Below are 62,024 nucleotides of genomic sequence, written 5' to 3'. Positions count from 1 at the left end.
TCCCCAGTACAATAAGACACAATTTTTATCAACCGGAAATACCCTTTTATACATACCGCCATACAACAGGATATAATAAGTACAACATGGCTTCCTCAATGATCTTATCTATTTTGTTGAATTTTCAGTAAATCCTATGATTTTGACAGTTTAGACAACTCATTTTGATATACAGTACCATATCAGGGAGATCTAAGTTGTTAGTGTAACAATTTCAATGTTGATTCAAAATTAACTATAAAATAGGCTTTAATTGTTAACATTAGAAATTCTAGTAATGATCTATTTTCTTTAAGTTTTATTTTGTAAAATTCAAACAATAAATACTTAAATGTTTTCAGTGTATGTGTATTTTTATAAACCTGCATAGTTTTATCAGGTGATTGTAATGCTCTCACTGCAGATATTGAGCCCCTGAGACCCCCACTTCATAGTTCACAACTATTTATTATTCTTTCAGAGGGTGGAACCAGAGCTAGGTTTCTTGTGAGTAGTAAACATACAGTTACTTCTCTTTCCTTACTTTTCTGGCCAATCACAGTGCACCACACACTCCTGTCTCCTTTGCTTCCTGCTGCTTACTTCGGTTGAGCCATATGCTCGGCTTCCCTATCCCACTGCAGACTCTGGTCATCTGCTGTTTTGTTGCATAGGGATCACATGTTGCTTTGGCTGTTTCTTTCAGGGCCCATGCGCTTTCCTGATTCATGTCCTCCTCCAATCCATGCCAGGCACCACCTATATAAGAGCACTCCTCCTATCCTTTGGTGCCTGAGCAATATTGAGCATCTGCGCTGACTGACTTCATGACTTTTGCCTGTTATCCTGACCCTGCTTCTGTCCATTCCATGCCTTGCTGCTTCTTCAGTGTATGACCAAGACTGACGACTAACCCTGTGTTCTCATTAAAGGGGTTATCCAACATAAGGTGACTTTAATAATTTAAGTAATGGACATGCTCACCAAAGATCTGTGCTTGTGTATGTTGTATGGCCATGTCCTGTGTCCTCCATCACCCTGCTGGCTTGTTTTTGGTAACTGGCTACTTCATTTTTCTGTGGCATCCTTCAGACTACAAACCCCTGGATTCTTTGTTTCCTAGTAGTATCCAGCATACAGCACAAGGTGGTGGATCTGTTAGTATCCAGCGTGCAGCAGGAAGTGGCAGACTGGGGTTAAGAGTAGTAGTCAGCGTACAGCAGAAGTTGGTGGAACTTGTAGTTTCTCGTATACAGCAGGAGTTGATTAAGTATTGTCTAATCAGCGACAGCTGGCATATGAGGATTAAATTCCTCACTAATCAATGGTAGATTCACTTATACAAATGTGAGTTTTGCCAATCTTGTTCCGGGGTGACGATGAAGCATGCTGCACTGAACACTCTCTCTGTGATGCTACAATGGAGGGTGGAGAAGACAGAGCACCCAGGGAAAACTGGACAAGTTTTGGTTACTGGTCTAATCTGGCTCATGGTTTCTGTCATTGAAAGGGCACTGCTTATGTATGCCTCAACCTGGTTGCTCAGTTGATGGTTTACATCACTTTAAGGATTATTCTAGTCAGGTGGGAATACCAAATGCAAAAACTTTGCCATCATTCACTCCAATAGGAAGATGTCGCTGCTGCTGCTGCTGTTGCTATTGCTCCTACCGCTGGCAGGGGAAATGCTGGCAGAGGGAGTGCAGCATTGATTCAGCGGAATTCATGGAAAGCTGACTGCATAGCTTATCTTTATAAAATTCCAATTTAGCCTTCTTCTCAGAAGGGGAACAAAATTCGCTCATTTTGGCTTTATACCAAAGGATGAACTTTTACTGCAGTGTGTGGAGATTAAAGGTCAGACAGGAAGTGATAAGTACTGCCGTGCACTGCGCAGGGTTATAATTTGTGATGGCAGAATGTTTTAGGAGTTACACCCAGTGCAATCTAAACTTTTGACATGTCTGGACAACACATCAAAAATGTATTCAAATGACAGTGATGTTTTAAAGAGGTACTTCGGTGGGGAAAAAAATACACTGGCGCCAGAAAGTTATACAGATTTGTAAATTACTTCTATATAAAAATCTTAATCCTTCCAGTACTTATCAGCTGCTGTATGCTCCAGAAGAAATTGTACAGTTCTTTCCAGTCTGGCCACAGTGCTCTCTGCTGACAGTGCTCTCTATCCATGTCAGGAACTGTCCAGAGCATTGGAAGTTTGCTATGAGGATTTGCTTTTACTCTGGAAAATGACATGGACAGAGGTGTCAGCAGAGAGCACTGTGGTCAGACTGAAAAGAACAACTCAACTTCCACTGGAGTAAAAAGCAGCGGATAAGTACTGGGAGGATTAAGAGAAGTAGTGTACAATTCTGTATAACTTTCTAGCAACAGTTGATTTGAGAAAAAAATGTTTTCCCCAGGAGTTCCCCTTTAAGTGAGTTTTTGCTATGCAGCAATTGCCCAGCAGGAGGAGAATGTTTGTGGGCACAAGGATTGTTGGAAAAACAAGAGGAGCATAGCCATATTTGTGTTTGTGTTGTAACTATAAAACTAATTAAAAAAAAATAATAGAGGAGCATAGCCATGAAGAGGAGAGCTGTAGCAGTGGTAGAGAGCAGCAGCAGTGGCAGTAAAGCTTTACCAAAGAGGGACTATATAATATTTTCTGGGTCTAAGTCTGCAAAAGCATGAAGAGTGAATTGTGCTGTCTAGAAATATAGTGGAAAAACGCTTTAAGATGACCATCCAAGAATGGATTGAAAATTTGTGTTCTAGTAATGTGGTCCTCTGAAATAAAAGGACATATTACATAAGTATAAATGATAATAAATCTGTCACAGGAAGGGTGGTCTCGGTGGTCTTTTGGAGAAGTTTCATTGTACATTTTTAGTGTGTGATCTTAGGAGTCTGTCCCCTAGAACCTTTACTACTCAGAAAAATGTTTTTTTCTACAAAGCAGCATGTTTGTATGTGAGTCTCCATGTATTCAGCTGATGTGTGTGGTCAGACCCCACTGAACACAATTCATGGCTTCATGGAGCATTCTGAAAAGCTCCTGTTAAATTAGAATTCCCAAAGAAAGTATTTGAAAATGGATTTTGAAACCAGACAACTGAGTTGACACAAATTAAAAACTGTTCAACTTGAAGGTTAGAGATGAAGGTTTCCTCACATATCTGTTTTTAAGATGTATTGTCAGATATAAAGAAGCAATATTACACATAGCTTGCCGGGCTGTTTTTCTTTTTTTCATTGCAATGTATTCAGGAAGTAAACTGCTGCAGAGGCTGTAAAATGTACTAATATTGGACATAATATAGCCATTTTTAATTTGTATTTGATGTCTTTATCTGTTTTTTTATCAGTGATAATTAAAATGGAGTATGGTTATTGGTGGAACTTACTCTGCTTTAGTCACAGTTACAAATGGGGACAACAGGGGACCGTATGGGGTCAATTTCAATATGTCTATTAATGACCTTGTAGAGGGATTACAGATTAGGATTTTAAAATTTGCAGATGACACTGAACTGGGTGAGGTGATCACCACAGAAGAGGACAACATAATATTACAGAGGAATCTGGGGAAGCTGGAGGTGCAAGGCACAGATATGGCAAATTAAGGATAATGTGGATAATTATAAGGTGGGCCATAAAAACAACAAGTACAATTATGTACTAAATAGTAGAATATTAGGTAAAACTTCTAAAGAAAAGGGCTTTGTGGTACTGGTGGACAATAAACTCAATGTTTTGTGACCGGTGCCAGGCATTGGCTGCAAAGGTTAACAAAGTCATGGGATGTAATGTATCAAAAACGGCATAGAGGCTCATGAAATGAACATAGTTTTGCCTACAAATCACTAGTCAGGGCACATATGGAATACTGGGTACAAATTTGAGCACCTGTTTATACAAAGGACATGGCAGTAAGGGAGCAGGGGCAGAGGAGAGCAACCAAGGTCATTAGTAGTATGGTTGGATTAGATATCAAAACAGATTATCAAGTTTGGGGTTATTTAGTTTGGTGAAAAGTTGGATTAGGGGAGACTTGATCACAATTAGAGATGAGCGAGCTCAGCCCCGCAAACCCAGATTCAACCACAAATTGGAGGTTACTTTCAAATATTTCCAAGTTTGGCTCGCATAAACTGGAAAATGTGCAAAATCATGACATGATGGATGAGGAACACATGGCTTTTTGGCACCCAGAAGAAGCAGGAAGAACATGGGCAATGGAATGATGTCAGGTTAACCAGCATTCCCTGTGACTAGCACATGATAAACCCAAGCTATACAATTATTTGCTGGTTTATGTGTCAATCAGCTCCTAGGGTCCCATGTAGCATGTTGTTGCTGGCATTCTGGAGAGAGTAAGACAGACAATGTGAGCAGGAGCCAAAGTGGAGCAATCCTGGAGAAGCAAAAACTTTTGAAAAAGCCTTCTCATATTACAATAACCTCCACAGCAGGCTGAGCACAAACCTTAATCTATACAATACCACAGCAAAGTGAGCCTTGATCTGTGGGGTGATCTCAGGGACCTCCTGTTCCTTCCTGCAGAAGCTTTATCGTGGACTACATATCCCAACCAGCATTGTTCCAGGCACATACAAATACCTGGACAACTGATCAAATCTGTAGGCTGACTTGTATGACAACAATATGTATTTAAGTTGCTGTGAATGCAGCATAGCCATCTTAAGTGCCTTTACTTACATCTACGGGGTTAACTCGTACACACAGTATGCCTCCATTTTGTAAGATAACAAAGTAAAAAAAAGTGTGTACTTCAAATGCACATTAGCCATCTAAAGTGCCTTAACTAATAAAGTAACAGAACAATAAAATAAAAATCATGTACCTTGAACATGCATTAGCCTTCTAAAGCGCTAGTATATATATATTCTTGACTTAATCGAAGAGACAGTTTACCTACTCAGTTTTAGGCTAACAGTGTAAAAGAAAGTGTGTACATTTAAAGGGGTATTCCAGGAAAAAACTTTTTTTTTTTATATATCAACTGGTTCGAGAAAGTTAAACAGATTTGTAAATTACTTCTATTAAAAAATCTTAATCCTTTCAGTACTTATGAGCTTCTGAAGTTAAGGTTGTTCTTTTCTGTCTAAGTAATCTCTGATGACACGTGTCTCGGGAAACGCCCAGTTTAGCAGCAAATTCCCATAGCAAACCTCTTCTAAACTGGGCGGTTCCCGAGACACGTGTCATTAGAGATTACTTAGACAGAAAAGAACAACCTAAACTTCAGAAGCTCATAAGTACTGAAAGGATTAAGATTTTTTAATAGAAGTAATTTACAAATCTGTTTAACTTTCTGGAGCCAGTTGATATATAAAAAAAAAAGTTTTTTCCTGGATAACCCCTTTAATATGCATAAGCCTTCTAAAGTGCCTGTATGTGAATATTCTAGGTTAAGTCAAACACACATAATATTTACCTGCTTGTAAGATAACAGTGCATAAAAGGGGGGGGGGGCATTTAACACACATTAGCCTTTTCAAGCCCCTCTACAAAAATATTGTCGGGTTATTAAAACACACAATAATTTTACCTGCTTGTAAGATAGCAGCACAAGAAAAAGTGTGAACATTGAATGTGCATTAGCCTTCGAAAGACCCTGTACATACATATTTGTGGTTCAATCAAACACATATTATATTTACCTGCTTGTAAGATAACAGGGTAATAAAAAGCATGTACTGTACATTTAACAAACATAAGCCTTTTAAAGACCCTCTATGTACATATTCATGGTTTAATCGAACACACAGTATATTTGCCTGCTTGTAAGATAAAAGCACAATAAAAAGTGTGTACATTTACCATACACTACCGTTTTAAAGCGCCGGAATGTATAAATTCTTGGTTTAATTAAAAAGACAGTTTTTAATGTGACAGTATAATAAAAAGCATGTACAATTAACACACATTTCATGTGTCATCTAAAGTGCCTGTACGTATATATTCTTAGTTTAATTAAACAGACAATTTGTCTACCCATTGTAAGTTAACAGCGAATTAAAAAGTGTTTACATTTAACCCCTTAAGGACTCAGCCCATTTGGGCCTTAAGGACTCAGACAATTTTATTTTTACGTTTTTGTTTTTTCCTCCTCGCCTTCAAAAAATCATAACTCTTTTATATTTTTCATCCACAGACTAGTATGAGGGATTGGTTTTTGCGCAACCAGTTGTCCGTTGTAATGCCATCACTCACTTTACCATAAAATATATGGCGCAAGCAAAAAAATACTATTTGTGTGTGTAAATGAAAAAGAAAACCGCAATTTAGCAAATTTTGGATAGTTTCATTTTCACGCTGTACAATTTACGGTAAAAATGACATGTGTTCTTTATTCTTTGGGTCAATACGATTAAAATGATACCCATGATAACATACTTTTCTATTACTGTTGCACTTCAAAAAAATTGCTGACTTTTTTTTACCAAATTAGTACGTTTAAAATCCCCCTATTTTGAAGACCTATAACTTTTTCATTTTTCCATATAAAAGACGGTATGAGGGCTGATCTTAACTTTTTATTGATACCATATTCCCTTATATAAAACTTTTAATACATTTTTTATTACATTTTTTTGGAATAAAATGTTATAAAAAAGCAGCTATTTTGTACTTTTTTTACGTTCACGCCGTTCACGATATGGTATCATTAACATTTTATTTTAATAGTTCGGATATTTACGCACGCGGCAATACCAAATATGTATATAAAAAATGTTTTACACTTTTTGGGGGTGAAATAGGGAAAATGGGACAATTTAAATTTTTTAGCTGCTGAATACTACAGAGGAAATTCTTTTCTTTTTGGAACACAGAGCTCTCTGCTGAATCACAAGCGCAGTGCTCTCTGCTGACATCTCTGTCCATTTTAAGAACTGTCCAGAGTAAGAGAAAATCCCCATAGCAAACATATGCTGCTCTGGACAGTTCCTAAAATGGACAGAGATGTCAGCAGAGAGCACCATGCTCGTGATGTCAGCAGAGAGCACTGTGTTCCCAAAAGAAAAGAATTTCCTCTGTATTCAGCAGCTAATAAGTACTGGAAGGATTAAGATTTTTTAATAGAAGTAATTTACAAATCTGTTTAACTTTCTGGCACCAGTTGATATATAAAAAAAAAAAATTCCACCGGAGTACCCCTTTAACATGCATCAGCTCCCTAAAGTGCCTGTACATACATATTCTTGGTAGAGGGCTTGGCACCTAAATCACTAACAATAAAACATTTTGAAAACTATTTAAAGTTTCACCCCACTGAACCAACACAGGGAAATCATAAATTACTACAAAGTTACAGCCTTAATAAAGTGTATTAGCAAAAGCTCTCTTTGATCAAATATTATCCAAAAACCACCTGACATACCATAAATGACTTGTGACTAGAGATGAGCAAACTTTTGAAAAGTTTGTTTACACACGAAAGGAAAATACAATACAAGCACTATTCACCTCTGAGGGACATTTAAACTCCTGTACAGACTGCGCTGTATACGTTAACCCCTATTGCAGGTGCAGGTCCTATCATCTCACCGGTGGTGCTGCTATTTGTGAAGATAGATGCAGCTATAACAATCCGCACAGAAAATCAGCACAGCAAAGCAACAGGAGGCACAATACGGTCCGCGGCCCGATTGTCCTGACTCACCGACTCTCCCCGAAGTTGGAATCATACCCTTCCAGACCTGGGGAGTGCTCCGATATTTTCTTTGCTGTGCTGATATTAAAAAGTTTGCCTCACAGGGTTTGCCGAACTTTTCCAAACTTGTTGGTTCAGTTTGGCTCGGTTTGTCGTTAATTGGCAATTAAATAGGCCCCTAAATATATTTATAACACTGCCTAACAGCTCTAAAGCCATGTATAACACTGCTAGGAATGTATTCACCTAGCTTTAAAGTTGTTTTGAGGATCACTTATAGTGACATCTGGTAACCCATGGTACTCCGGTGGAAAAAAAAAATTTAATCAACTGGTGCCAGAAAGTAAAAAATCTTAATCCTTCCAGTACTTATCAGCTGCTCTATTCTCCATAGGTTCTTTTCTTTTGAATTTATTTTCTGTATTACCACAGTGCTCTCTAATGACACCTCTGTCCATGTCAGGAACTGTCCAGAGCAGGATAGGTTTGCTATGGGGATTTGCTCCTGCTCTGGATAGTTCCTGACATGGACAGATGTATCAGCAAAGAGCACTGTAGTTAGACAATAAAGAAACTAAGAAAGAAAATAACTTATTTTGGAGCATACAGCAGATGATAAGTACTGGAAGGATTAAGATTTTTAAATAAAAGTAATTTACAAATCTGAGTGTGCTGCTGCCATTTTCATTTTTTACATGTTTTGTACTTGCCACAGCAGCGTGCACCGTGTATTGGGTTTAGGTGCTGGCTACATATTTTTTTTTTGCTGTGCAATTTGGGGGGGAGTGGCTCCGTCTGTAGCTGTGCATCCCCTCCCCTATTTCACAGGAGGTGGTTTTGGGTTGTTAGTGGATCTGGCATGTCACCCAGCCTGAGGTGAGTGAATGTTAGGGTCCCATCCGATATGAGGCCACCTCCGCATGGTGGATGGGAGGACACTTTATGATCAAAAAGTGCGCTAAGAGCCCCCATTTTGTTGACCAAATGTGCTGCTGCCATTTTCTTTTTTTACAGGTTTTGTACTTGCCACAGCAGCGTGCACCCGTGTATTGGGTTTAGGTGCTGGCTACATTTTTGTTCTTTTTGTTTTTGCTAACTTACAAATCTGCTTAACTTTCTGGCACCAGTTGATTTTTTAAAAAAAATTCCACCCGAGTAACCCTTTAACCCACTCCAGGACATAGGGCGTACAGGTATGCCATCACGTTCTAGTACTTAAGGACCTGTATGCCCTGGTCACGTTACTGGTGTTTAAAGCATTCTCACAAGTGGAGAATGCTTTAACCCCGATGGGTCCCAACTGCTAACAGCAGCCAGGACCCAGGGTTAATGCCAGGCATCACTCATTGGGTCAATGCCCAGCATTAACCCTTTAGACCCCGCAATCACAGTTGATCACCGAATTAAACTGAAAGTATCTCGGCAGCTCAGCTGAGCTGATCAGAACTATCATGAAATCGCGATGTCCTGATCAGCTAAGAGGACAACAGGAGGGCCCTGACCTCCCTGTCCGAGTGGTGTTCTATTGCTCCAAGCCTGCCATGGAGCAGCAGAGCACCGATAACACTGATCAATGCTATGCTAAGACATAGCATTGAACAGTGTATGCAATCAAAAGATTGCATGGTATAGTTAATAAAATGTGAATAAACCCCTCCTCTAATAAAAGTTTGAATCACCCCCATTTACCATTTATTAAATAAAATAATGTAATAAAAAATAAAAATAATCATATGTGGTAACGCCGCGTGCATAAACATCTGAACAATTAAAATATAAGGTTCACGGCATAAAGTATCCCATTGTTGGCATATGCCTACTTGTGTTAAAATGTACACAGCGGTATCGGAAGATGCAGTGCAATTTTCCAAATTATCACTTTTTGGGAGTAGCAACAGGATTGATGAAGGTTTCTCAAAAAAGTTAATATCCTAACAACAGTGAAAACAAAGCTTTTGTACATTTTGAAAATTAAAAAAAAAGTATACAAATTTCTTCTTTTGGCAGATGAAACAGGATCTTCTACAGAGTAAAAAAGTGTTTTGTTTTGTTTTCATCACAGAACAAGAAACTGGCTCAGTTGTAATTATTTGAATCAGGTGCCACCAAGTGTGTCAATTGTATACCAGATTGGAAACACAAGAAAAAAAGTAGACACACTAAAAAAAGGTGCACACCAAAAAGTACAAAAAATTGATAAAACAAAAATTCTTTATTATAAATACATAGGCTAGACACACATAAAAAAAAAACTTAAAATGGTTCCACATGAACCTGAACCACAGACAGGGGGTTAGGGTGCCTTTAAAACCCTCCGCAGGGCGCCTGCCCTCTTAATATAAAAAAAACAAACTGAAATCACAATGCATACACAAAAATAATACATTTGCATATGGACAAGAAAGTGCATTATTAAAAAATGAATCAGTTCAATATTGCAATATCCTATACATGATGTGACTTAATAAACATAATCTATAGCAAAAAAAAAAAAACAGTATATACAAAAGATCCCACTAAAGTGGAAGGAGGACCAGATCAGAAAACATAGATGTATACAAATACCAGGCAGGCGCCCCCCTAAACCCCATGCGTTCCGTCGCCTGTGGGCAACTTCCTCAGTGTTGTCAATGCCAAAAGGAGACGTGGTCACTGAAAAGGGGCTTTTACATAGCAAAGGTGTTTGCTGATGTGTCTGTTATACTTAGTTACTGATCTGTGCCTGTTATCAGGACCCTGCTTATGTCTGATCACTCTGTACCTTGCTGCATCTCAAGTGTATGACCCAGACTGTTGGCCACGCCTGTACTCTCATTAACCCTTCTTCACCTTGCTGCATCTGAGCTTCTCAGCTCTGATTTTCTACAGACTCAGCTCAGCTTTGACACCTAATTTTACATAAAAACATTACTCACCACATTTAACACAACTGTTAGCTCATAGCACTAGATTGTCGCCCTCTATGAGCTAACAGTTGTGTTAAATGTGGCGAGTAATGTTTTTTTATGTACAATTAGGCCAGGATGCTAAAGCACTATTATTTTTTATTATATGTGATTTTGTGATAGACCACTAGGGCCCTGTGGTTTTAAACACGATTGTGCCCATTCTGAACTGATTATTTTATCTCTTTTATATTTATTGTTTTTGTGTACAAATAAACACTACCCTTTCTAACACCGATTTCCTAATAGTTTCATTATATACCTTCAGTGTGACCAAATTTTGCACATGGTCTTAGACTGGGTGATATTCTGAGAACTTTCTTTTGTCTTTTTTGTTTACCTGAGATTGAATGGTTTCTCATATACTGTTTCTGAGAAGACATTGCAGAGTGACAAATAGAGAAGCTTCTGTTGTTTTTTCCCCATTTGTCTCTTTGTTTATTCAAATGTAATATATTCTCCCTGTTCCCATGACTGACTCGTGTTACAAATTGTAATTCTTGCAAACACACTTTGTAATTTTGTTCCTGGTTAAAAACTTCGAGCTCCGGTGTAGAGATAGTCACCTGTCTGTGATAGAAGATTAGATGATGGATCCCACCACCCATAAGATCTATCATGTACACGGTTGTGATTCCAGACAAGCCCTGGAGGATTATTGGTCAGATAAACCTGATATGGTCTTTGGAGAGGATACCTTGATATTTCCCATTGAAAATCTTACAAAAACATTCACAGCAGGTATGTAGCCTGATTTTTCTATGTTTTGTAAGTTTTTTGGCTTTCTAACCAATTTTAAAAGAGAACAATTCAGAAAAAGAAAATTAAAATTAATTTTTCTCAACATTTACATAGAGCCTAAATTAATTAATTTTAAACAATGATAAATAACTAAATACAAAAGGACAAACTCTTTTGGTGGTTTGGGACATCAGAGGGAATAAGCACATTCTGCCGATCCTACTAAATAAAGGTAACAAAGCTTTGCCATTAAATGATGAAGAATACAGATGTAGCCAGTCTGATCTTTACCCTTAGGGCATATAGATATTATACTACACTACTGAAGATGAGATTACCTCACCTTTTACCCTTCTTTTTAGCTACTATTCTTGAGGTTTGGGCTATTTTTGCATAACACATTTAGATTATTTCATCACTTTGGGTATAAGTGATTGCCCCGATACCTTGGACAGTAGTAAATTGTGAGCTGCACCAACCCCTTTTTCCTTCTGAAGATGAGATTAGTTATGCTAATATGTTACACAAACCTAATTATAAAACTACTTCTCAATTATTGACCTTATCTTGATGTGTCAGGTTAAGGCACTGAAGATTACCTTGGCAACATTTGTATATGCCCCCCCCCCCCCCATATGAGTTGTATTTTTTCCCTCTTCTATAATGTTAAGAACTTTGTTGAGGTTAATGAAGGAAAACTCAATGTTGAATAAAATGATGATAATGGAGGAAATTACTTTCACATTAACTGGTTTATTTAATTTGTGAGGAACATACTAAACTAATCTACAAACATTACCTTTTTAAAAATGTAAATTTTTATAGCATTCTCTGTGCAGAATTAACAGGGTACTCTAGCAGTCAACAACTCATCCCCTATCCACAGTATAGGGGATAAGTGTATGATCATGGCGGTCTCCATGGGAGTGCCTGAGATGCAAGAGTACAGTGTATAGAGAATGCCAGGAGCATGTGCCAAACAAAGTTGTTACATTTTGGACCCTATTCTGGAAATTGTCCTAAATCTCACAGACCCGTTCCCCCTATCCTGTGGATAAGTTGTTAAACACTGACGTATTCTTTTAATAACGATATACTTAGACTATAGCTCATTGTGATTGCTAAACCACCAAGTCTGACTGTTAACTCTGCTACATCTGTACTTCAACAAATCTGAATTCATTCCGAATTTCATGAAAAATTTTATTCTGACCGAATCCGAATTTCCACTCGATTCGAAATAAGGAATTTCTTCAATCACTCCATTTTGTTATTACTCTAAGGGAGTTTTTGCAGTAAAAAACAGTCTGTTCCATGCTGGGAGTAGCCGAAAAAAAACACTTTATTATATCGATTTGACGTGAACTTATTCGGATTGAATCAAATTTTTTCAAAAAATTCAGAGAATCAGCCAAATCCCTTTTTTCAAAAATTCGCTCATCTCTAATTATATCAGTAGCAGTAATGGACATAATAGTTGATGACTGTAATACAATGTATATGTGTGTATGTGTGTGCGATTGTGCATGTATGTGTGTGTGGCTATGTTTGTATATGTGTTTGCGAAACGTATATGTGTGTGTGTCAATGTGTTTATATGTATGTTTGTATGTGTGTGTATATGTGTGTGTATGTGTGCGTGTGTGTACGTAGGTGTTAATGTGTATGACTAATATTTCAGCATTTGGTGCTACATTTTTTATTTTGTCACAATATGGCCGAGGTTTATTAATCTTCAAAATGAAAAAAATAGTTTTAATTGGTTGTTATTTCAGAAAAATCACAACCAATTACAATTCCTCTTTCATTTTACCAGAGCAATTTGAAAAATGAAAGTTTGTCCAATTTTTGTTTTAGACACACTAATACATCTGGCCCAATGACTGTCTAAGACGACCCTACAACTGGGGGGGCACTGTGTTATCTGGTCATTGTCAGAGGGTTCTCAACAAGAAAGGATTCTCCAAAGGTGGTTTTAAGGAACATTAGATTAGATTGGGAAATTAGGAAACTGATGGTTATATATTTTGATGGGAGAGATACAGACATAAGGTTATTGTTTCTCAACCATATCTATAACTGTTTAACATATTACATTTTTATGTATTGAAAAAAATGTAGGTCATATTAAAGGAGATGTCCTCATAGACCTTAGCTTTGGTCCTCTGGTTCATCACCTCTATGCAGCCTGTGAGTTTTTCCAACACATCATAGTCCTGAAGGTCAGTGATGGATGCATCATGGAGTTGAAGAGATGGCTGGACACACGGACAGGAGCATTCGATTGGGGACATGCTGCAAAACTTCATGGAGAGATAGAAGGAAATAGGTGAAGCATTTGTCCACATTTTAGGGGAAGCCCTCTGTCATTGTTGCTACTGTTCAATATTTGTCACATGTGTGTACAGTATTTGTCCAAACTTTGAGGAAAATCCAGTGTCCTTATATTTCTTTATGGTACATGTAGTTAGGAGTAGCCGTGTTAGTCCAATAAAAAAGGTATTACAAGATACTGCAACTACCGATGATTTTGCTTTTTGGTACATGCTCTGATTTGTGAATCACACAATAATAATAAATAGTTAATCTCACAGGGATATATAGTATACAGCACTGAAGATATTGTGAGATTTAAAACTTCACTTTTAATTATAAATCTAAAATCCAATAACACCAAATTCTATATGTGCTCATAGTTACTCTCAGCTGCCATCAAACGTGTACACGCTATTATTTTCAGTACGTAGATAATAATTAGTTACATAATAACTTTAGTCCAGGTACAAATGGTTATGTAGACTGTTGCTTTTGTTCAAGAAAAGAAGGAATTTCCAGCACAGCGAAAGCTCAAATGCAGGAAATATTTATTCCCTAGCGTCCCTCAGCAGCACAATGTGGGGTGTCTCCGCCCCTGTGAGCAAAGTAGGACATGGGATTTTTTAATAAATAAATGAAAAAACCCTAAGGACCTCCCCCCTCAGCCGGTATAAATCACCAGGCTCACACCACTCAGCCGGTATAAATCACCAGGCTCACACCATTTCTTTTCTCCTAGGGCGGGGGTAGCATGTTCCGATGTGCGGCGCCATCTTGTTGTGGTCTGGAGAAGGAACTGTTTCTCCGGACTCCACCATTTCCTGTTTGGGGGCCATTTTACCATAGCCCATAGGGAGTTAAGCTGATATGTCATTTCCGATCCAGAGGATCTGCAGATGCGGCCGCAAATGACCTTTTATTCAGAACTTTTTCATTTTTTACATGTTAAATAATGCCTTGTAGGGTTATGAGGATTAACCTCATAGTTATTTAAGATAGTTTATTTAAAGTATTTTTTCCTTTACTTTACTGTCGGGTTTGTGACCCGGATGTGGGCGGGGCTTCTCCCTGGCATGATTTTGCCCACTATTTAATCCCCCCCTTTTTCAGATTTACATATTGCTGTTTGTGATTTCTTTCAGTTCTAAAGATCTGAAGCCTAGGTATTTCCCTCTGAGGGTGAATATGTTTATACTTGATATTGAATTTTTTTCTATATATTTAAATTTTTGGTTTGAGATGTCCTCAATGGAGTCTGGAGGATCTGGAGGGCGGAGAGAGGCTTATGGAAAATCCTCTCACAAACGAAAACACTTGGAGTGTAATACATGCAAGATTCCACTGCCAGATGGATATGATTACCCCACTTGTTAATCATGTTGCCCTAGATTACCACCAGATAGCAAGCCATCCATGCAGGATATGTTCGTCTGGGTTAAGGATTTCGTATTTTCCTCTATCAAGGAGTTGAAGGACACACTAGCAGTTGCTCCTTCTCCAAACAAAAGCCCATACGTGGTGATTCTTCTGTCATCATGCACTCTGATGAAGAGTTTAGAGTATTAGATGAGACGAGATCATCTAGCTCAGAAGAAGAGGAAGTACAGGGAAAGACCTATTTCCCTGTAGAAAAGTTCCCTAAATTCATTAGAGCCGTACAGACAGAAAATGCACCGGCTGTCTGGGAAGAAGCTCCCTCTAGATCAAAGGGGCCCAGGGTGTTTTCTATGGAGGACACGATCCTAGATCTAATGAAGACTGAGTGGGTCAGCCCGGAGAAGGCACCAGTCCTTGATAGGAGGTTTAAGACCCTTTACCCCTTGGATCAGTCAAAATTCCAAGGTATGGGTCAACCCACCTAAAGTGGATTATGCCATAGCAAAGCTCTCCAAGAGAACTGTTATTCCGTCGGACGACGGATCAAGCCTTAAAGACACTATGGACCGTCGGATAGAGGTCACCCTTAGGAGGTCTTATACAGCATCTTCCAGCCAGTGTGCTGTAGGGAATGCATCCTTTGAAGTGATTAGAGCAATGAAATCTTGGCTCTCTAGGATACAGGATGACATAGATTCGGGTGTCAGTAGACACGATATTCTTAGATCATTCAAATAGATTATCCTAGGTATAGACTATCTTTACGATGCAAATTGTCAACAGATTAAACTGGCATCATGTAGTAGGAGGAGGGCACTTTGGTTAAGGCCCTGGCCAGGAGATAGTCACTCCAAATATATCCTAGGGAATCTAGAGTTTAACCCGACCAAATTATTGGTCCAGAACTAGACACCATTATGGAGGAGATCTCCGACAAGAAGGGGAAGAACCTTCCGCTATGAGAGAAGTCCTTTCGTGGGCGATACAATCAAGCTTCCTCCCAGCTTGGCAAGCACTAATAAAGGATGCTTGGGTCATAAATGTGGTAAAGAGAGGTTATTTCCTTCCTTTGAGGTGTCACCCTCCAGAGAGGTACCTATCCTCCCCTCCTCAAAGTCCTCCAAAACAAGAGGTTTTGGAAGAGGCTATTCTGGAGCTGATTACAAATGCTGCAGTAGAAACTGTTCCCCTGGAAGAGAGGGGCAGGGGGGTTTATTCCCCAGTGTTTCTAGTACCCAAGCCAGGGGGAAAGTGGAGACTTATAATAGACCTACAATATTCCAATCAATACATAATAAAGAAAAGGTTTCGAATGGAAACCATAAAGTCAGTGAAGTCCCTCATTCTGAAGGACGATTATATGGCGTCACTAGATCTAAATGACGCCTATTTACACATACCCTTCTTTCAGAGGCATAGAAGATTCCTGCGGATCGCAGTCTTCATAACAGGAGTTCTCCAGTTTCGAGTCCTGCCATTCGGCATTTCAGCCACCCCATTTGTGTTCACGAAGGTCGTCTCTTCCATTATGGCAGTGCTCAGAGTTCAGGGTATCAGAAGAATACCTTATCTGGACGACTGGCTTATATTGGCCAGAACTCAGGAGGAGTGTCGCTGTCAGACCACAATTACGCTGGACTTACCTCACAAACTAGGTTGGTTAATAAATCAACACAAGTCCCATCTAAACCCAACCAAGGTTTCTGTTTAGATTCCCACAGCATGACAATCCAGCAAGGAAGGACAGGATATCCAGGGGATATCAATTCCTTCGAGTCCCTCGCAGGATAACCCTGAGGACCCTTATGAGATTCTTAGGTCTCCTATCCTCCTCAGCAGAGGCTGTCCCGTGGGCACTCTGGCACATGAGGCCACTTCAGGCAGAAATCCTTCAGAGTTGGGACAGGAGGATCTCCTCCCTAGACACTCATCTAAGACTTTCTCCCAGGTATTACTCTTGATGACAGACGCGTCAGGGTCAGGATGGAGAGACCACCTGCTGGGAAGAAAGGTGAATGGGAATTGGAGTACAGAAGAACTTCCTCTTTCGACCAATATAAAGGAACTAAGGGCAATTTACTATGCCCTTCTTCACTTCGCCCCCTTCCTGTTGGGACAAGCCGTCAAAGTAAGAACGGACAACATGTCGGCTGTTTATTACATAAACAAACAAGGAGGAACAAAATCAGTTCCACTACTTCAGGAGGTGGCAAGGATCTTTCGGTGTATATTCCTTCAGCTAGTAGACCACTGGAGTCTCCCGGAGATAGATCTGATGGCCGCAAGATCCAATTGCAAGCTAGACAAGTTCTGCTCCCTTTATCCTGCAGACAAACCTCTTTATGTGGATGCCATGACGATTCTGTGGAATTTCAAGCTGGCCATATTTCCTCCAATCTCAATGATACCCAAGGTATTAATGAAGATCAGACAGGATCAGGCCTCGGTAATCGCCATCATTCCCTTTTGGCCCAAGAGATCCTGGTGCTCCCAGCTCAGCCAAATGAGTAAGGGAATGTATTGGAAACTTCCTCCCAAGCAGAACCTTGTGTCTCAGGGCACTCAGTTCTGCCACAATCTCAAGACACTCAGTCTGACAGCATGGAAGTTGATAGGTCCTTACTAAAAGCCAGAGGGTTTTTGGACCGCATACTTGAGACGCTATCTCACTCTAGGAGTGAGTCAAATAACAAGACCTATGCTAGAATCAGGAAGATCTTTATTTCCTGGTGTATCGCTAAGAAGATTGATGCTTCTTCCCGATCTATTCCATCAATTCTGGAATTTCTCCAGGACTGTTTTGATAAAGGACTTTCTCCTAATTCCATTAGGGTACAACTAGCAGCTCTGTCTGCATCTTTACAGAGACGTCTTTTTCAAGAACCAGTAGTAAAGTCATTCCTCAAGGCTATTACTAGAATTTGTCCTATGTCTGTGAAACTGGTTGCTCCCTGGGATCTGGCATTGGTCTTGCAACAACTGTGTGCTCAACCCTTTGAACCCTTGGAGGAAGTGGAACTTAGGTTTCTCACTCTTAAGGTGGTGCTACTTTTAGCTGTCACCACTGCTAAGAGGGTTGGTGAACTACAAGCTTTAGCCCGGTAGAACCTTACACAGTGTTCTTACCCAGAAAGGTCCTTCTGAGATTCCTTCCATCTTTTTGCCTAAGGTTGCCTCTTTTGCAAATATTAACCAAATTATTTCTCTTCCAGAGTATTTTCCTGAGCCTGGATCTTCTCAGAAAGATCTTGCTTCCCTACATCTGGTAAGGTGTTTAAGAATCTATATTGAGAGAACTAAACCCTTTAGAAAGGCTGAGAATCTTCTCATCTTGCATCAGGGTGTAAAGAAGGGTGCTAAGGCATCAGAACCCTCCATTTCTAGATGGATATGTGAATATATAAACCTATGTTACACCTCTAGGGGGCTTACTGCACCTGAGTTCACGAAAGCACACTCCACAAGATCTGTGTCTGCCTCTTGGGCAGAACGTAATTCTGTTCCTCTGGAACACATCTGTCAGACTGTGACCTGGAGCTCTCCGTTAACTAAGACACTAAAGGGTAGATACCTTTTTGTCTAGCGAAACTGCCTTCGCTAAGACCATTATTAATTCTGTAATGCAGGAGAGCCCTCCCTAGGGGTGATTCTTGCTAGATCCCCACATTGTGCTGCTGAGGGACGCTAGGGAAGACTAAATTTAGAAAGTTAATTTGTTTTCCCTTAGTCTCCTCAGCAGCACAAGCTTCCCTCCCATTTTTACGTTTACTTTATAATTTACTCACTGTCCTGGTGTGAGCCTGGTGATTTATACCGGCTGAGGGGGGAGGTCTTTAGGGTTTTTTCATTTATTCATTAAAAAATCCCATGTCCTACTTTGCTCACAGGGGCGGAGACATCCCACATTGTGCTGCTGAGGAGACTAAGGGAAAACAAATTAACTTTCTAAATTTAGTCTTCTGATACAACAGCACACAGGAATGAGAACAGCAGTGACGCGTTTCAATCGTCTAAGCGATCTTAGTCATGCTGTTCTCATTCCTGTGTGCTGTTGTATCAGAATAAATATTTCCTGCATTTGAGCTTTCGCTGCGCTGGATATTCCTTCTTTTCTTGTATATTACCTGTCAGCATTGTCTGGGCTGAATCTATGACGTGGCTAGTGGTGGCTAAGGGGTGAGCTGGTTATACCTTTGAACTGTTTCATTGTTGCTTTTGTTGCATGATATATCCAGACAATCTTGTATAGCAAAACACTAGTGTCCAAAGTTACAATAGATCCTCTATAAAGTGCATATGGGTGCAGGTTATGAACGCAATATGGTATGGATGCCACATATATTCGTTATTGGTTAGTATTAGTGGTAGTAGTAATTGTTAGTACAGTTGTTAGTACAGTCCATATACATCCATCTCAGCATGTAAGTATTGCACTGTCCCTGGCAAAGCATCACATTTAGGTAACTCACAATACATCCTATTAGTGGTTAGTAATATAGTCCATACACATCCACATCAATAACGTTCCCAGCAGGTATTGCACTGTCCCATGTTAGACATACACATAATTATGATGTTAATTAATGGTATATCCCATGTTAATCCATGGCTTGTCTGTAGATAGTATAATATTCTACAGTCCCATATATCGTTATTGCACAAGGATATAGGCTGCATCATTTAACACAGTACTATCATCTATTGCACTTTGCCACATAGAGGATCCATTCAGCAGTGCAAACATTCATATCATCCATGAAAACCTTGTATCCTGGACTTGCCTTTGGTCTCGTATTTATCACATACTCCTTCTTTTATGATTCAACGTGTTTCCAGCTGTTAAGTTCATAAGGAATCATATAAACAGCATCACTTCAAGGTATAGTAGTCACACTTTGGCGGGTAGTGGACATGATACTGATGGCAGCCGCTAGATTCCTGATGAACTTAACAGCTGGAAACACGTTGAATCATAAAAGAAGGGGTATGTGACTGAGAGTAACTATGAGCACATATAGAATTTGGTGTTATTGGATTTTAGATTTATAATTAGAGATGAGCAAATTTTTTAAAAATTCGATTTGGCCGATTCGCTGGATTTTCTGAAAAAATTTGGTTTGGTCAAAATTTATGCGCAGCCATTCTGTATTAAAAATGGCTATTTTTGGCCTACAGAAAGTCTCAATAAGGGTGTAGAACACTTTGCCTTGCTGTAACACGCATAGGGGTGTGTGCTGGGTTAGTGAAATAATACTAACAGTATGACATGCAGATTAGAGGCATTGCTTTTAGAATCACTGTCGCAGAGCGGCACAATGACAGAGCCTGGAGGTTGCATCAGTATGAGGAGACCCTATAGTGCCTGAATGACACAACGTGGAGGTGGCGGCAGCATAAGGACACCATATAGTGGCTGAATGACACAAAGTGGAGGTGGCGGCAGCATGAGGAGACCATATAGTGGCTGAAAGACCCAGCCTGGAGGTGGCAACAGCCTGACAAGACCATAGGGCCTTACAATTGAAAAGATTAAAGGGGTTATCCAGGAAAAAACTTTTTTTATATATCAACTGGCTCCAGAAAGTTAAACAGATTTGTAAATTACTTCTATAAAAAAAATCTTAATCCTTTCAGTACTCATGAGCTTCTGAAGTTAAGGTTGTTCTTTTCTGTGTAAGTGCTCTCTGATGACACGTGTCTCGGGAACCGCCCAGTTTAGAAGCAAATCCCCATAGCAAACCTCTTCTAAACTGGGCGGTTCCCGAGACACGTGTCATCAGAGAGCACTTAGACAGAAAAGAACAACCTTAACTTCAGAAGCTCGTAAATACTGAAAGGATTAAGATTTTTTTAATAGAAGTAATTTACAAATCTGTTTAACTTTCTGGAGCCAGTTGATATATAAAAAAAAAGTTTTGTCCTGGATAACCCCTTTAATTATATTTTTCAACATTTAAATTGAAGATTTCAAAAACATGAACCTAAAAAGTTTTATTTAATGTGCCAGCAGCATGAGGAGACCACATGGTGGTACAGTGACACAGCCTGGAGGTGGCAGAAGCATGAGTAGACCATATAGTGGCTAAATGACACAGCCTGAAGTTGGCAGCAGCAAGAGCAGACCATAAAGTGGCTGAATGACACAGCCTGGAGTTGGCAGTGTAAATCTCACGGCAGTTGGCAGGACACTCTGGAAGGCTGGAAGATCCACTGATCTTGTGTGGCAGATGACACGGGCCATGCTAGGGACCAGAGCCTGCCGCAAAGCAGGATGGTCTTGCTGTGGCAGGCGGCACCCAGGTCACTACCCCTGGCAGGGCTTTACCACACAGGTGTCTGAGGTAATGCAAAGCAAAGAAGGGATACAGCAACTCGTGGTCTGGACAGCAGTAAGTCAGGTTAGTCAGCACAGGAGCGTAGTCTAGAACGAAGCAGGAGGTCAGAAGGAAGGTGGCAATGGTGCAAGGTCAGGTCATGGAACAAAGGGTCTGGAATATGGATAGCTGTAACACAGGTATGCTTTCTCTAAGGCTCAAGAGCAACAAAGATCCGGCAGGGGTGTGTGGTAGGTGCCGGTACTTATAAATGAAGTGCAGGTGTGACACATAATTACGGGCGCACTGGCCCTTTAAATCTTAGAGCTCTGGCGTGCGCGCGCCCTAGGAGGTGGGGACATGGGTACCAGAGCTGAGAGACCAGAGCAGGAAGCAGCAGAGTGCTGGTCCTGCAATGTGAATCCAAGCCCTGCCAGCTGGAGAAGTGAGAGGGGGAATGCGCTCACGGAAAGCGTGTCTGACCAGAGCGTTGGATGTAACAGTACCTTTGATCCCTTTGATGTTCCCCTCTTTTTAAGGCTCAAAAAATGCTTGAGGAGATTACGGTCCAGGATGTTCTCCTCGGCATCCCAGGATCTCTCCTCAGGACCAAATCCCCTCCAGTCAACCAAGAAGATTTTCTTCTTCGCACAGTCTCAGTGGCTAAAATTTCTTTGGCTTGGTAAACATCCGAGGAACCTGAGGCTGGCATGGGAGCAGAGTTCTTTTGTAAGTAACGGTGGACTACCAGAGGTTTGAGGAGTGATACAAAAAAAGAGTTGGGAATATGTAGAGAAGAAGGCAAACAGAGTTTATAGAAGACTGGATTGATTCTTTGCAAGACCTTGAGCGGACCCAGGAAATGAGGACCTAACTTGTAGCTGGGAATCTTAAAACGAATGTACCTGGAAGATAACCCAACTTTATCACCGGGAGAGAAAGATGGAGGAGGTATTCTTTTCTTATCTGCCTGGGCTTTCATGCGGGAGGAGGCTAGAGACAAAGAACGCTGAGTTAGTTGCCAAATGGAAAAGAAGGAAACTGGAACGGGAAGAGGAGAATGAAGAGGATATCCATAAACAACAAAAAATTGAGAAGTCCCCGTGGACTCTGAATTCTTCTGATTATAGGAGGATTCAGCCCAAGGAAGAAGGTTGACCCAATCGTCCTGATGAACAGAAACAAAATGACCGAGATAAGTCTCCAGAATTTGATTTACCCTCTCCTCCTGACCATTGGACCAAGGGTGGTAGGCAGAGGAGAAATCCAGATTGACGTCAAATCAGGAACAGAGAGCATGCCAGAACTTGGAAACAAACTGCACACCTCAATCCGAAACAATATGATTTGGAAGACCATGAAGACGAAAAATGTGTTGAAGAAAGTGCTTCGCCAGCTGTGGGGCAGATGAGAAACCTGGGAGGGGAATGAAATGAGTAGAGATGAGCAAATTTATTTGCAGCAAATCTAAATTAAAAATGGCTATTTCTGGACTACACAGAGCCTCATTAGGGGTATAGAACACTTTTCTTTGTTCTAACATGCATATGGAGTGTGCTGGGGTAGTGAAATAATACTGTTATTCAGAATTACATGCAGATTACAGGCATCACTTTTAGAATCACTGCCACAGAGCTGCCAACACCTCCATGCTGTGTCATTCAGCCACTATACGGTCTCCTCATACAATGATCAGTATGAGGAGACCATATAGTGGCTGAATGACAAAGCGTGGAGGTGTTGGCAACATGAGTAGACCCTATAGTGGCTGAATGACACAGTGTGGAGGTGATGGCAGCATGAGGAGACCATATAGTGTCTGAATGACACAGCTTGGATGTGACTGAAGCATGAGGAGATCATATAGTGCTACCATAAAAAGATTTTAGGCCCAGGCCCAGCAGCATCAGTAAACCATATATTGGCTGAATGACACAGCCTGGAGTTGGCTGAAGCATGAATAGGCACAAAGGCTTCACAATCTCTAAGATTAAAAAATGAATTTTTAAATTTAAATTGAAGATTTAGGGTAGCTAGTGTTAACATAAAAAATTTCTAGGCCCAGACCTAGGCCCAGCAGCATCAGTAAATCATATATTGACTGAATGACACAGCCTGGCATTGGCTAAAGCATCAGGAGACCATATAGTGTCTGAATGGCACAGCCTGGAGTTGGCAGCAGCATGAGTAGACACTAGGGTTTCACAATCCATAAGATTAAAAGATAAATTTTGAAATTTAAATTGAAAATTTAGGGTACCATAAAAAAATTATTTTAGGCCCAGTCCCAGGCCCAGCAGCATCAGTAAATCATATATTGGCTGAATGACACAGCCTGGAGTTGGCAGAAGCATGAGGAGACCATCGAAATTTCACATTTTGAAATTGAAATTAAGGATTTTGAAATTGAAATTTCACTACTCTGCCTGACATACTTATTGCGTATATGAGGGGAGTACAATACGCTTCACTTAGCTTAAAACAGTTTTTGCCTAGAACAGCAGCAGGTGTGTACTATTGGCTGTCCTTTCTCAGTATATAGACCCTTGACAGATTAACAGGTACAAAATAGTACACTTCTTAGATGTAGGTTTGTGGTATGCACTTATGAGGGCAGAAAAATGTGCTACAAAATAAGAAAATGATACATACGTTTTCTGAAGAAAAGGATCCTTCATTAGATGACAAGATGAGTATTGTGTGTTCCAGTGACATTAGCTCATCGTAGGAACAGAAAAACATGATACAACTTAATTGTCAACTGAAGGAGGCGGAGTCGCATGCTGTCACAGGACCAATGGCCTGAGAGTGTGGAGGAGGAAGCGGCGTGACCTGTCCAAGTTGGTGTTGTGGCTGTGCAGGAACCACATTTACCCAGTGAGCCGTAAAGGACATGTATTGTCCCTGACCGTAGTTACAGCTCCAGACGTTGGCGCTGCCGTGCACTTTGTTACACACCGACAGGCTCAAGGACTGGACTACTTTCTCTTCAACAACATTGTGCAGGGCTGGTACTGCCTTCTTTGCAAAGAAATGACGGCTTGGCACTCTCCACCTCGGCTCGGCACAAGCCATCAGTTCTCTGAAAGGTACAGAAAAACTTGTATAAAAGAAAAAAGCAAGAGAAAGGCCCAGAAAGGCAACTTGTGCGTTACCCTGGGATAAAATCGGCAAGGGGAGGGGAGACGTAGGCTCTATAAGAGGGCTGCTCACCTTGAGCGTTTATTAAATAGGCATGTAGCCTCAGTATCAGGTATATAGAATCCTTTGCAGGCCCAAGGTCTCAGGAAACAACCAGGGGAAATCCTTAAGTAGAGTGCAAGGGATAGAAAATGGACCTTGATCTAGGCGCCCAGGTGTCCAGTGCAAAGTATCACAACCAAAAGTGGATGTGGATAAAAGTTCTTATTTATTGTTTAGATAAAACAAGGTAAAAACAATAACGTGTTTCGGGATATAACAATCCCTTCATCAGATTGAGAGGTGCATCTCTCAATCTTATGAAGGGGTTATTATACCCCGAAATGCATTATTGTTTTTATCTTGTTTTATCTAAACAATAAACAAGAACCTTTATCCACATCCACTTTTAGTTGTGATACTGTGCACTGGACACCTGGGCGCCTAGATCAAGGTCTATTTTCTATCCCTTGCACACCACTTGAAAAGGGAGGGACTGCAGCACCAGCAACTTGGACAGGAGCACATTCCGCTTCTGCGCCATTGGATGAGTGGGCGCATACTGTTGTCTCTTGGACATTGCTTTGCTGATGGATTGTTGGCGAATGGCTGACTAAAAGTAGGAGGAGCAGGAGCAGCTGGAGTGACAGAAGGGGGCTTTGACACACAGCTCCCTACGGCATGCCACTGGGTGATGCACAGGCTGGACCACTACATCGGAGCCACGGTTCTCCCAGGCAGCTTTATGGTGCCAACATCCTGGCCACGCTTCACCTTCTGTCGACATATCCTACATGTGGCTATGTTAACCTCCTCCTAATGCTTGATGAATTTCCACTTCTTCCCCCATGCTGACTGCCAACCATGCTACCACCTTGCTGGCTCAGCTGCTGTCTCACGGGCAACCTGCAACTCTCTTCTCCTGATGATGATGAAGCCCTTTCTGCACCCGGCTCCCAATTGTGATCAGCTTCATCATCATCAACAAGTGTCTGTACGTCACTGATGTCCTCCTCAAGTTCCTCAACAGTGTCTGATTCAGGACCCTGAATCCTGGCAACACCGCCTCCCACGTCACTCTCCTCATTACTACTTGCCCGCCTAGCGTATGATGCGGCACATGTCACCTCCACTTGTTGGCACGGCAGTAGCTGCTGACTGTCCTCTATTAGATCGTCCTCATTAAATAGTGGAGCTGAACCCACAGCATAAGATACTTCTGTAAGGGAGGGAACAGCATAAGACAGAGGCAATGGGAGGACAGGGACTGCTCCCGGGCCATGCCAACTGAGGGTTGTGTCTGAGGAACCCACCGACTGTTGACTGGGGGTATCAGATGTCACTTGTGATGAAGTGGGTGACCATGGTAACCAATCGAAGGTGGCAGATGGGTTGCTGGTCGAGACACGATCTCCTATGGAGTAGTTCCTCTCAGCAGGCGGGAAAGTCTTAGAAAAGAAATCAGAGGTTACAGTCTTGCCTTTGGAGTTTTTCTGGGTAAGAAGGGCACCAGCTCCTACGGATGAATCATCTACTTCCAAAGCAAAGAGTTTCTCCGGATCAGGTCTTGTAAGCACAAGGGCGGTGGCAAACACTGTCTTTAAATGGGTGAAGGCATCTTAGGCCTCAGGAGGCCATGACTTAGGGTTAGAACTCTTCAGTAAGAGCCACTATCGGAGCGACAAAAGAAGAGAAATGTGGGATGAACTGTCGATAATAATTGGCAAATCCCAGGAAACGTTGAATAAACTGAAGTCCAGAAGGGATAGGCCAATCTAATACCGCAGCTAGTTTTTCAGGGTCCATCTGTAGGCCTTGATGAGAAACAATGTAACCGAGAAATGGGAGACTAAGTCTATCGAATAGGCATTTCTCCAGTTTGGCAGATGATTCTTCCGAAGGCGCTGAAGAACCAGACGGATATGAGATCGATGCTCCTCTAAATTGGATGAGAAGATCAAGATGTCATCAAAGTATACAACAACACAGGTGTAGAGAAGATCTCAGAAGATATCGTTGACAAATTCTTGAAAGATGGCTTGAGCATTGCAGTGACCGAAAGGCATCACAAGATACTCAAAATGTCCATCACGGGTATTAGAGGCAGTCTTCCATTCGTCTCCCTTGCGGATACGAATAAGATTATATGCTCCCCGCAAATCTAGCTTTGAGAAAACCTTGGCACCCCGAAGACGATCAAAAAGTTCAGAGGAAGTGGATAATGATTTTTAACCGTGATCTTGTTAAGTACCCTATAGTCAATACATGGACAGAGAGAACCATCTTTCTTCCCTACGAAGAAAAAACCTGCTCTGGCAGGAGAAGAGGACTTCAAGATAAATCCCTTTGGAGGTTCTCTTGGATATATTTTGCCAAGGACCAAGGAGGCATCAATGAAGTCGCTAGCGGAACCTGAGTCCAAAAATGCAGAAGCAAAGAATGAAGTCTTGGCAAAAGCATAGATTTGAACAGGAATAGTTAAACGAGGAGAGGTAGTATTCACACCTAGGAATGCCTCTCCCACGTGTCCTATGAGTTTCCTGGACGCTGTCGACGTGTAGAACAGTCTTTGGGAAAGTGCTCCGGACTGGCACAATATAGGCACAAATTCTCATTGCGCCGTCGGGATCTTTCCAGCTGCGTTAAGCGAGTACGGTCCACTTGCATAGCCTCTTCAGCAAGAGGCAAAGAAAACTGTAGAGGTGGACGTTGGAACACGGATGCCAAGCGAGGGAATCACCTTGTTCGGACTGGTTCTCTTTCCATACGAAGTTCTTCCTGCCTCTCAGCAAAACGCACATCAATACATGTGGCTAAATGGATTAGTTCACATAGGTAAGACGGAGGATCCTTAATTCTGCTTGACAGTCCTTTTTTAAATGTAGCACACAAGAACTCATCGTTCCAAGCCAGTTCTGAGGCAAGAGTGTGAAATTGAACCGTGTGGTCACCCGTAATTCCCTTGGCAGAGGTTCAGAAGAGCCGTCTCAGCAAAGAAGGCTTGTGCGGGTTCCTCAAAAACACAGCGGAATTCAGCAAGGAAGGCTGTCAGGTTAGAGGAAACCAGATCATTACGATCCCAGAGAGGTGTAGCCCAGGCCAGGGCTTTTCCAGAAAAAAGACTAATCACAAACGCCACCTTAGCTCGTTCCATCAGAGACTGATCCGCCATGAGCTCCAGATGCATGGAACACTGAGTCACGAAGCCTCTACACATCTTTGGATCACCATCATACTTCATGGGTTAGGGTAAACGAAGCTTGGATCCGGAAGGAGCTGCAGAAACAGGTGGAGAGACAGGAACAGGTTGTGGCTGTTGCTGCTGCTGTTGCTATATGGCTAGAAGTTGTTGCATCATGGCTGACAGTTGGCTTAGTTGTTGCTCCTGATGGGCTAACTGCTTCAACTGACAAACTCCGCTGGATCCATGGGAGAATCTTACTGTAAAGACTCACGTCAGTTGGCAGGACACTCTGGAAGGTAGTGGATCCGCTGGTCCTGTGTGGCAGATGACGCGGGCCGTGCCTGGGAGCAGAGTCTAAAGTGCCGCTGGTTTTCACCAGAGCCCGCCGCAAAGCGGGATGGTCTTGCTGCGGCAGGCGGCACCCAGATTGCTACCCCTGGCACTACTTGACCACACAGGCGGCTGAGGTGATACGAAGCACAGAAGGGATACAGCAACTCGTGGTCTTGACTGCAGTAGGTCAGGGCATACAGCATAGGAGCATAGTCTAGAATGAAGCAGGAGGTCAGAAGGCAGGCGGCAGAGGTGCAAGGTCAGGTCACGGAACAAAGGGTCTGGAATACGGATAGCAGGAACACAGGTATGCTTTCTCTAAGCAACAAAGATCCAGCATGGGTGTGTGGTAGGTGCAGGTGCTTATCACAGAGGAACAGGTGTGACACATAATTACGGGCACACTGGCCCTTTAAATCTTAGAACTCCAGTGCACACGTGCCCTAGGAGGCGGAGGCATGCGCACCGGAGCTGAGAGACCAGAGCAGGAAGTAGCAGAGGGCGGAAGTGAGTGACGGGCTGGGATTCGCATCCCAGCCCCGCTGGCTGGAGAAGGGAGAGGGGGAATGCGATCATGGCCAGCGTGTCTGGCCGTAGCATTGGATGTAACAGGAAGCAGCATGAGGAGACCATATAGTGGCTGAATGACACAGCCTGGAGGTGGCGGAAGCATGAGGAGACCATATGGTTGCAGAATAAGACAGCCTGGATGTGGCTGGAGACTTAAACAGGAACAAAATGGTACACCCCTTAGGTGTACGTATGTGGTATGCACTTATGAGGGGAGGACAATGCGCTCTAGTATGCTTAAAATAGTGTTTGTCTACAACACCAGCAGGTTATTTACAGGTTGTACTTATGGCTGGCCTTTCACAGTATCTAGGCCCTTAAGACTTTAACAGGAACAAAATGGTACACCACTTAGATATACGCACAGGTTACGCTTAATAGCAAACAATATGCTTTTAGTTCTCACCCTAACTGGCTGACTACTATTAGCTTTTCAGTTGTTGTACACACCAGTGCTGCAGCACACAGTCGCTGTGTACTACACACAAAATTGCACTTTCTCTCTCAATCTCACTCCCTTCCCTATCAGTGCTTCTAGGCTGGATTAGGGCTTGAGGTGAATCGCTGTTGTAAAAATGCTTTTCTGTGCAATACACACTGCTCTAGGTCCCTCTCTCTGTAATAGAACGCTGATGTGACTGGCCGCAAGAGGGCTGACAATTATATAGGGCTGTGACATCACAGGGGTGGCTGGCTGCTGATAGGTTACATGCTGCATGTTATTCAGGGTCATCCCGCCTACCCGCCTTCCCGCCTTCCCAGGATTCCTTGCCCCATGTCCTCACATGGGGATCTGCCATTTTAGATGTCAAGCCCCAGGAGCCTGGACCGCACTAAATGGAGTTTAATGAAGCAATTTGCGAAATCGAATCGCTGTGACATTCGCATTTGTTACGAATCAAATTATTTCCTGAAATTCGTAACAAATTCGGATTGGTCAGATTTTACAATTAAAAGTGAAGTTTTAAATCTCACAATATCTTCAGTGCTATAAACATGAGATATGAAGCCGCTCTTTAAAATGTTTAGGAATCATATCTTCTACGTCCAGTATTTGTTCAATGCTAGTCTATTCCAGATCACATTTCATAGTCAGAATAAAACTCTATATCGTCTTAGATAAATAATCTTGTCCATAGGATCCTGTATAAAATTGGGCACTGATAGAAGGCCACATTATAAGCTTAACACCTTGTACATCAGCCTTGGTGTAATTCAAGTCTTTCTATCACTACTGGAAGCCAATAATCCAGGTTTATTTATTAATCCTTCATGTCACTATGTCACTATATCTATGTTGAATACGGGACAATCAGTTTTTCATTTTTCCTGTTTCTTTCAGTGGCCAATCTAAGGACAAAGAAGAAAAAGTGAAATCAGCAATTCCACATGTCCTGAAATGTGACCTTGAGAAGGAAAATATGACGGATCCGATAGACTTACCACCAGCAGATTGTATCATCAGTGTTGCGCTCCTAGATGCTATCTGCAAAGACCAAGATGATTACAGGAGATATCTCAGAAAGTTCTCTAAGTTGCTAAAACCTGGAGGACACCTCATGTTGATTGGGACTTTAGGTATAACATATTATACAATAGGGAAAGACAAGTTCCATGCTTTCACATATGATGAGGATTTTGCCAGGAAAGCTGTAGTTGGAGAAGGATTTGTTATAGATAACTGTAAGGTTAAGAAGAGAACGAATGTGAGTGATCTTTCTGATTATAAGGCCATGATATTCATTGTAGCTCACAAGAAGAAATAGGTACCCCTTGTGATCTCTAGAATGGGGACCTGATCTCTCTGCTGAACGCTTTAGTCTTCACTTTTCCGAGACAAACTTGTGATGGCCTGCTTAGACAATCGCTGACTGGGGTGGGATACTGCTACGGTCAAACCATTTACCATAGACATTTAAACGAATACAGGATATGGATCTCCCAGGGAGAGAGAGTGCAAAAACAACCAGTTTCCAAGGCGCTTCCACTTGGGATGAAGTTTAGGCAGATGCAAAGGGTTAAATATGAAAGTCTCTTTTCATTCATTTTTGAAAAGGCCTCTGAAAAATGAAGGACGCAATCTGGTTGCTATGGGCAACTGAACAACTCTTCCTCTACACTGGTTTTGATGAATCTCCCCCATAGAGGGAGATTAATCAAAACCTGTCCAGAGGAAAAGTTTCTGAGTTGCCCATAGCAACCAATCAGATCGCTTCTTTCATTTTTCACAAGGCCTCTGCAAAATGAAAGAAGCGATCTGATTGGTTGCTATGAGCAATTCAGCAGCTTTTCCTGGAAGTTTCTGAGTTGCCCATAGCAACCAGATTGCGTCCTTCATTTTTCAGAGGCCTTTTCAAAAATGAATGAAAAGAGACATTCATATTTAACCCTTTGCATCTGCCTAAACTTCATCCCAAGTGAAAGCGCTTTGGAAACTGGTTGTTTTTGCACTCTCTCTCCCTGGGAGATCCATATCCTGTATTCGTTTGATGCTGGATGGTTGGACATGCCGGACAGAACCGGACAGGGGAACGCAGCTTGCTGCAATCCCCTGTCCGGCGTCCAGAAAAATAGGACGACGGACGCCATACAACTGATGACAACTGTCATCAGTTGTGTCGAGATCCAGGCTGAATTTACCTATGCCGGACATATGTGAACCGAGCCTTAGAGGACTCTGAGGCCAGTGATTGACCTGTTTTATGTCTGCCCCAGCTCTCTAATTTCTCCCCCCCCCCCCCATTAAATTTAAATGTTTATCCTTGTTACATGATATTATTGAGCATATGCTCTTTTCGAAAAGTAAATGTTGTCTGACAAATAGGCACGCTTCTGGATGTTTTCATATTGTCTCTGAATTATTTACTCGAACATTATTACTTTATCTTGTGATTTTTTTATAACCTATGTTCTCATGACTGACTTACAGACATAATAAATCATGATATGACTGGTCCGTATTATTCCTGATAATTATATAAAGACCTCGACCGCTGGTATAGAGGTAGGCACCTTGTCTAAGATACTAGATTAGATAATGGCTTCCACTACCCATAAGCTCTATCATGTACACGGCTGTGATTCCAGACAACTTCTAGAACATTACTTGTCAGATAAATCTGAAATGGTCTTTGGAGAGGATTCCTTGATATTTCCCATGGAAAATCTTGCAAAAACATTCACAGAGGGTATGTATTTAGATTTTCCTATGTTTAGTCAGTTTTATATTTTTTCATACAGTATTACAGCACTAACAGTGTCCCATTGACAAAATGATACTGTGGCCAAACCAACACTCACCCACAACCCTACTGCATGAAGGAAAGTTGAAAACATATATATATATATATATATATATATATATATATATATATATAAATATATATATATATATATATATATATATATAAATATATATATATATATATATATATATATATATATATATTAGTTAGGAGTAGCCGTATTAGTCCAGTGATGCAAAAAGCAAAATCATCGGTAGTTGCAGTATCTTGTAATGCCTTTTTTATTGGACTAACAAGATTATGTAGAGACAAGCTTTCGGGATTCCTCCCTTTATCAAAATTGTTAGTCCAATAAAAAAGGTATTACCAGATACTGCAACTACCGATGATTTTGCTATATATATATATATATATATATATATATATATATATATATATATATATATACATACATAGTTCCTGCCACAGACAGAGGTGTCAGCATAGAGCACTGTGGTGAGACTGAAAATACAACTTCCTCTGTAGCATACAGCAGCTGATAAGCACTGGAAGGTTTAAGATTTTTAAATATAAGTAATTTACAAATAAGTTTAACTTTCTGGAACCAGTTGATTTAAAAAAAATGTGTTTTCCACCGGAGTATCCTTTTAAGCATTCTCCTACACAGATCATAAAGGGGAGAAGTTCCTGCATTTAAAAAAGATAATGATGATGCCCCCTCCCTCCATCCTATCTGCCCCCAGGCCACAGGTCACTCCTTGCTATACTCCTGCTTTAGCTACTAGAAGATCAGGGAGCATGCATGTTTGAGATCTGTATATATTCAGCTTGTATGCGCCCTTATCTTGTGAAGCAGCAATTCTTTCAGTAATCCCCCCGACCAGTCAGTCCACCCCTGGACATGCTTAGGAAGAATTTGTGCTTGCCTTGGTGCTAAATGGCTGTGTTGTGAGTCCACAATAATGCTGCTGCTTTCTTTTTCTGAAATGGCTATTTCCTGTTGGAGTTCCCTCCCTCCAACTACATGTCCCAGGATCCCTTTTTTGTAAGTGTGAGGTCACTTTTCTTTCTCCCAATCATCAGTCACCCCATTGAAGTACACCATAGCTACCTTCCATGTTGTGCTGTGGTTAAAACTATCCAGCCAGCGGTCTCTCCACCCATTGAATTAAAGAAAGGATTCCTTTCAACACCTGACTAGTGATGTAATGCCTCGGACTGCATTGCAACCTGGAAAAAACTAAGACGACACTCATTTTATATGCTGCTAAAAATTAACATGAGGGGAAAGATCACATAAGAACCGCAAGACCAGCCATCAAACACAGGTACAGACACTATATTTTGAACTACACTATCTTTACAGCCCCTGTAGCATAGTCAAATAAAAAAAAATTCTGGAATACCCCTTTATAGCACACATCCAATGATGGTTCCAGCACCAGCATATGTGGTTACATTTTGCAACAACTTCAGAGCCCAAGACTTGGCCATGCCCACAGTGATCAGAATATGGATTTGTCAGAAGTCCAGAGCAAGTCTATGGGACTTCTGGCAAATCTGTCTCCTGGTCACTGCAGTCTGGGGCAAATCTCGGGCTAGGAAATGTAACCCCTTCAGGACCGGGCCATTTTTCATTTTTGAACTTTTGTTTTTTCCTCCTCACCTTTTAAAAATCCTAACTCTTTATTTTCCACCTACAAACCCATGAGAGGGCTCGTTTTTGCACCACCAATTTTACTTTCTAATGACATCTATCATTTCACCACAAAATCTACAGTGAAACCAGAAAAAATATATATTTGTGGAGCAAATTTGAAAAACAAAAAACATAAAAGAACACCAGTTTGGTAAAAATGACACTTTATCTTTATTCTATAAGTCCATGTGGTCACAAGGATACCTAATTTATATAGATTTCATTTTATTTTACTACATTAAAAAAATTATAACTACATGCACCAAAATTAGTATGTTGAAAATTTTCATCTTCTGACCCCCATAACTTTTTTATTTTTATGTATACAGGGATATGTGAGGGCTCATTTTTTGCGCCGTGATCTGACGTTTTTATCAGTACCATTTTTGTTTTGATTAGACTTTTTGATTGCTTTTTATACATTTTTTTAGAGTATACAATGTGGCTAAAAATATGCATTATATGTTTATAGTTTGGACACTTGTGCACACGGTGATACCACATATGTTTATTTTTATTATGTTTACATATTTTTTATATGGAATTTGAGAAAAGGGGGGTGATTCAAACTTTCAATATGGTTAGGGGTTAATGACTGTTATTGTTAAACTTTTATTCTACTTTGTTTACACTTTGTTAGTTGCCTTATGGGACTTTTAGGAAGCATCATTATATTCCTCATACAGATCAATGTAGTTCCATGGAACTACATTGATCTATGTGATCTGCGCTCTATCAATGACAGAGCCACAGACCAGACAGCAGGAGAGGTAAGCCCTCTGGCTACCTCCACAGTGGATGACCCATGCCCACCCCCCATGATCGTGCTGCTGGACAACCAAGGACTGGTTAAAGTTTGACAGCGGCGATTTAAAGGGTTAATAGCTGGCCGCGGCGATCGCCACATGTCAGCTATTAACGGCGGCCACCAGCTACAGGAATTAGCTTGGGGCCAACCGGTATGTCGATGACTCGAGTCAGGAGTCTGCGCCATACACTGCTTGCCATCTTAGGATGAGCCGGCTTAAGGACTCAGGGTTTTTCCGTTTTTTCACTTTTCTTTTTTTCCTCTTACCTTTTAAAAATCATAATCCTTTTGATTTTGCACAGAAAAATCCATATTATGCTTTATGTTTTGTGCCACCAATTCTACTTTGCAGTGACATTAGTCATTTTACCAAAAAATATTCGGCGAAACAGAAAAAAAAATCATTGTGCGACAAAATTGAAGAAAAATTTTTTTTCTAAATTTTAGGGGCTTCCGTTTCTACGCAGTGCATTTTTCTATAAAAATGACACCTTTTCTTTATTCTGTAGGTCCATACAATTAAAATGATACCCTACTTATATAGGTTTGATTTTGTTGTACTTCTGGAAAAAATCATAACTACATGCACGAAAATGAATACGTTTAAAACTGTCATTTTTCTGCCCATGGGGCGGTATGAGGGCTCATTTTTTGCGCCATGATCTGAAGTTTTTAGAGGTACCATTTATGTATTGATCTGACTTTTTGATCGCTTTTTATAGATTTTTTTCATAAAAAGTGACCAAAAATACGCTTTTTTGGACTTTGGAATTTTTTTCGCGTACGCCATTGACCATGCGGTTTAATTAATGTTCTATTTTTATAGTTTGGATATTACCGACACGTGGAAATACCACATATGTTAATTTTTTTATTTATTTACACAGTTTTTTTTTATGGGAAAAGGGGGGTGATTCTAACTTTTATTAGGGAAGGGGTTAAATGATCTTTATTAACTTTTTTTCACACTTTTTTTTTCAATGTTATTGCCCCCTCTAGTGGCTTTAACACTGCACACACTGATCTTCTACACAGATCACTGCCATGCATTAACAGGGCAATGATCAGTGTTATCAGCGGTCGATTGTCAAGCTTGGATTTCAGGCTTGGAGCAATCATTCGCCACTTGCATTCTAGCTGATCAGGACATCGCGATTTCACCACGATGGTCCCTATCAGCCCGACTGAACTTCCGGGAGTGGATCAACTTTGAACGCCGCGTCTAAAGGGTTAATAGCCCAGGGTCCCAGCTTTCATTAGCCGCCAGGACCCACCCACTATGACGCCCTGCGTCCTTAAAGGGGTATTCCAGGAAAAAACTTTTCTTTTTTATATCAGCTGGCTCCAGAAAGTTAAACAGATTTGTAAATTACTTCTATTAAAAAAAAAAATCTTAATTCTTCCAATAATTTTCAGCTGCTGAAGTTGAGTTGTTCTTTTCTGTCTGGCAACAGTGCTCTCTGATGACATCTCTGCTTGTCTTGGGAACTGCACAGAGTAGAAGAGGTTTGCTATGGGGATTTGCTTCTACTCTGGACAGTTCCCAAGACCGGTGCCATCAGAGAGCACTTAGACAGAAAAGAACAACTCAACTTCAGAAGCTCATAAGTACTGAAAGGATTAAAAAAAATTATAGAAGTCATTTTACAAATCTGCTTAACTTTCTGGAGCCAGTTGATCCGTTTATATATATATAAAAAAAAGTTTTTTTTCCTGGATAACCCTTTTAAGAGGTTAAACACATATTCTACTGCCTATTTATCAACAACATCTATAAGAGTTTAATACATCAGATAGTTTAATATTCTGAAAATTGTTGTACAGGTCACATTAATGGAGATGTCCTGCTTGACCTCAGCGCTGGTCCTCTGGTTCAACAACTCTATGCCGCCTGTGAGTTTTTCCAACACATCATAGTGCTGAAGGTCAGTGACAGATGCATCATGGAGCTGAAGAGATGGCTGAATACACGGACAGGAGCATTCGATTGGGGACATGCCACAAAACTTCATGGAGAGATAGAAGGATATAGGTGAGGTATTTTCCTTTTTGAAGACACTTTTTATTACTGATGTACAAGTGATATGAAGAAAATTATCAAATTTTCAGGCTGTATACTATTTTTTTTCTTTTTTATTTAAACATTATAATACATAATTCATAAAATCCAGCAAATAAACAAACATATTCATATCATCCTGGCCCTAATTCAACCTCCTTCGGAGAAGAGGAAAAGAGAGAAGAAAAAAAGAAAAAAAGAAATGAAATTTAAAAATTTATCTCCACTTACATCAGACCTTATTATAGTTAGCTTTCTGTAGCTTTCTGAATGTTAATTGCACTCTGAGCCTTCAACACTAAATTCTACCATGTTTCAAAAGCTGGGCCTTATCTGAGAGCCAAATTTTTGCTACCATCAGTAATTTCACCAGACCGGTGACATTATTAAAGGAGATATCCAGTGGTGAAAAACTTCTATCCTAAGGATAGGGGATAAGTTTCAGATCGTGGGGGTCCGACCGCTGGGGGCCCCCCGCAATCTCCTGTACGGGGCCCCGACAGCCCACGGGAAGGGGGCGTGTTGACCACCTGCACAAAGCGGCGGCTGACAAGCCCCCTAAAAACAAGTCTATGGCAGAGCGGGAGTGCTGCCTTCGGCAATCTCCGATTCTGCCATAGAATTGCATTGAGGGGGCGTGTTAACCTGTTGCTTCGTCCAGTGGTCAACCCCCGCTATCTGTCTAGCGAGCCTTGCCCCCGTTCAGAGAGATCACAGGGAGCCCCAGCGCTCGGACCCCCCGCGATCTCAAACTTATCCCCTATCCTTAGGGGATACGTTTTTTACCACTGGACTACCCCTTTAATATCTATCTTTCCTCCCGATATAACTTGAAAAAATGAAAGTTCAAATTCTCTTGGGAGATATCCTATAATTTTTAGGTGTGAGAAAACTTCTCCCCAAAACCTACTAATCACCTTGCATTCCCAAATGATACGTACAATGTCTGCAGATTGACATGTGCATCTCGGACAAGTGTCAAAAACTCCATTCTCGACAACCTCAAGAATTGACCTATCCGTAATCCGTGAATCTGCTCACTGAAGTTGTATGTACCAAAACATTTTATTTTCAGTCAACCCAACTTTTTCTTGCAGTTCCTTAAAACAAATTAATTTCCCACCCTGATATAATCGTGAAATATTTTTTTATATTTTGTGTAGTCCAAAACTTCTCAACCCTATCAAAAGAGTCCCCTAACCTCAAGTTATACAAAAACGGAGTGAAAGATAAACTATTTTTAATTCCATATATTTTTTTATATTATCCCATGCCCTATCAAGTGCCATAGCATATGTAAAAGAATGTGCCCCACCTTTTTTTTTTTATTGACCCAATTCCATGAATTCAAATGTATGAAGTGATTTAGCTAGTGTATTATCAAAACAATATGTGAAGATGTGTGATTTTTTTACCTTGTTTAATTGTTTTATCTAAAATCGGGGAGCAAAAACCCCCGTCGTTTTTATCAAGTGAGAAAAAAGAATATTTTAAACATGCTCTCTTATGTCCTCATAGAAATGTATTCAGAGTAGTTTCAATTTTGCTAAACCACCCATATGTGATCCAAATGGGAGAGGAATTAATTACATACAAGATCTGGGGTGATATAACCATTTTAATTACAGCTATTCTATCTGTTTTGGATAGGGGAAGTCTAAACAAAATTTAGTATTTATTTTGAATTATTTTTTGTTAGGGAGCTAGATACATTTCTTAAAGTCACACGGTTTCATGGAGATATCTATTCCTAGATAATGGAATGAGTTATCATCACGTATCATCTCCAGTGGGACGTGTAGCTGAGCCAGCTCTGAACTAAGATGCATGTGAATTGACTTCCCCCAGTTTATCTCGTAGCCTTATAGTCTCCCAAAATGAGCCATTAATGACATTAAGCTAGGGATACCCATCTCTGGATTTTTTAGAAACAGAAAAATGTCATCGGCATATAAGACGATACGGTCGTCTTCTACTTTCATTCCAAATCCTGTCAAATATTGATTGTTCCTTAAGGCAATAGCCAGGGGTTCCAAATAGAGGCATAACAACAGGGGAGAGAGCGGGCACCCCTGTCAGGTACCTCTAGACAGGGAAAAGGGATCGGAGAGTTTGTTACCAAATTTTACCCTAGCGCAGGGGGAATTATATAGAAGTTTGATTTGACTTAACATTTTTGGACCAAATCCAAACTGGGCCATTGTGGCCCACAGGAAATCCCACTCCTCCCTGTCAAAGGCCTCAGTGGCATCAATCTAAAAATTGGCAAAAGTATGAGAGAGGTTATTCAAGATGGACCTGCCTGGTAAGAATCCCATCTGATCGTCGTGGATCAGGTGATTGATCACCTGATTGATCCTTCGGGCAAATATTTTGGCGATGATCTTAACATCAGTGTTCATAAGAGATATAGGTCAATACAATTTGACCAGAGCAGGATCCTTACCCTTCTTATTAATTAGAATACTATGGGCTTCAATCTTAGACAAAGGAAGGTGTCCCCCCACACAAGATTCATTAAAAACTTCCAAAAGCTGGGGGGGGGGCATCTCCAAATCTCTGAAAAAATTCTAAATAAAGACCATCTGGCCCCGGTGTTGAATTAGTAGTACACCTTTTTATAGTCAGGCTAACCGCCTCTAGTGATATCGGATGGTCCAGCTCCTCCATCTGAACCCGGGAAAGCCTGGTCAGATCAAGGAGTTGCCAGAACCTCTTTGTTTCTTCCCGATCAATGTCTCCCTTTGTCTGATATAAATAAAATAAAAAAAGGTAAATTGGTTCTGAATTTCTTTTAAATCTGTAGTGTACCCCCTCTCATCCTAATACCCCCTATATTCCCTCTAGTTTGGTCTCCCTTTAATGTATTTGACAGGAATTTTGATGTTTTCCCCGACTCAACAAAGGCCCTCTGTCCCCCAAAAAATATGGTCTTTTGGGCTTTTTCGGTGCTATAAACCGCCATCATATCTTGCGATTGCTCCATATGATCATATGTCAATGGGCCAGGTATACCGCCATAGGATTCCTCACTAAGTTTCACTTGACACCTCAGTTTATTCTCAGTTTCCATATATAATCTCTTTTTCTTAATTATTTCTACAAAAATAATGCCTCTCATAGTTACATAGTTACATATAGTTACATAGTTAGTTACATAGTTAGTATGGTTGAAAAAAGACATAAGTCCATCAAGTCCAACCAGGGGATTGAAGGGAAGGATGTAAGGGGATAAGGGAAAGGGATGTAGTTTTATAATTCTGCATAAGCATTAATGTTATTTTGTTCCAGGAATGTATCTAACCCTGCTTTAAAGCTGTTAATTGTTCCTGCTGTGACCAGTTCCTGAGGTAGACCGTTCCGTAAATTCACAGTCCTCACGGTAAAGAAGGAGTGCCGCCCCTTTAGACTAAACCTTTTCTTCTCCAGACGGAGGGAGTGCCCCCTCGTCCTTTGGGGGGGTTTAACCTGGAACAGTTTTTCTCCATATTTTTTGTATGGGCCATTTATATACTTATATACGTTTATCATATCCCCCTTAAACGTCTCTTCTCAAGACTAAACAATTGTAACTCCTTTAATCGCTCCTCATAGCTAAGATGTTCCATGCCCCATATTAGTTTAGTCGCGCGTCTCTGCACCCTTTCCAACTCCGCAGTGTCCCTTTTATGAACAGGCGACCAAAACTGAACAGCATATTCCAGGTGAGGCCGTACCAATGCTTTATAAAGGGGGAGTATTATGTCCCTGCCCCTCGAGTCCATGCCTCTTTTTATACATTACAATATCCTGCCGGCTTTGGAAGCAGCAGCCTGACATTGCATGCTATTCTGTAGTCTGTGATCTACAAGTACACCCAGATCCTTCTCTACCAGTGACTCTGCCAGTTTAATCCCCCCTAAGACATACGACGCATGCAGGTTATTAGTACCCAGATGCATAACTTTACATTTATCCACATTGAACCTCATTTGCCAAGTGGATGCCCAGACACTTAGTCTATCCAAGTCATCTTGTAACTTATGCACATCCTCTATAGACTGTACCGTGCTACAAAGCTTGGTGTCATCTGCAAAGATAGAAACAGAGCTGTTAATACCATCCGCTATATCATTGATAAATAAATTAAACAGCAGCGGGCCCAGTACTGAACCTTGGGGTACACCACTAATAACCGGGGACCAATCAAAGTACGAATCATTTACCACCACTCTCTGGGTACGATCCATGAGCCAGTGTTCAATCCAGTTACAAACTAAAGTTTCCAAGCCCAAGGACCTTAACTTACCTGTCAGATGTCTGTGAGGGACAGTATCAAACGCTTTGGCAAAATCCCGAAACACTATATCCACAGCCATTCCTCTGTCAAGGCTTCTACTCACCTCTTCATAAAAGCAAATTAGATTGGTTTGACAACTTCTATCCTTAGTAAACCCATGCTGGCTATCACTTATAATACTATTATCCCCTATGTATTCCTGTATGTAATCCCTTATAAGTCCTTCAAACAATTTACCCACAATGCACGTTAGACTTACCGGTCTATAATTGCCTGGCGAAGACCTAGAGCCCTTCTTGAAGATTGGTACCACATTAGCCTTGCGCCAGTCCCTTGGCACAATACCAGACACCAGAGAATCTCTAAATATCATGAACAAGGGTACAGATATTACTGAACTTACCTCTCTAAGAACTCTTGGGTGTAGTCCATCCGGCCCTGGAGATTTGCTTACATTTACTTTACTTAACTTACCTTGTACCATCTCTACATTAAGCCAGTTCAATACATTATATGATGTGTTACCAGCACTGACCTGGCCAATGTCAGCTCCTTCTTCCATAGTATATACAGAACTAATAGTATATACAGAACTCATAAAGGCCTTCAGGGAATCCCAAACAATGAGAGCAATGGTTGAGTCTTTATTAATGTTCCAGAAGGAAGTTATTTCACCTCTAAAATAATCATCCCTGTCGATCTGATCAGACCACTGATCTGAAGAAGGGGGCGCTGTCCCCCGAAACGCGCTATCCTGTTTGCTTTGCTGTAATTTCAATAAAGCGGTGCAGCGTCGTTCCACATCACTTCTCTGCTCCAGTCTTTCTTCCCCACACTGAAAACCAGTAGCGCTACCTCCTACAGGGTTTTTTTTTGTATCTTTCCACGGCATCCCTGTAAATGACAGTGAACCAAAAAGGATTAATACTCAAATTGTTTGGTTTCCTAAGGTTTAAGTCATTCACTTTAATCCTGAGCCTAATAGGGGTATGATCGGATATGGACCTATTTTCATAAACCATATGTTTCGTAAAAGGGAGAGCATGCAAATTACCAAGACAGAGGTCAATTCTTGAGGCGGTGCAATAAGAGGCGCTATAGCATGAAAACACCATTTTTGGATCCTACTAGAACTTCATAATTAAATGGAGGTGGGATGTAAATAAAGGCCAAGACAATGTTGCTCCCTTTAAGCTTCCCATAAAATAAAACATTTCTTCCTCTAACATCAATGTATTTTTGTAAAATGAGAAAGTCTGTCAGAGGAAGATTTATCAAAACCTGTGCAGAGGAAAAGTTGCCCAGTTGCCCCCAAATAACCTCTAACTAGTCCATTCACCCCTTGAGTCCGACCAACACCCCCCAATACAGTGTATGGCTGGAGGCTGTATGTCTGTGTACTGCCTCACAGTGCTCCGTCCACCGCTCCTCCAGTGGCAATAGCAGTAGGTCCCGGGACCGGAGGAGCGGTGGTCGGAGCATCGAAGCTGAAGTGTAGCCAGTAACTTACCATGCCGGCCAGCGCGGGTCCTCCTCGATGCTCTGCTCCTCCGTTCCTATGGGCGCATGCACGGGACGTCAGTGACGTCCCTGCATGCGCTACCTCCCGGCGGCCCCTGCATTTTTTAAGTTAACGCGGGGCCGCAGAAAGGTAAACGGGACATCTTTGTGTCCCGAAAGGATCTTTCGGGACACAGGGATGTTCCGGTTTGCCCAGCCTAGCAAACTATGGCCGCGTGCCCACCTGTGGCCACGTGTGCCACCTGTGGCACGCATGCCAGAGGTTCGCCATCACTGCTCTAGGAGGTGGATTGTTGGTGGGAACTCTATGGGCCCATTCAGTATTAAACTGTGGGGAGAGAGTATCTGAGCCAAACGTAACCACAATCCACTTAGGACAAAAGCTCACTGGGTCATCTTGTTCTGATCCCTCCGGAAGGCCTATCAAACGAATATTCGCTCTACGTGACTGATCTTCTAGATCAACCAGTTTTGGTAGGCAGTCCTAGCGGCATGACATAGCATCGCTGCTCCCCGGTTCCAGCTCTGCCCCGCACTGTTCCTCCCTCCTCCTCCTGGCACGCCGATACTCCCTACTAGAGATGAGCGAATATCTGAAAAATTCGATTTGGCCAATTTGCCGAATTTTCCGAAAAAAATCGGTTTGGGTCGAATTTATTTGCGGCGAATCACTATTAAAATGGCTATTTCTGGAATACAGAGAGCCTCAATAGGGGAGTAGAACACTTTGCTTTGTCCTAACACGCATAGTTATTCAGTATGACATGCAGATTACAGGCATTGCTATTAGAATCACTGCCGCAGAGAGTCTGGATGTGGCAGATTTTTTATGTAATTTTTATTTTATTTGAATTTATTTAAATTTTTTGATTACCCATTCTGGAGAGCATCCAGCTGGCGGTTCGCCGTGAGGCGAGCTACCACCTGTTCCAGCCCCTGCCTCTCAGTGCATCCCCATACTCTGAGTGTCCACTGGAAAAGGGAGGCACTGCTGTATCAGCAACTTGGACAGGAGCACATTCAGCTTCTGTGGAATTGTATAAGTGGGAGCATAAAGCTAGAAGTGGCTGCAGTGAAAAAGCTTGTACATGTATCTTAAAATCGAGCTGGCGGTCCTCCATCAGGTGGGATACCACCTGTTCCAGCCCCTGCCTCTCATCGCCCCCCTGACTGTGAAAGTGTGAATGTTTCATTTAATCAGTTATGGTTCATTGTTATCACTCCAAGCTGTTTCATTGGAATCTTGTGATAATTCCACAGGAAATATGACATCGACAACCATAGGGCCTCAGTCTTGAAAAGATTACATCAATTTTGTTTATTTAATATTTGTATTAGATTTCCAAGTTTAATGCCCCGGTGTTTACTTTAAACTAATACTGTGTGACCACAAAACCCAAACTAACAAGGAGTCACATTGCGGCACAGTGACAGAGCCTAGAGGTGGCAACAGCATGAGAAGACCATAATCTGGCCAAATGACACAGCCTGGAATTGGTGGCAGCAACATGAGACCATAGAGTGGCTGAATGGCACAGCCTGGAGTTGGCGGCACCATGAGTAGAACATATAGTGGCTGATTGGCACAGCCTGGAGTTGGTGGCAGCATGAGTAGAACATATAGTGGCTGAATGGCACAGCCTGGAGTTGGCGGAAGCATTACGAGGCCATATGGTGGCAGAATGAGACAGCCTGGAGATGGAAGCAGAGTCCTGAAAGTGACCCGGTAACAGCGTAATGCGGTGGGTGTAAATACCAGCGCCTGTGGCGAAGGTGGGTGAAAAAAGGTCTGATGCGGAGGAATGTTTGTAACTGAGGAGCAGCGTCTTAAATCTGTTTGGTACTATACATATTTGTGAAGAGTTTGTGTGCCACCATGGTCAATCTACTCTAATGCATAAGGCATTGGTGGGTGGAAATCCTGGCTGATCCATGCCTGATTCATCTTCACAAAGGTCAGTCTCCCCCCCGCCATACTATACACCCGCTCTGATAGCACACTACTGGCCGGGCAGGACAGCTTTTCCAGGGCAAACTCTTTTGCGGCCACAAATCAAATTTGGCTGCCCAGAAGTTCAGCAGATCTTCAAGGTGTGTTGGCATGGGCATGTCAAGGTATGCCACCACCTGCTGGTTCAGGTCCTGCTCCAGGTCTACCTGCTGCTGATGAGTTGCTTCACAATGCGGGTGAAGAAAGCTACTCATCAGCGACTGTAGACTCAGGCTGCTGATGATGGAGCTGCCACCCCACCCCTCCCTAGAAGCCATGGCAGTGGAAGGTGGGCTCAGAGGGCCCCCCGAGTCAAACCTGCGAGAGGATGGCCGATGGTGCCAACTGACTTTGTAGGATGTCTCTGTAGTAAGTCAGTTTGTCCTCCCTCTCAGTGGGTGTAAAAAAAGGCCCCTATTTTGTGGCGAGGTGAGGATCCAATAAGGTGGAGAGCCAGAAGTCATCCCGCTGCCGAATGGTGGAAATTCGGCGGTCTCTATGCAATAAAGTGAGCATGCATCGTGCCATTTGTGCAAGTGACTCGGAGACACTCCCTGCCTCCAAATCCACTGTATACTGTCACGGTATGTCTGAGTCCTCTGTCTCGCCTTCCTCATAACCCGCTAGCTCCTCTGGTTGCTCCTGCTCCTCCTCTCCTGTCAGAGGACTAGAAAACCGTCCATTTCACGAAACCTAAACTGTGTTCCACTGTGCCCCTCCCCCTCCTCCTCATGTGGAGTGACTTGAATGAATGACTTTTAGCAGTTCCTCCCCTGTGTGACTCTGTTCGCCAAGGCAAACCATGTGAAGAACAGCGTGACATCCCCGTGCCCTGCACACATGGTATGCTGGAGGAGCACTGAGACTTGTCTGTGCAATGGAGGCTGAGGATACGGTGGGGGATGAGGAGGCAGAGTTGCACACTGCCACAGGACCAATGACCTGAGAGCATGGAGGAGGAAGCGGTGTGACCTGTCCAAGTTGGTGTTGTGGCTGTGCAGGAACCACATTCACCCAGTGGGCTGTAAAGGACATGCATTGCCCCTTCCTATAGTTACAGCTTCAGACATCGGCGCTGCTGTGTACTTTGGTACACACTGACAGGCTCAAGGACTGGCCCACCATCTGTTCCACAAAATCATGCAGGGCTGGTACTGCCTTCTCCGCAAAGAAATGATGGCTTGGGACTTTCCACCTCGGCTCGGCACAAGCCATCAGTTCTCTGAAAGGTGCAAAGTCCACCGCTTGAAAAGGGAGGGACTGCAGCACCAGCAACTTTGACAGGAGCGGAGCACATTCAGCTTCTGTGCCGTTGGATGAGTGGACATGGCTTCACCAATGGATTGCTGGTGGAGTGATTGACTAAAAGTAGGAGGAGCAGGAGCAACTGGAGCGACAGAAGGAGGGTATGACACACAGCTCCCTTCTGCTGAGGTGGTGGAGCCTTGGCTGGCTGAAAGACCGAGCAGCGTGCCACTGGGTGATGCAGCAGGCTGGACCTATACATCAGAGCCACGGTTCTCCCAGGCCTCTTTATGGTGGCGCAGCATATGATGCCGCAGGGCTGTGGTGCCAACATTGGGACCCTGGCCACACTTCCCCTTCTGCCGACAGATCTTGCATGTGGCTATGTTAACCTCCTCCGGATGCTTGATGAAAAACTGCCACACCGCCGAGTAGCTGATTTTCCCACCAACAGTCTGCATTAATTGAATGCTATTGTCACCATCTCCAGGAACCCCTGTTCCACTACCTCCCGGTAAGGTAGGCTAACGCAAAGCAGGTGGTCTCCCCCGGGAACGTTTGGCTCCAGAATTTCCACTACTGCCACCATGCTGACTGTCAACCATGCTACCACCTTGCTGGCTCAGCTGCTGCCTCACGGGCAACCTGAAACCCTCTTCTCCTGATGATGATGAAGGCCCTTCTGCACCCGGCTCCCAATTGTGATTGGCTTCATCATCATCAACGAGTGTCTGCACGTCACTGATGTCCTCCTCAGGTTCCTCAACAGTGTCTGCTTCAGGACCCTGAATGCTGGCAACATCACCTCCCACATCACTCTCCTCATCACTACTTGCCCGCCTAGCGGAGGAACTGGCGGATGTCTCCTCTACTTCTTGGCTGGGCAGTAGCTGCTGACTGTCCTCTATAAGATCATCCTCACTGAATAGTGGAGCTGAACCCAAAGCATAAGATAATTCTTTAGGGGAGGGAAAAGCATAGGACAGAGACAATGGGAGGACTGGGACTGCTTCCGGGACATTCCAACTGAGGGTTGTGTCTGAGGAACCCACAGACTGTTGACTGGAAGTATCAGATGTCACTTGTGATGAAGTGGATGACAGTGTTGACCAATCGATGACGGCAGATGGGTTGCTGGTCGAGACACGACTGCTAGCTGATACAGAGAGATCAGGCCTCTCGCTGGGACTTCTGCTGCCACTCGTCCATAGTCTGCTGCGACCTCTGCCACTCCTCTGTGCATGTCCTGGCACTTCACTGCCTGACATACTTAGTTCGTATATGGGGGAGTACAATACGTTTCCCTACGCTTAAAACTATATTTGTCTAGAACAGCAGCAGATGTGTACTTTTGGCTGTCCTTTCACAGTATCTAGGCCCTTGAGCATTTAACAGGTACAAAATAGTACACTACTTAGATTTAGGTATGTGGTATGCACTTATGAGGGCAGAAAAATGTGCTACAGTATGCTTAAAAAACATATTGGAGTAAAACACTAGCTGGTGATTACATTTGCCCGGCCTTTCACAGTATCTAGGCCCTTTACAGATTAACAGGTACAAAATAGTACACTGCTTAAATGTACGTATGTGGTATGCACTTTTGAGGGCAGAAAAATGTGCTTAAAAAACGTATTTTTGCACAACACCAGCAGTACACAACAGTGCTGCAGCACACAGTCGCTGTGTTCTAAACCCAAAATTGCACTCTCTCAAAGACTATTAAGAATGGACTGCTGGGTATTATACCGTCTACAGACTAGTATAACCAGCAGACCATTTGTTGCGGAACAAAGACACAGAGTTGCGCTGAAAAATTATTGCTTCATCCTCTGCTAAGGTTTCTCCAGCTGAGCCAGCTTGTTGAAATGTATGAGACAACACACAGCTATGTGCCCCTCTCTGTCATACAATGCTGTAGAAAGGGACTGGGAGGTTAATGGCTGCAGTAAAAATTATTTTCAGTGAAAAACGCACTGCTCTCTTTCCAACAGAACGCTGACGTGACTAGGAGCCGAAACGCTGCTGGAAAAAGCTTGTCTGTGTGTCACACAGCAGTCCTATCTCTCTGCAATGAAAGGATGAAGTGACTAGCCAGAATATGGCTGCCAATTATATAGGGCTGTGACATCACAGGGGTGACTGGCTGCTGATAGGCTGCATCCTGCATGGGATTCAGGGTCATCCCGCCTACCCTTGTTCCCGCCTTCCCAGGATTCCTTGCCCCATGTCCTCACATGTGGATCCACCATTTTAGATACCCTGGAGCCTGCACCGCACTAAATGGAGTTTAATGAAGCGATTTGCACGATAGAATCGCGGCGATATTCGCATTTGTTGCAAATCGAATTTTTCATGAAATTCGTAATGAATTTGGATTCCTCAGATTCCATTCGCTCATCTCTACTCCCTACCCCGCTCCGGACCCTCTCCTGCTTTGGTGCCCGGACTTGTGGCAGTGGAGGCTGCTTCCCACAGATGGATCCACACGGCATGGTTTTGGCTTGTGATTTGCCGCGTCTGTGGGTGCGAAGTGGGATCGTCTTCTCTGGTGAGACTTCTCTGTTGTGTTGCCCGGCATCCTGGTGCTACTGTGGCGGGAGGGCTGCTGTGCTCCCGGGTCTTGCGATGGCAGCGAGCTTGACTCGGGGGCGTGGTGTAGAGAGCGGGTGGCAGGGTTCTGATCCCTCCACCTTCCTGCCCTCCAACGCCGACACCCCGGCGCATAAAGAGCTCGACGCGGACCAAAAGAGGCAGCGGGCTGAAAAGCCACTGATGCTAGCAAGCCAGGGAGATGCCATTAACGCTATCCAGCTAAGGAGACACCAGCAAGCTAAGGAGACGCCAAATACGTGCAGTGCCTCCATACTAGGTTACTGAAAGCCGAAGTGAGATGAATCTTAATACATTGACGGACTTTATTGCATTATACAGCTTTGGCCCCAAGTTGAACTGTTTGACCCCTATGGGCCCTGCTGCAGATCCTGACTATATATGCTTCTGGGGCAAAAACTGGTCTACTACTGGGATCATCTGAACTTTTACCTCCCCTCTTCACAAATCTTTGGTATTCTGAGATGTATTCTCTCTGGGTATGGTAGGCTTTTGTTTAACTATGTGTATACACCCATTACATCGCCATACTACCCTTTGGGTGTAGGAGCACTGTATTATATATGCCATGCTCCTAGGGCGGTACACCTGTCAAACCGTAATGCAGGTGTCCTAAGGCGAGGTCAGGGAGGACAGAAACCTCCCATGGAGCAGAAGGGATATAATCACGTGATTTATCAGAATAATTCAGTTTTTCCCTTATTGCTTCCACGCTGTTATCCTGAAGAATACTCGTGTATAGACTTTCTATGTCTAGGGACACCAATATACCATTTGGAGGCCAACTCAACCCCTCAACGTGAGGAGGAATTTGTAGGTGTCCCTGACAATACACGGTACATCCGCAAGCAAGGGATGCAGGTGGCAATCAATGAATTTAGAGATTTGGTCAGTCAGTGTCCCCACCCCGGAGAAGATCGGTCTCCTGGGTGGGGACACTAACATTTTATGTGTCTTGGGCAGGAAATACCGATCAGCCATTTTCAGCCATTTTCCTGGACAAGACATTTTTTCGGTGTATATTCTCAAAAGTGACTGCAATTTAGAAGTAAACTTGGATAAGGGATCAGATCTAACTTTCTCATAATACCTTTTATCACTTAGCTGTCTTTCAGCCTCTTTAATATAACATTCCCTTTCCATTAAAACTATGTTTTCCCACTTTGTCCGATTTTTTCAGAACAATGTCATCACGTTTTTTAATATTTTCTAAGGCTGTTTTCTCTTCCCTACATTTTCAGGGTTAGAAGGATATCTTAAAGCTTTCAAATCTGCAAGAACTTGTTTTTGAAAGAGATCAATGCTGCTTCCTGGCTGAAAAGGGGGCAAAACACAGATTAATACAAGAATTTAGGTTCACTACTGTGGTAGATGTAAACAATGACATTGGCTAACCCTCAAAACTGATGTTAAAATTGAGACATTAGCCAGTTTATCCTTTTATGAAGGACATACCTGAGCCCGCACACCAACGCCAAGGTTTCTCAAGTGGCACGGGACCTAACACTAACCTACCTGTGCATGATAAGCAAAACCAGGCACCAGTGGGCAATTACAGCAGCATTAGGTCAAACTCCCAGCCTGCTCCAAGGTTACCTCCAGTGTGGGTGGGCACACATACAATGAGAGGAGGGAGAAAGACTACAAGCCCCACCCAAGTTGTCTAATATAGATGCCGGCCTCACAGGTGAACCTTAATGCTGCCTAGAAAGGGATCAAGGCGCATTAAATGGGGAGTTTACACACCTCCAAGTATAAGATTTAAACAACAACAAAGACGTGGTCTCAAATGGCAGGAGGTGCTCAACCCCAAATGCAGTTGTCCATTTATGCTGGGGGAGCAGATCCTGCCCTTGTGGGCACAATTAATGCACCTTGATCACTTTCTAGGAAGCATTAAGGTTCACCTGTGAGGCCGGCAACTATATCAGCCAACTTGGGTGGGGCTTATAGTCTGTCTCCCTCTTCCCATTGTATGTGTGCCCAGCCACACTGGAGGTAACCTGGGAGTAGGCTGAGTGTGTGTGTGTGTGGGGGGGGGGGGGGGGACACACTCATGGTTCTGTAGTCAGGTTCTTGATATCTTTATTAATCCAAGTGTATTAAAACAGTGTTCATTGAGGCGCTGGACTCTCAGCCAGCATAGATAATAACTATTTTGCTCCGCTCCTGGGGCTTCTTCAGATCCCACCTGTGCATGTATGTACCTCCTGACCTCTGACGTGACAAGGTGGGGGCGTTGCACATTCCAAACATCAAAAACAAGTGATTTTGGTTCATAGTATGTTAAAAAACAGTAGATAAAAAAAAAAGAGAACTGGCTGAAGAGATCCCTTACCCCAGGTATGCAAAGGTGCGGTTCATGTATCTGGTGTGCACATACCCATCTTGAGAGAAATGTGGTATTAGGAGGTGAAAGAGTAATTTTTCGTGATGTAATCTGCTGTAAAACTAGTTTTGTAGTTTACATGCAACAGGTTCTACACAGGTTGCAAGATACGTACTCTAAACACCAGATTTAGGGAGCATGTACATTCATTTAAAACTGGGAAAGGCTCCCCACGATTAATTTCCCACATATTAGAAGAGCATTCAGGGGATATTTCAGATGGTACTTTCTTGGGTCTGGAAAGAGTAAATGTCAGAGATGGAGTGGATAAACACAGGGCACTCTTGCAATCTGAGGCAAAGTGGATCATTCGGATTTTGTTATCTTACTTGAGTATTTGTATTTTAATCTGCACTTGTTTTTTAATGTTTGGAGGGTGAAATTCCCCCACCTTGCCATGTCAGAGGTCAGGAGGTACATGCCTGGCCTCCCACGTACAGGTGGGTGGGATCTGAGGAAGCACCAGGAGCGGCTCGAAATAGCTATTGGGATCGGGTTACATGTACAATGAGTAGAGTACCACTTGCATGAATAATTAGGCCTGGGGTGTGCCTGGGTGGCCGTGAAGGGTATCCTTAAGAAGGGGAATACCCTGAGTGTGACTGTAGAAAAAAAAAGGGGAGGGAGGGTGCATGCTGGCGACAGCACTTGTGTGGATCAGGTGGGTATATAAAGACCAGACTCCTCCCACAAATTAGGTTAACTGTTTCAGCTAACCTCCACTTGTGGTCGGGTTACATGTACCATGAGTAGAGTACCACTTGCATGAATAATTAGGCATGGTGTGTGCCTGGGTGACCGTGAAGGGTATCCTAAAGAAGGGGGCAAAAATACCTCAGTTAGGTAATACATGAATTAATGGTTAAGCATAACCTACATCATATGAACCCAAGATAACAGACAAAATGCTCCAGTTAACAGCCGGAGAAGCCCCTACCCAGAACCTGGCTCAGCTGTTATGGAGCCAAAGCCAAGATAGAATTTCTGGATATACCACTTGGCACTACTGCACCCATAGCACCTACCAGAATGGTACTACCAGGGTGCACATGGATAAAGGTAACCCAAGTGTCAAATATAGAAAATGTTTAAAAGATTTGAAAAGTGTTCCAAGCTACACATATAAGTAATCTTATTGAACCATGCCATACATAAAGTGACAACAGACCCGCATAGACAAAACATAAAAGGATATAACATACTTAACCTGAGGTTTTGTGCACCAGTAAGGCAGTCTCCTCATACTTGCAGGTGTAAAGAAGATTATTAATGCTGCACCCTGAGGCTTATCGCAAAAGAAAATATACATGACCAACAGGTTAAAAAGACCGATAAGGGTAAATTTCCCAACAGGTACACACATGACAAGACAAGAACAAGCTGAACCCACATCAAAGAACTTAACACTAAGACGTGTACAACTAAGACCACAATCAGACGCATCGTAACAAACATACCGTATATGCTCGAGTATAAGCCGAGTTTTTGAGCCCGATTTTTCGTGCTGAAAACTCCCCACTCGGCTTATACTCGAGTGAACTCTCCGCCCTCAGTGGTCTTCAACCTGCAGACCTACAGATGTCCGGACTTGCTGGGAGTTGTAGTTTTGAAACATCTGGAGGTCCGCAGGTTGAAGACCACTGCGGCCTTCGTATCAACAAATGACAAGAGGCACGTGGATTGATGATACAATCTGCCTCAAACAAGAACGTTTGTAATGTACAAAGGAATGACAACAATATGAGGCTTGAGGATTGTCGGGCAGCCTATCTCTCACGGGAGTGTGTGACGTACGAAAGGCATGTAAAGTGAAGACTTGAAGCTTACCTGGAACGGTGAGGTCAAACTGGCTGTAACAAGGTGTGTGTAATGACCAGAAAGGAAACTATAAAGATGAGGCTTTACGGATTGACGACAGCAATCAGCCTACAACCACACCAAACGTATAGCGCTAAGAGGTAAAACAACCTAGTGTACATAACGTAAGCATAACGTGACAGAGCTAAAACAAAAGAACGGGACAATAACTATTAAACGTACACTGTAGGGAACTGTATGCGTATTAACCTGTAGGGAAATGTATGCATGTCACACTGTAGGGAACGGTATGTATGTCACACTGTAGGGAACCGTATGTGACACTGTAGGTAACCGTATGTATGTGACACTGTAGGGAACCGTATGTATGTCACACTGTAGGGAACCGTATGTATGTCACACTGTAAGGAACCGTTAACATTGAAGCATGGTATATCACTTGAAGTAATGTAAGCACCTTATAACATCTCCGAAAACATCAAGGCCCTGTATATGAGCTTATAGTAGTGTTAACCCTGAATAACATTTATGTTCAGCAGAACAGCTAAATTAACCACTAATACACAGTATATATATATATATAAGCAACAGTAAACACAAATTACCAGCAATAGTAACATAGGCAAATATGTTAGATAAAAAAATGTTAAATGCCCAGTATGTCTGCTACAGTAACATAAGCCCCAAGGGACATTAATGTACCATATATCAGTTAATTAACACTAACACATAGCACATAGACACTATCAGCTATAGTAACATAAGCACCGTATGACCACTATAGGGACATTAATGCACCATATGACAGCTATGGAAACGTAACAGCATCGGCTATATTGACACAAAGCCCAGTCAATCCACTATACCAAAATGAGAACAGAACATCAGCTATGGTATCCACGCCTGGTACTGTAAACTGATATAATGTGAAGCACGGTATCAGCTCAGGTAACGCATGCCATCGGAACTATTGTAGCATAAATGTCATAGTCATGTATGTACAATGTGACAGCTCCAGAAAGGTATGATAAATGCAGGGAAACATGGCGTGTATGGTAGCGAAACACAGAACGCTGTAAGGAAACATAAGTGTGGCACATTGTGAAACAAAAATGTGGAGTACCATGTGGTAATGTCAGCAAGGACATCCTATCACACCTGACCTCCAACATGAGTAAATGTAAAAGCAATGCCATGAAAACAGCCTAATGTACTTGACCTGAGAACCATGAGAGTAATGCTGTGACAGCTTGAAATACTTGACCTGTATACATTAATGAAAGCCTAACGTGACATAACTAAAACATGACAAATGCGACAATAAAGCTATGAAACATCCACCGACGTAGCAGGTGGGCGCACAGTATATTCTACGGTGACATAACCCGTACGTGACTACGTGTATGTAATAATAAAGTATACAAGTTATATGAATGGTAACATAAAACAGTTGTTACGCCTAGCGCTCCGGGTCCCCGCTCCTCCCCGGAGCGCTCACGGCGTCTTTCTCCCTGCAGCGCCCCGGTCAGTCCCGCTGACCGGGAGCGCTGCACTGTCATGGCCGTTGGGGATGCGATTCGCACAGCGGGACGCGCCCGCTCGCGAATCGCATCCCAGGTCACTTACCCGTCCCGGTCCCCTGCTGTCATGTGCTGGCGCGCGCGGCTCCGCTCTCTAGGGCGCGCGCGCGCCAGCTCTCTGAGACTTAAAGGGCCAGTGCACCAATGATTGGTGCCTGGCCCAATTAACTTAATTAGCTCCCACCTGTGCACCTGTCTATATAACCTCACTTCCCCTTCCCTTCCTTGCCGGATCTTGTTGCCTTGTGCCAGTGAAAGCGTTTAGTGTGTCCTAAGCCTGTGTACCTGAACTTCTGCTACCCATCCTGACTACGAACCTTGCCGCCTGCCCCCGACCTTCTGCTACGTCTGACCTTGCCTCTGCCTAGTCCTTCTGTCCCACGCCTTCTCAGCAGTCAGCGAGGTAGAGCCGTTGCTAGTGGATACGACCTGGTTGCTACTGCCGCAGCAAGACCATCCCGCTTTGCGGCGGGCTCTGGTGAAAACCAGTAGCCTCTTAGAACCGGTCCACTAGCACGGTCCACGCCAATCCCTCGCTGACACAGAGGATCCACTACCTCTGAGGTCCTCCTCGGTCTGCCTTGGCTCCGGCTTCATTCCCCCACCATTGATTGGACCACCGGGGAGATCAGGAACTGGGACTCTGCCTGCCACAGGAAGTGCCTCTCCCCCCCTCCCAGTCCCGTCAGGCAAGCCTCTGTGCCTCCCCATGGCCCCCGTCCTGGTGTCACACTGCCCCGTGCCAGGCCTCGCCCTCTGCCCTCCCTCCCCATCCCCACTCCTGCTGTACTGCCTGCCGTTGAGGAAACCCTCCATTCTTTCCCGGTGTCCTCATCCCAGGGGAGGCAGTTACCGGACAAAGAGAAGGGGAGACCAAAGGGGGGGGGTACTGTTACCCCTAGCGCTCCGGGTCCCCGCTCCTCCCCGGAGCGCTCACGGCGTCTTTCTCCCTGCAGCGCCCCGGTCAGTCCCGCTGACCGGGAGCGCTGCACTGTCATGGCCGTTGGGGATGCGATTCGCACAGCGGGACGCGCCCGCTCGCGAATCGCATCCCAGGTCACTTACCCGTCCCGGTCCCCTGCTGTCATGTGCTGGCGCGCGCGGCTCCGCTCTCTAGGGCGCGCGCGCGCCAGCTCTCTGAGACTTAAAGGGCCAGTGCACCAATGATTGGTGCCTGGCCCAATTAGCTTAATTAGCTCCCACCTGTGCACCTGTCTATATAACCTCACTTCCCCTTCCCTTCCTTGCCGGATCTTGTTGCCTTGTGCCAGTGAAAGCGTTTAGTGTGTCCTAAGCCTGTGTACCTGAACTTCTGCTACCCATCCTGACTACGAACCTTGCCGCCTGCCCCCGACCTTCTGCTACGTCTGACCTTGCCTCTGCCTAGTCCTTCTGTCCCACGCCTTCTCAGCAGTCAGCGAGGTAGAGCCGTTGCTAGTGGATACGACCTGGTTGCTACTGCCGCAGCAAGACCATCCCGCTTTGCGGCGGGCTCTGGTGAAAACCAGTAGCCTCTTAGAACCGGTCCACTAGCACGGTCCACGCCAATCCCTCGCTGACACAGAGGATCCACTACCTGGAAGCCGAATCGTGACAACAGTATAGTAGAGACATATGGTGTAGCTACGATAAGTGACATATAACAGTATACTGACGGCAACTTACATGGTATATACTAAGGGACATATACGTGGTGTACATAGTACTGACAAACACAGTAAATAAATGCACTGGTGATGTATAACAGTACAATGTATAATGACAACTTATACATGGCTTATAATTGATTACATGTTCTCTGAGATCGAGCACGGTCCTGGGCTGCAGCATGAAAGCGCGTACAGATGCGGGGACACAGCAGGAGAGACTCCAGCGAGGGGACAGAATGGAGAGCAGTTGTGAGCATGAAACTGGATTGCACCAGGTCACATATGAAGAAAAAGTAATCTCGTAAATGTAAGAACACAGTCAAAAACACATAATACTTAGCAGAAATATGGAGCCCAATGCTGAGAGGGTTAAACCTGGAGATTCAGCAGCCTGTGCCGCTCTGTCAGCCCAACACATCCTGCAGTCAGTTATATGTATAAGCCACAGCTGTGACCTTCTATAAGTGATCTTTGCAGACTAAGAGATTGAGGCAGGAAAGAGTTAACCTCAGGCTGAAATATGCAAATTACCTGACTGCGAGCAGGCCAGGGCTGGAGCCTGTACAGCCACATATGCTTACTGCATGTTTACTGCATATTGTAGGAGCGAGATGTAGCTACTTCACAGCCTGTAGCATGAAAGGTACCGTGACACATTACCGTATTCCTTGCATCATAGTTAGGCTAGCGAACAGTGTCTCTCTGCAACGTATGCAATCAAACCTCCTGCCAAAACCACAGGATCCAGTGCAAAGACATCTTGCATGCTGCCGACAGCACTTGTGTGGATCAGGTGGGTATATAAAGACCAGACTCTTCTCACAAATTAGGTTAACTGTTTCAGCTAACCTCCACTTATCCATGCTGGCTAAGGGTCCAGCACCTCGCCGAACCCTGTTTTAATGCACCTGGATTAATAAAGATATCAAGAACTGGACTACAGAACCATGAGTGCCCCCCATTCTTTTCCCTTTCCTTTATAGATGGGCTGTATTCATGCTGACTGTGGGAGATTCACTTTATGCATTATTCTTATTTCTTTCAGTGACCAGTCACAGGACAAAGAAGGAAAACTGAGATCAACAATTCCACATGTTGTGAAATGTGACCTCGAGAAGGAAAATATGACGGATCCGATAGACTTACCACCAGCAGATTGTATCATTAGCGCTTGGCTCCTAGATATTATTTGCAAAGACCAAGATGACTACAGGAGATATCTCAGGAAGTTCTCTAAGTTACTAAAACCTGGAGGACACATGATATTAATTGGGATTTTACATATGACATATTATACAGTTGGGAAAGACAAGTTCCATGGTTTTCCATATGATGAGGATTTTGCCAGGAAAGCTCTAGTTGGAGAAGGATTTGTTATAGATGACTGTAAGGTTAAGAAGAGAACGAATGTGAGTGACCTTATTGACTATAAGGCCGTCATGTTTATTGCAGCTCACAAGGAGAAGTAGGTCTGAATAGAAACAAGACAAGTTATGTCTGCATGTCAAGAGTTTATAAATAAAGCTTTAACCTGTTGCGAACATCAGGCGTACAGCTGTGTTTTTAAAGTGGTGCTCTAGTGGAAAATATAACATTTTTTGTAAATTACTTCTATTTAAAAATCTTAATCCATCCAGTACTTATTAGCTGATGTATGCTCCCCATGAAGTTATTTTCCTTTTGAATTACTTTTCTGTCTGACCACAGTGCTCTCTGCTGACACATCTGTCCATGTCAGGAACTGTCAAAATGTGTCAGAAACTTCCTCCCAGTGTAGTGGGATAATCAGGTGCTGCACACTTCTAGTAGGTGGACAAAAGGATTTATTACCCGCCACAATCCTTACTGATGTGTTTCCTAGTCATGTGACCGCTTCCTAAAGCTTGTCAAGGTGAGGTGAGGTGAACACATATATACTGAAATTTAAACCCTTCACAGGTTTTCATATGAATGTATAGTAAAGAAATTCAACAATACAATGCATAAATAGAAGTACAAAATACAAAGTATCAAAAATGACAATAGCAATATAAAAATATGTATAAAATGCATATAAATATTTATAGAAAATATAAAAAGAAATTTAAAAATATATATATAAAACATTAGTACCAATTTATTTATTTCACATTTTCGATTGTTTCATTTAACCCTCCTGGAAAAAGGGTACCAAGCCTTTGAATCCAATAGGATTCCCTGATTATCAATTTTGGGGACCTATTTGAAACAGAGGAGGGGATGTTTTCTATTATAAGTAATTTTAAACACTCTGGATTTTTGTTGTTTATCATACAGAAATGGCGAGACACCCTGTGTAATAAATAGCTGTTCTTGATGGTTCATCTGTGCTTATTCATGCGGAACCGCACTGTTTGCACCATGTTGCCCACATATTGTAAACCGTAATCACAAGACAACAGATAAACGATGAACATGCTATCACAATTATTCAGTTGGTGTACTTCATAAATAATGTTGGTAATATTAGACATACTTTTATTAGATGTACTAGAAGAAATCATAGCACAAGACATGCATCTATTTTTATTGCATGCTAAAATGCTTCTAATCGAAACTGGTTCTATCTATTCAGTTTTTCTTTGTTCTTTACTAGGTTTTAACCTGCTCGGTGCCACCATACTTTTTAGATTCATAGATCTATGTAATGTAATACCGGGTTGTGTGGGTGCAATACTTTTTAAAACAAAATAATTCATAATAATAGACCAGTGCTTATCAAGGAAATTTCTAATATCCTTGGCTGCACAGTTAAAATATGTAATAAAATTATATTTACACTGCTCAAAAAAATAAAGGGAACACTTAAACAACACAATGTAACTCCAAGTCAATTACACTTCTGTGAAATCATATCGTCCACTCAGGAAGCAATGCTGATTGACAATCAATTTCACATGCTGTTGTGCAAATGGAACAGACAACAGTTGGAAATTATAGGCAATTAACAAGACATACCAATAAAGGAGTGGTTCTGCAGGTGGGGACCACAGACTACTTCTCAGTTCATATGCTTCCTGGCTGATGTTTTGGTCACTTTTGAATGCTGGCGGTGATTTCACTATAGTGGTAGCATGAGACGGATTCTACAACCCACAGAATGGCACATCAATGCAAGCTATGGCAAGAAGGTTTGCTGCGTCTGTCAGCGTAGTGTCCAGAGCATGGAGGCACTACCAGGAGACAGGCCAGTACATCAGGAGACATGGAAGAGGCCGTAGGAGGACACCAACCCAGCAGCAGGACCCCTACCTCCTCCTTTGTGCAAGGAGGAGTAGGAGGAGCACTGCCAGAGCCCTGCAAAATGACCTCCACCAGGCCACAAATGTACATATGTCCACTCAAACGGTCAGAAACAGACCCCATGAGGGTGGTATGAGGACCCGATGTCCACAGGTGGGGGTTGTGCTTACAGCCAAACACAATGCAGGACGTTTGGCATTTGCCAGAGGACACAAGATTGGGAAATTCACCACTGGCGCCCTGTGCTCTTCACAGATGAAAGCAGGTTCACACTGAGCACATGTGACAGACATGGCAGAGTCTGGAGATGCTGTGGAGAATGTTCTTCTGCCTGCAACATCCTCCAGCATGACCGGTTTGGCGGTGGGTCAGTAATGGTGTGGGGTGACATTTCTTTGGGAAGCCTCACAGCCCTCCATGTGCTTGCCAGAGGTAGCCTGAATTCCATTAGGTATCGAGATGAGATCCTCAGACCCCTTGTGAGACCATATGCTGGTGCGGTTGGCCCTGGGTTCCTCCTAATGCAAGACAATGCTAGACCTCATGTGGCCGGAGTGTGTCAGCAGTTCCTGCAAGAGGAAGACATTGATGCTATGGACTGGCCTGCCCGTCCACCAGACCTGAATCCGATTGAGCACATCTGGGACATCATGTCTCGCTCCGTCCACCACAGGCTGTCCAGGAGTTGACAGATGCTTTAGTCCAGGTCTGGGAGGACATCCTTCAGGAGACCATCCGCCACCTCATCAGAAGCATGCCCAGGCATTGTAGGGAAGTCATACGGGCACGTGGAGGCCACCCACACTACTGAGCCTCATTTTGACTTGTTTTAACCCCTTAACGACCACGGAAGTATATTTACGTCCGTGGTCGGCTTCTGCGATATAATGCAGGGTCACGAGGTGACCCCCCATCATATTGGGTCGGTCCCGGCATGCAACTGAAACCAGGACCCTGGGCTAATAGTGTGCGGCAGCGATCGCGGTGCCGCGGGCTATTAACCCTTTAGACGCGACGTTCAAAGTTGAACACCGCGTCTAAAACTAAAGTAAAAGTGCGGTGTCCCGATCAGCTAGGATGCGAGTGGAGGGTCACTCACCTTCCTCTGGTGCGTTCGATCGGTGATTGATTGCTCCAAGCCTGAGATCGAGGCTTGAGCAATCGACCACCGATAACACTGATCAATGCAAAGCTGTGGCTTTGCAGTGAACAATGCTGGCAATCAGTGTGTGCAATGTTATAGTCCCCTATGGGGGCTATAACATTGCAAAAAAAAAGTGTAAAAAGAAAGTTAATAAATAGCATATTTTTGTTCACTTTTTATATCGTGAAAATTTTTTATAAAAAGCGATCAAAAAGTCAGATAAATGCAAAAAATGGTACCGATAAAAACTTCAGATCAAGATGCAAAAAATAAGCCCCATATCGCCCCATACACAGATAAATAAAAAAGTTTCAGGGGTCAGAAGATGACAATTTTAAAGGTTTAAATTATTTTTTTTTCAGTTTTGCCGTAGATTTGGGGGTAAAATGACTGATATCACTGCAAAGTAGAATTGGTGGCGCAAAAAATAAGCCATCATATGGATTTTTAGGTGCAAAATGGAAAGGGTTATGATTTTTAAAAGGGGAGGAGGAAAAAATGAAAGTGCAAAAACAGAAAAACCCGTGGTCCTTAAGGGGTTAAGGAAATTACATCACAGTTGGATCAGCCTGTAGTGTGGTTTTCCACTTTGATTTTGAGTGTGACTCCATATCCAGACCTCCATGGGTTGATAAATTTGATTTCCATTGATAATTTTCGTGTGATTTTGTTGTCAGCGCATTCAACTATGTAAAGACGAAAGTATTTCATACGATTAGTTCATTCATTCAGATCTGGGATGTGTTATCTTAGTGTTCCCTTTATTTTTTTTGACCAGTTTATAATTGGTATCATTGTTTAATCCCTTAAGGACCACAGTTTTTTTTTTTTCATTTTTGCACTTTCTAAAAATCATAACACTTTCAATTTTCCACCTACAAACTCATATGACGGCTTGTTTTTTGCGCCACCAATTTTCATTTGTAATGACATTAATAATGTTACCACAAAATCTACGATGACCCCAGAAAAAAAAAATATTTGTGGGGCTAAATAGAAAAGAACAAAAAACTGCATTTTGTAAATGTGGGGGCTTTTGTTTCTATGCAGCGCACTTTTAGGTAAAAATGACATCTTATCTTTATTCTGTCGGTCCATACGATTAAAATGATACCCTACTTATGTTGTTTGACCTTATTTTACTTCTGTTAAAAAATTATAACTTCCTATACCTTTTTTTATTTTTCCATATATGGGGCAGTATGAGGGCTAATTTTTTGCACCATCATCTAGAAGCGTGGCCAGGGCCCTGCGTCAAGACATGCTTTGCCACCATAAAGTGGCCTGGGAGAACCGTGGCTTTGATGTAGTGGTTCAGCCTGCTGCATCACCCAGTGGTCAGCCGCTCCCTCCTTCATCCAGCCAAGGCTCCACCACCTCAGCCGAAGGGAGCTGTGTGTCAAACCCTCCTTCTGTCGCTCCTGCTTCTCCCACTTTTAGTCAGCCATTCCACAAACAATCCATCAACGAAGCCATGTCCAAGAGACAACAGTATGCGCCCACTCATCCAACAGCGCAGAAGTTGAATGTGCTCCTGTCTAAGTTGCTAGTGCTGCAGTCCCTCCCTTTTCAAGTGGTGGACTCTGCACCTTTCAGAGAATTGATGGCTTGTGCCGAGCCGAGGTGGAGAGTAACAAGCCGTTATTTATTTGCAAAGAAGGCAGTACCAGCCCTGCACAATTATGTGGAAGAGATGTATCAATGAGAGTGCCGTGACTACATGCACCTAAGTACGGGGGAAACTAACCCTGTTAGCTTCCCCCGTACTTAGGTGCATGTAGTCCCGGCACTCTCATTGATACATCGTGGTTCCCACAGGCATTCTTATAGCACATGCACTTTACAGGCCTGTAGCTCATCATATTTGGTATACATTTTACATGTTGTACTATTGTTGCTTGATTCACTAGCACTTGCTATTCAATATTATATTTTGCACCAGTGGTTATTTTTGGTACTTGTGTCTTTTAGTGACGCTTTGATATATATAGGTTAGATAATTTTCCTTATTCATATACATGAGCACAGGTTTTTATAAATTTTTTCTTCTTACCTTATTTTTGCATTGTGGGATTTGGATGCTATATGACTTAGTATTCAT

At 42.7% G+C, this 62,024-nt stretch overlaps 1 protein-coding gene across 1 annotated transcript; it reads left to right on the top strand.

Annotated features, from left to right (window-relative positions):
• Window positions 1-27,972: 27,972 nt before the first annotated feature.
• LOC130293671 (nicotinamide N-methyltransferase-like) lies at window positions 27,973-56,987 on the top strand. The gene is made up of 4 exons (XM_056542655.1): window positions 27,973-28,016; window positions 29,966-30,201; window positions 36,200-36,407; window positions 56,564-56,987. Exons 2-4 carry the CDS (start codon window positions 30,045-30,047, stop codon window positions 56,985-56,987), a joined length of 789 nt encoding a protein of 262 aa, XP_056398630.1. The 5' UTR covers window positions 27,973-28,016; window positions 29,966-30,044.
• Window positions 56,988-62,024: the final 5,037 nt, after the last annotated feature.

This window comes from Hyla sarda, chromosome 10 (genome assembly GCF_029499605.1).
Source record: "Hyla sarda isolate aHylSar1 chromosome 10, aHylSar1.hap1, whole genome shotgun sequence".
Classification (NCBI taxonomy): domain Eukaryota; kingdom Metazoa; phylum Chordata; class Amphibia; order Anura; family Hylidae; genus Hyla; species Hyla sarda.
The sequence above is the reverse complement of the archived record's forward strand: the minus strand, read 5'-3'. Positions and strand labels throughout refer to the sequence as shown.

Coding starts and splice junctions, on each gene's coding strand:
- LOC130293671 (XM_056542655.1), top strand. CDS start 30,045: ATGACGGATCCGATAGACTTACCACCAGCAGATTGTATCATCAGTGTT. Junction 30,202..36,199: donor CATGTTGATTGGGACTTTAG/GTATAACATATT, acceptor ATTGTTGTACAG/GTCACATTAATGGAGATGTC. Junction 36,408..56,563: donor GGAGAGATAGAAGGATATAG/GTGAGGTATTTT, acceptor TATTTCTTTCAG/TGACCAGTCACAGGACAAAG.